At 36.9% G+C, this 72,089-nt stretch overlaps 2 protein-coding genes across 2 annotated transcripts; both read left to right on the top strand.

Moving 5' to 3' along the window:
- The first annotated feature begins 20,243 nt into the window (after window positions 1–20,243).
- RASSF6 (Ras association domain family member 6) lies at window positions 20,244–70,153 on the top strand. Its single transcript, XM_050790308.1, has 11 exons — window positions 20,244–20,435; window positions 29,021–29,119; window positions 41,816–41,894; window positions 47,809–47,951; window positions 53,483–53,577; window positions 55,882–56,066; window positions 60,597–60,698; window positions 61,020–61,071; window positions 65,013–65,131; window positions 65,233–65,330; window positions 65,428–70,153. Exons 1-11 carry the CDS (start codon window positions 20,374–20,376, stop codon window positions 65,501–65,503), a joined length of 1,110 nt encoding a protein of 369 aa, XP_050646265.1. The 5' UTR covers window positions 20,244–20,373; the 3' UTR covers window positions 65,504–70,153.
- Window positions 58,617–60,194, top strand: LOC126954638 (MARCKS-related protein). The gene has a single exon (XM_050790317.1). It carries the CDS (start codon window positions 58,844–58,846, stop codon window positions 59,429–59,431), a length of 588 nt encoding a protein of 195 aa, XP_050646274.1. The 5' UTR covers window positions 58,617–58,843; the 3' UTR covers window positions 59,432–60,194.
- Window positions 70,154–72,089: the final 1,936 nt, after the last annotated feature.

Here is a 72,089-nt window from a genome sequence, read left to right as displayed (position 1 = left end):
ACAAATCAAATCAAAATAAATTACAAATGTAAACTAAGACCTCAAATTATTAAACTTCTACAAGAAAATATTGGAGAAACTCTTCAGGAAGTGGGTTTGGGTGAAGATTTCTTGAGTAATACCCTACAAGCCTGGACAACCAAAGCAAATATGGACAAATGGAATCACATCTAGTTAAAATTCCTCTGCACAGAAAAAGAAAAAAAAATCAACAAAGTGAAGAGAATGCACAGAATGGGAGAAAACATTTGTGAACTACCTATCTGACAAGGGATTAGTAACCAAAGTATACACGGAGCCCAAACAACTTCCTAGGAAAAAAATCAGATAATCTGATTAAAAAGTGGGAAAAGGATGTGAATAGATATTTGTCAAAAGAAGACATACAAATGTCAAGCAGACTTAAGAAAATGTACTCAACATCGTTGATCATCATATAAATGCAAATCAAAACCACAATGAGATATCATCTAACCTCAGTTAAAATGGTTTTTAATCCAAGGGATGGGCAATAACAAATTCTGGCAAGGATGTGAAGAAAAGGAACTCCTCTTGGTGGGTATGTAAATTAGTACAACCACAATGGAGAACACTGTTGGTGGGAATGTCAATTAGTACAACTACTATGAAGAAAAATTTGGAGGTTCCTCAAAAAACTGAAACTAGCACTACCCTATGACCCAGCAATCCCACAGCTAGGTATATAACCAAGAGAAAGAAAATCAGTGTTAGTGTTATCTGCACGCCCATGTTTATTGCAGCACTATCCACAATAGCCAAGATTTGAATGTAACCTAAGTGTCCATCAACAGATGAATGGATAGGGGAAATGTGATGCATATACACAGTGGAATACTATTCAGCCATAAAAAAGAATGAGATCCTGCCATCCTGTCATTACAATAATATGGATGGAACTGGAGGTCATTATGTTATGTAAAATAAGTCAGACAGAGAAAGTCAAACTTCACATGTTCTCACTTATTTGTGAAAACTAAAACTTAAAACAATTGAACTCATGGAGATGGAGTAGAAGGATGAATATCAGAGAATAGAAAGGGTAGTCGGTAGGGTTGGTGGGAACAGGGTGATGGTTAGTGGGTACAAAATAAGTCAGAGGGAATGAATAAGACCTAGTGTTTGCTAACACAACAGGGTGACTGTAGACAAAAGTGACTTTAAAATAACTAAGAGAGTATAATTGTATTTTTTAACATAGAGGATAAAAGCTTGAGGGAATGGATACCCCATTTGCCCTGATGTGATTATTGTGTATCACATGCCTGTATCAAAATATCTCATATAACCCCCAAATATACACACCCTACTATGTACTCACAAAAAAATTAAAAATTACATATATATGTACATATATGACACATATATCAGCTAAATTTTAAGTAAAAAATGGCAAGCTAATCTTAAAATGTATATGGAAATTCAAAGAACCTAGAATAGCCAAAACAACTTGGCCAAATAGTAATAATATTAGATAATTAATACAACCTGACTGCAAGATGTATAATAAAGGAAGAGTAATCAATGTTATGTGGTATTGAGATAATGTTAGGCAAATGTATCCATGAAACAGGGTAATTTTCTGGAAAAGACCTACATACAAATGAACAGATTATTTTCTACAAAAGTAGTAAAATTCAGTTGAGAAAGATAGTAAATTATATTCATGCAATCTAAATTAAGCCTCCATAAAGTTTATTTAAACAGAAGAAATAGGTCACAGTGCCCCCAAAATTTGGGAACTACTCAATATTCCTGGGATTGTTGGACCAACATGAAATAAAAGCAGAAAAAACACAGAACATTAGATGCCAAAAGCGAAGGTGAACTATGAAAATTAGAGGGGAAAACTACATAGCCTAAATAAGAGTGACTCAGATAGACTAGTATTCATTTCACATTTGTATATTGTCATAACGTACATGCAGACTCTGCCCATAAGGTATATAATTACATCACTCAAGTGTTTACCATACTTCTGTCAGTATACCATGATCTGCTTGACATCACAAGAATTTAGCCCAGGAAGGAGCCCTTAGTGCAAACCGGATATGCTCCGGGAGCGGTTTGTTGCGGTTGTAACCAACATAAACTGAACTGTCTCCTATTTTCTGAAACTATGCAAACACCTATGACCCACTTGTAGCTAGAGTTATTAAGGATGGGACAGAAAGCAGTTGTGAATCCACCTAAAAACTACAATCAATGGTTTATAACATTTTTAAAAATATTTTTGAATTTCAATAGCTTTGGGAGTACAAGTAGTTTTTGATTACATGGATGAATTGTATAGTGGTGAAGTATAAGATTTTAGTGCACCTGTAACCCAAGTAGTATTCAGTTTACCCAATATGCAGTTTTTTGTCCTCACCCCCATCTTACCCCCTCCTTCTAAATCTCCAAGGCCCATTATATCACTCTGTATGCCTTCATGTACCCATAGCTTAGCTCTCACTTGTAAGTGAGAATATATGGTATTTAGTTTTCCATTCCTGGTTTAGTTCACTTAGAATAACGGCCTCCAGCTTCTCCAAGTTACTGCAAAATATATTTTTTATTCTTTTTTATGGCTGACTAGTATTGCATAGTGTGTATATACCGTTTTATTTATCCACTCATTGGGCAATGAGCACATAGATTGGTTCCATATCTTTGCAATTGTGAATTGTGCTGCAAGAAACATACACATGCAAATGTCTTTTTGATGTAATGACTTCTTTTCCCTTGGGTAAATACTAGCAGTATCTGATATATCTATCATTTGCTGAATCAAATGGTATATATACTTTTAGTTCTTTAAGGAACCTCTACAGTGATTTCTATAGAGGTTATTCTAATTTACATTCCCCATAGCAGTGTGTAAGTGTCCCCTTTTCACCAAATCCATATCCATACCAGTATATACTGTTTTTTCACTTTTAATAATGGCCATTCTTGCAGGAGTAAGGTGATATCTCATTGTGGTTTTAATTTACATATCTCTGATGATTAGTGATGTTGAGCATTTTTTCATGTGTTTGTTGGTCATTTGTATATCTTCTTTCATGAAATGTCTATTCATGTCATTTGTCCCTTTTTTAATTGAATTTTTTCTTGCTGATTTGTTTGAGTGCCTTGTACATTCTGGATATTAGTCATTTGTTCAGTGCATAGTTTGCAAATATTTTCTCCTATTCTGCGGGTTGTCTGTTTACTCTGATGAATATTTCTTTTCCCTAATGGAAGTTTTTTAGTCTAATTATGTCCCATTTATTTATTTTTGTTTTGTTGCATTTGCTTTTGGGGTCTTAGTCATAAATTATTTATCTAGGCCAATGTCCAGGAGAGATTTTCCTAGGTTATCTTCTAGAATTTTTATGGTTTCAGGTCTTAGATTTAAGTTGATTTTTGTTTAAAGTGAGAGATAAGGACCCAGATCATTCTTCTACATGTGGCTATACAGTTTTCCCTGCACCATTTATTAAATAAGGTGTCCTTTCCAGAATTTATGTTTTTGTATGTTTTTTTGAAGATCAGTTGCTCTTTAGTATTTGGCTTTATTTCTGGGTTCTCTATTCTGTTCCATTGATCTATGTGTCTACATTTATAACAATACCATGCTGTTTTGATAACTATAGCCGTGTAGTATAATTTGAAGTCAGGTAATATGATGCCTCCAGATTATTTCATTTTGCTTAGGATTGCTTTGGCTATTCAGGTTCTTTATTGGTTATATATAAATTTTAGGATTGTTTTTTCTACCTCTGTAAAAAAAATATGTAGGATTGTTTTCTACCTCTGTAAAAAAAAAAAAAAAAAAAAATGTGTTGGTATCTTGATAGGAATTCCATTGCATCTGTAGATTGCTTTGGACAGTATGGTCATTGTTATGATATTGACTCCTCCAATCCATAAACATGGGATGCTTTTTCATTTATTTGTGCCATTTGTGATTTCTTTCTGCAATGTTTTGTGGTTCCCCTTTTAAAGAACTTTCATCTCCTTGGTTAAGTATATCCCAAGAATTCTTTTTTGCACCTATTGTAAAATGAATTGAGTTCTTGATTTTATTCTCAGCCTGGTCATTGTTGGTATATAGCAATGCTACTGATTTTTGTACATTGATTTTGTAACCTGAGACTTTACTGAATTTATTCATCAAATCTAGGGGTCTTTTGGAAGAATCTTGAGGGTTTTCTAGGTATATGATCATATCATAGATGAGCAGTCATAGTTTGACTTCCTATTTTCCAGTTTGAATTCCTTCCTCTCTCTCTCTCTCTCTCTCTCTCTGTCTTCCTTTCTTTCTTTCTTTCTTTCTCTTGCCTAATTGTTCTGACTAGGACTTCTAGTACTATTTTGAATAGAAATAGAGAAAGTGGACATCCTTGTCTTATTCCTGTTCTATGGGAAAATGCTTTCAACTTTTTTCCCATTCAGTATAATGTTGGCTGTGGGCTTGTCAAATATGGCGGTAATTATTTTGAGGTATGTCCCTTCTATACTTCTTGAGGGTTTATAGCATAAAGAGATGCTGTATTTTATCAAATGTTTTTTCTGCATCTGTTGAGATGATTATATGGTTTTGTTTTAAATTCTGTTTAGGAGGTGTACCACATTTATTGACTTGTGTATGTTAAACCACCCCTGCATCTCTGGGATAAAACCCACTTGATCATTTTGTATTACCTTTTTAAATATTGTTGGATTTGGCTAGTTAGTATTTTTTTTGAGGATTTTTGCATCTATGTTCATCAGGGATATTGGTCCATGGTTTTCATTTCTTGTAATGTCCTTTCCTGGTTTTGGTATCAGGGTGATATTAGCTTCTAGAATTATTTAGAGAGCATTTCCTCCTTCTCTATCTTTTAGAATAATTTCAGTATGATTGGTACCAACTCTTCTTTGAATGTCTGGTAGAATTCAGCTATGAATTAATCTGGCCTTGGGCTTTATTTATTGTCGGCAAGCTTGAAATTACTGATTCAATCTCACTGCTTGTTATTGGTACGTTCAGGGTTTCTATTTTTTCCTGATTTAATTTGAGAGAGTTGTATGATTCCAGGAATTTGTCCATTTCCTCTAGATTTTCTAATTTGTATGCATAGAGGTGTTCATAGTACTCTCAAATGATCTTTTGTATTTCTATTGACATCTGTAATGTCTCCATTTTTATTTGTAATTGAGTTTCTTTGAATCTTCTCTCTCTTTTCCTTGGTTATTCTGGCTAAGCATCTGTCAATTTTATTTACTACTACAAATAATCAGTGTTTTATTTCATTGATCTTTTGTGTTTTTTATTTCAATTTTATTTAGTTCTGCTTTGATCTTCATTATTTCTTTTCCTTTGCTAGCTTTAGGTTTGGTTTGTTCCTATTTCTCTAGTTTCTAGATTGTCAATTTGTGCTCTTTCAGACTTTTTAATGTAGGCATGTAGCACTGTAAACTTTACCCTTAACATTCCATTTGCTGTATCCCAGAAGTTTTTATAACTTGTGTCATTTATTTCAAAGAATTTTTAAATTTCTATCTTGATTTTATTGTTAACCCAAAAATGCAGGAGCAGGTTATTTAATTTCCATCTATTTGTATAGTTTTAGGAGTTCCTTTTGTAGTGGATTTCTAGTTTTATTCCACTGGGGTCTGAGAAGACACTTGATGATTTCAATTTATTTTAATTTATTGAGATTTGTTTTGTGGCCTATCATATGTTCTATCTTGGAGAATACTCCATGTGCTGATGAGAAGAATGTATATTCTGCAGTTCTTGGGTAAAATGATCTGTAAATATCTGTTATGTTCATTTGTTCTAGATTTAGTTTAAGTCCATTGTTTCTTTGCTAACTTTCTATCTTGATGATTAGTCTTGTATTGTGAGTGGAGTATTGAAGTCCTCCACTAGTATTGTACTGCTATCTATCTCATTTCTTAGGTCTAGTAGTAATTGTTTTATGAATCTGGTAGCTCTAGTGTTAGGTTCATATACATTTAGGATTGTAATATGTTCTTGTTGGATTGATCCTTTTATCATTATATAATGACTTACTTTTTGTCTTTTTTACCATTGTTGCTTTAAAGTCTATTTTACCTGATACAAGAATAGCTTCTCCTACTCACTTTGGGTTTCCATTTGCGTGGAATATCTTTTTTTACCCATTTACTTTAAGTTTTTATGAATCCTTACATGTTCAGTGAGTGTCTTTGAAGACGGTAGATATTTGGTTTGTGATTTTTTTAAATTCATTCTGCCAATGTATATCTTTTAAATAACATTTAGGTCATTTACATTCAACATTAATATAGAGATATGAAGTGCTCTTCCAGTCATCATGTTAATTGTTACCTAGACTCTTTGTTTTCTTCATTGTGTTATTTGTTTTATAGGCCATGTAAGTTTCATGCTTTCAAGAGGTTATATTCAGGTGCATATTGACTTTTTATTTCAAGATTTAAAACTCCTTTTAGCATTTCTTGTAGGGTTGATCTGGTAGTGACAAATTTCCTCAGCATTTGTTTATCTGAAAATGACTTTCTTTCTCTTTCAGTTATGAAACTTAGTTTTTTTCTGTTTAAGGAGGCTAAAGATAGGACCACAATCCCTTCTGTCTTCTAAGGTTTCTGCTGAGAAGTCTGCTGTTAGTCTGATAGATTTTCCTTTATGGGCTACCTCATGTCTTTGTCTCACTGCTCTTAGAATTGTTTCTTTCACTTTAGATAGCCTGATAACTACATGCTTTGGTGAACTGGGGTTTTTGTTTGTTTGTTTTTTGTTTTGTTTTGTTTTTGCAATAAATCTCCCAGGAGTTGTTTATGCTTCTTGTATTTGGACATCTAAATCTGTAGCAAGGCCAAGAAAGGTTTTCTTAATTATTCCCTCAAATAAGTTTTCCAAGCTTTTTGCTGTCTCTTCTCCTTCAGGAACACCAATTATTCTAGATTTGGCCATTTTACATAATCCCATATTTATTGAAGACTTTGTTCATTTCTGTTTATTCTCTTTTCATTATTTTTGTCTGATTGGATTAATTAGAAAGCCTCGTCTTCAGGTTCTGGAATGGTTTTCTCTACTTGGTCTAGTCTATTGTTAAAACTTTCCACTGTATTTTGTAATTTCCTAAATGTGTCTTTATTTCCAGAAGTTCTGATTGGTTTCTCTTTGCAATATTAATCTCTTTAGAGAATTTTTCATTCATATCCTCAATTTTTTTCTTTCTTTATGTTGGTTTTCACCTTTCTCTGGTATCTCTACTAGCTTAATAATCAACCTTTTGAATTCATTATCTGGCATTTCAAAGATTTCATCTTTGTTTGGATCCATTGCTGGAGAGCTAGTGTGATCTTTTGGGAGTGTTACAAAATCCTGTTTTGTCATATTACCAGATTTATTTTCCTGATTCCTTCTCATTTAGGTAGATTATTTATTCTGATAATTCTTAAATTTATTTTTATTGACTGACTTTTTGTTCAATTTATTTTCCCCTTAAGGATGTGACTTTAATGTTTTAGTTTATTGTGTACTAACTCGGTTCTGGGTGCTTTCAGAGTTGAAGAGTTTTTGTGGGTTCTTTGATTATAGAAAGTCTTTGGATGATGGCTTTCTCAGATGCCGGTTGTAGTAGCAATGTGCACGGTGCATGAGCAAGTTCACTTTCTGCTGTGGAATTGGAATGGCAGAGATCTTTTAAAGTTTATCTCATTCTCCCATTGTGTGTACTTTTTAAATTCATTTTCCCCAATATTTTATATACTGGGTTGAAGAGTTTAGGCTTTAGGCCAGTGGAGGAGGTGTCCCTGTGTAGAAACCAGTTTTGGCTAAAGCAGGTGGGTAGATGCAATGCCCAATGTTGGGCAGAAGTCTCAGCCTTGACAGAGGTGGCTGGAGGAGCTCTCAGTGAAATATGCTAAGGTCTTATAAGGGCAAATGGTGGTAGTCACCTCAGCTCTCCTGCCAGTCCAGCAGGAAAGCTATTCACCTCCTAGACATACTCCTTACCCAGGGTTCTGGCTAGTCAGATCAGAATACCTATTTCATTTGCAGAAACATTAATGTTCCAAGTAAAGAGACATTGCAACTCTACCCCTCATGCAAGCCTAAACCTAAAAGGTACTCCTTCTGTACCAGGGGATGCAGTCACCCTGAAGTGTTCCAAAAAGGCTATCTATCGGTGTAATCATGCTGAGCTCCCATGGGCAAAGCCTCGGCTGTATCTGGAGTAGTGGACGATGGGAGAAAAAAACTTTCCTTCTCCAAGATCCTTCAGAAGCACCAGGGCTGCCTGACTTCTGGGATAGAACTGAAGACTTTCCCCACTGAGCCCAGCACTGCACCTGTTCCTCTGCCAAAAGCAATTTCCCATCCACAGAAAGTTCTGGGACTCAGAAAGCCTGTCATCTGGATTCTTTTGTCCCAGGCATGGGACAGTCCCTTGAGATGGTGCATTCCCCCTTCCCATAGGGAAGTAGGAGTCCCTGAGAGCCGGACTACTGTGAATGCTGCTGCTCCTCTGGATGTAGCCATCTAGTGAGAATGCTGCACTCCAGACGGGTGCTGCCAAATGTCTGCAAGGGATCTTGTGATGTGACCTGTCTTCTAGCGTCTCAGGGCCAGCTCTGGTGAGGGTGGCAGGGGAGTGACGTACATTCTGTGAGATTCCTTGGTCATAAATAGCCTTAGTGAGTTGACTTTCTGAAATGCAAGTTGTAGTGGTAATAAAGTGGTCACATGGACAGACTCAGGACCTCTTGGTTAGTCAGGCTGCTGCAGGCAATGGTGATAGCTGAGGTCACACACATGTTTTCTCTTTACTGGGCACAGTGTTAGTCTACCTGGAGATGCTGCAATGGACTGTGTCAGTTGGCCTCTAGCCAGGAGGTGGCACTTGCAAAAGAGCGCCATCTGCAGTTGTAGCGGTAGGATTTGTTCCTGCTTTGTTACTCAGGGGAGATACTCTGGTTTCTCAGGTGATGGGTGAGGACATGGAGCATCCCAAATTTTCTGTCCTTTGTGTTAAACTACCAGGGTGGATGGAGGGGTAAAGCCAGGTTAGGGATGGGTCAGGCAGGTCTATGCTCTGGCTCTGTGTGTGCAAGGAAAGCAGTGGCACCTGTGGGGATTGGAATGCAGTGCTCTGGCCACTGGGGTAATGTTCCAGAGGGGAGTGTGTAACTGCTTCTGCTGCACAGAAGAGTTTGCACAGGGAGTGGGGAGTAGCAGAGGGTAGTAAGCCCCACCGAACTCCTAAGATTTTGGCAAGGCAGGTCCCACACCCTCAGTGTTCCCCTGGCAGCAGCTAGCTAGGTTCCAAGCAGTCTGCACTCAGAACTCAAATCTGCCCCAGGCCATAAGCCTTCCTGGGGAGACAGTAACCATGGCTTCAGGTCATGCCTGCAAAGCTGGAGCACCCAGATCCTGTGGTCATGGCTGCAGCACACTTCCCACTTGCCCCCTGGTTCTGTCCAAGAGAGTTTATCACCATTTGAGAATATGTCATGAATTTCAGTTGGGAGTTTCTCTCAACCTGTAACCACGGCCTGATATAGCTTGCAGACTTTTGTGAGGTCCCATTTGAGGCAGAATCAGAAATAGCTTCCCTCTGTCCATACTGGAGACTGGGAATGGACACAAGGCTCTTCCTGTGCTTTTCCTACTTTTATATTACCCACTGCTCCCTAAATCAGTTCCAGTGCTGAGTAGTGTTAAGGCTTTCCTCTGCAGCCTAGATTGCAAGGTTCCCAGGGGGAGTGTATATCCTGGACGCAGTTTATCTCCCTCTCACACTATAGGGACTTTTTGTTTTCTACCTGGTTCATGGTGTAGGCTACAGTCTGCCACTTCTTTCAAAGTGTCTTTTGGTGTCTTTCAGTTTTCCTGTTAAGTTCCTGTATTGCTTCTTAGAAAAAATTTGCAGTGTGAATCTCTGTATGCCATTCTATCTTTCCAATGGGAAAGACATGCTAACACTGCCTTCAATCTGCCACCTTGGAAGTCTTCATAACATTCTAAGTGTGTCAATATGCATGAGCACTTCTAAATTAAAAACTAAAAAAAAATAAAAAATCCATACCCACATACACACCTTCAAGAATAACTACTGAGCCAAGTGTGTACTATAAGCAACAGGATGATTAGATAAATGATTTCTTAGTGAAATACTAATTTCATGTATCTTAGCTCAGATTTCAGACCATATTAGACCAACAGAATATTCCAATTTTTTTGTTTGTAAATATTGTCACTGTAACAATACATTCCTAAGGAATTTTCAGTCTACGATGACATTTAGTATCATTCAACTGCTGATATTCAGATAAAAGTACATTGACCTACATTTCTTACAAGCTGTTGGTCCTTGGAGTTAAGTGTTTTATATAATATATTATTGCTTAATTTATTTCTCCAAAAGTTTATGTTATCTTGTATGATATCAAAAACTCTGTGTGTGTGTGTGTGTGTGTGTGTGTGTGTGTATGTGTGTGTTTAAAATGAAGGAATAGAGAAACAGAACACAAATCAAAACTGGCTAGAGCAAGATGACCAAGTAGGGACCTCTTGCACTCATTTATCCCACAAAGACAGCAAAAACAACAAAAAACAACTATATATTGATGAAAATAACTAAAGGAGACCACTTGAATACATCAAAAGAGCAGCAGAAATTTTGTAGAGCATGGAAACTTAGGATGGCCACATAGAAAAGAGAAAGAAACTCATAGCCTCTGCTACCCCACTCCCCAGTCAGCTCCAAATAACGAGGAACTTCTCCCTGCAGAGAAAAGGTAAACTAAAGGGACCCAGCAGACCGCATTGCTACCTTGGGCACCTATAATCTCTCAGCAATGGGGACTCCTGCAGTGTCTCAGGAGCTAGCCCAGCTGAGGGAGCTGCCTGGAGTCCACACAGATGCATTGCCCCTAGAGAAGTTGCCAACACTCTGTCCTAATCCCCGTGGTCTGTGTGGCTACTGTGCTACGCCATTATTGAGCTAGAACTACTGCTGGAGTATTCCTGCTTCGGGGTGAATATCCATCCCTGAGACTTTGTCACTGCTTTATCACCCCCACCTGGTGGCCTGCCATTCCTGAAACAAGCTGCTTCTACACCTTATCCTGTGGGGGCAAGTTGCTGTGCCCTACCCATCTCAGCTGCTGCTGCACTCTGCCCCGCAGGCAGAAATTAAACAACATGCTCCAGAACAATCAATGAGTCAAAGAAGAATTTCTTTTAAAAAATTGAAAAATATCTTGGAACAAACATTAGAAATACAACATAACAAAACCTACGAGATACAGCAAATTAAGTTGTAAGAGGAAAGTTGATAGTAATAAATACCTACATCAAAGAAGAAAGATCCCAAATAAATAGCCTAGCATTTTCCTCAAGGAGCAAGCAAACAAGGGACAAACTAAACTGAAAGTTAATAAAAGAAAAAAAAAGAAGATAAAAGAAGATATATATCGAATAAATCATCTGATCTTTGACAAACCTGATAGAAACAAGCAATGGGAAGACAATAGATGTTGGCAAGGCTGTGGAGAAATAGGAATACTTTTACACTTTTGGTGGGAATGTAAATTAGTTCAACCATTGTGGAAGACAGTGTGGCAATTCCTCAAGGATCTAGAACCAGAAATACCACTTGACCAAGCAGTCCCATTACTGGGTATATACCCAAAGGAATATAAATCATTCTACTATAAAGACACATGCACATGTATGTTTACTGCAGCACTATTTACAATAGCAAAGAAATGGAATCAACCCAAATGCCCATCAATGATATACTGGGTAAAGAAAATGTGGCACATATATACCACGGAATACTATGTAGCCATAAAAAGGAATGAGATCATGTCCTTTACAAGGACATGGATGAAACTGGAAGCCATCATCCTCAGCAAACTAACACAGGAACAGAAAACCAAATACCACATGTTCTCACTCATAAGTGGGAGGTGAACATTGAGAACACTTGGACACACAGAGGGGAACATCACACACTGGGGCCCGTTGTGGGGTGGGGGCTGAGGGGAGGGAACTTAGAGGACAGGTGAATAGGCGCAGCAAACCACCATGACACACGTATACCCATGTAACAAACCTGCACATTCTGCACATGTATCCCAGTTTTTTTTTTTTAGAAGAAGTAACAAAAAGAAGAAGAAAAACCATAGGAAAAAGCAAAAAAAACAAAATTGATTCTTTGAAAAAGTTAACAAAATTGACAAACCTCTAGCTAGATTGAAAGAAAAAGAGGGAGAGAGAAGACTCAAATAGATAAAATCATAAATGTAAGTGAAAGCATTATTAAACATGCCTCAGAAATAAAAAAGAATCATAAGTGACTATTATGAAAAATTATATGGCAACAAATTGGATTACCTAGAGGAAATAAATAAATACCTAGACAAATATAGCCTACCAAGATTGAATGAGGAAAAAATAGGAGGCTTGGACAGACAAAGAACAAATAAAGAGATCGAAGAAGTAATTAAAAACTTTCCAACAAAGAAAAGCCCAGGGTCAGATGACTTAATGGATCAATTCTACCAAAAATTTAAAGAATTATTAGTGATACTTCTTAAATTCTTCCAAAAAATAAAGGTAGAGAGGATACTTCCAAACACACATTTTAAAAGGCCAGCATCATTATGATACCTAAACCAGATAAAAACACCATAAGAAATGAAACCTATAAGCCAGTATCTCTGATGAACATTGATACAAAAATCCTCAATAAAATATTGGCAAATCAAATTTAACAACACATCAAAAAGATTATACAACATGATCAAGTGGGATTGATCTCTGGCATGAAGGTTGGTTTAACATAAACAAATTAATCACTGTGATAGGTCACATTAATGGACTGAAAGATTGAAACCACAATATCATGGCAAGTGATGCAGGAAAAGCATTTGACAAAGTTATGCATCATTTCTTGATTTAAAAAAAAAACTCTTAATGGTTTAGATAGGGAAAGAAAATTTCTCAACATAATAAATGCCATTAACATCATAATTAATGGGAAACAATTGAAAGCTTTTTCACTATGATCTAGTACAAGATAGGGATGTCCACTCTCACAACTTCTATTCCTAAGTGTAGAAAACCCCAAAGAGTCTCCAAAAATCTAATAAATGAATAAATGAATTCAGTAAAGTTGCAAGATACAAAATCAACATACAAAAATCAAGTAGCATTTCTATAAATAAATAATGACCAGCTGAAAAAGGAATTTTTAAAAATACGGTAAGCAATAGCATCAAAAATAAAATACGTAGGAATAAATTTAACCAAGGAAGTGAAAGATTTGTACACTGAAAACCATCAATAAAATATTGATGAAAGAAATTGAAAAACACACAAATAAATGGAAGGATATGTCATGTTCATGGATGAAAAGAATTAACATTATTTATGTCTGTACTACCCAATGCGACATAAAGATTTAACACATTCCCTATCAAAATTCCAATGGTCTTCTTCACAGAAATAGAAAAAAAATTCTAAAATTTGTATGGAACCTCAAAGAATCCTGAATAGCCAAATCAATACTGAGACAAAAAAAAAACTGGAAGCTACATATTTCCTGATTTAAATTTATATTACAGTTATAATATTCAAAACAGTATGGCACTAGCATGGAAACAGAAACACATAGATCAGCATACGGAACCCAGAAATAAATCCAAATATATAAAGTCAACTAATTTTTGATAAGGGCACCAAGAGGACACAATAGGGAAATAGTCTCTTCAATTAATGGTGCTGGGAAAACTGGGTTTCCACATGAAAAAGAAAAAAAAAATGAAATTGGGTCCTTATCTTACACCATACACAAAAATCAACTCAAAATGGGTAAAACAGCTAAATCTAAGCCTGAAACCATAACACTTTTAGAAGAAAACATAGTAGAGGAAAACTCCTTGTCATTGGTCTTGGCAATGAGTTTTTGTGCGTCACACCAAAATCCCAGGCTATAAAAGCAAAAATAAATAAATGGAATTGTATTAAACAAATTGAAGGAAACAAATCAACAAACTGAAAAGGAAACCTATGGATTGAGAAAAAATATTTGTAAACTATGTGTTTGCTAATGGATTAATATTATAAAGAACTCTTAGAATTAATAGCTGAAAAGCAACCCAATTAAAAAATGCGTCAGAGACCTGAATAGACATTTCTCCAAATAAGACATGAAAATGGCCAACATGTATACGAAAAGTTGCTCACTGTCACTAATCATCAGGGAAATGCAAATTAAAACCATTATGAGATATTACCTCACACTTATAAGGATGGCTATTACCAAAAAGACAAGAGATGTCAAATGTTGGTAAAGGTGTCAAGAAAAGGAAAGCCCAGTACACTGTTGATAGGAGTACAGATTGGTACTGCCATTATGAAAAGCAGAATGGAGATTCTTAAAGAAATTAAAAATAGAATTACCATGTGACCCAGCAATTCCCCTCCTGGGTATATAACCAAATAAGATGAAATCACCACTCCATAAAGATATCTGTAGCCCCATGTTCAATGCAGAATTACTCATTATAGCCAAGATACGGAAACAATCTAATTCCTAATTGTTCATTAATGCATGAGTGGATAGAGAAAATGTTACATGTATACGTGAGTGTGTGTGTGTGAATATTATTCAGCCTTAAAAAGGATATCCTGACACTTTTATCAGCATGGATGTACCTAGAGGACCTTATGCTAAGTGAAATAAGCCAGACACAGATGAAAAAATATTGCATAATCTCACTATCTCACTTATATATAGAATCTAAAAAGGAAAAAAAGGTCAAAACACAAAGAGAATAAAACAGTAGTTGCCAGGGACAGGAGGGGCAGGGCAGAGGGAATGGGAAGATGTAGGTCAAATAATACAAAGCAGTAGATATGTAAGATGAACGAGTCTAGAGATCTAATGTACAACTTGAGGATCATAGTTAATAGAATTGTATTATATTTGGAATTTTTGTTAAATAAGTATATTTTAGCTGTTCTTGTCACCAAAAATTCCCTGTGTAGGTTTGTTAACCATAGTAACTATTTTACTATCTGTATGTATCCCATAACATCATGTTGTAAACCTCAAATACACACAATAAAATGTAATTTTTGAAAAAAAAATCAAACATGCAATAAGAAAATCAACAAAGTTTAAAAAGTCAGAATTGATTAAGTGCCATATTTTGAAAAACGGCAATCACTGTTACATTTAATTGGATTTCTTTATGTTTTATATACAATAACCAATTTTAAAAGGCAGTAACTTTGGGGGTGGGAAAATGATTACTGCCCATTTCATTTTTTTGAAAATGGTTCTTCACATTTAAAAAAATAATAATTTCACTTTGTACCTATTAAAGTCTATCAAAACAACATTACAATCTGGGTTTCTTTCTGTCACTGAATTTTGGAAGTATGTATGCTTTTAAATTTCTTGTCTTGAGGTTGAGTATTGTCAGCTCCTTGAGAAAGGAGATTTTTGTCTTATTTGTCTTTGTATTACCATCTCTGCATCTGCTTGGAAAAGATTAATTTTCCAAGGAATTACTAAACTAGATTATTTCCACTCTCCATTACGTTATTGCAAAATAGTCTATATTGAAGATAAGAAACTGTCTCTTAGAGTTTCTCAGATAAGAAACTTTCTTAGAGAAGAAAAAGCTTTTGAAATAAAAATTAATTTCATTAATTAATGAAAATCATTTTCATTGTTGAAGTTGTAAAAATGGCTGTGTTGCACTTACCCCCTTCATCATGACAAATCATGGCTTTACTCAAAAGTCACTGTTGAACCTTATGATATATCACTTTGGAAAGGTGAGGCTTTTAAAAAATTCATCAACTATCTAAAAGTTTTAAAATGATTTGTACATCAATAACAGCATTGTTTTAATTAAAGTTCTGTGTACATTTTTAAAGGAAATTTGTTCTCTCTTACTTTTCTCAACAAAGTTTTTTTTTTTAATTAAACTTCTTGTCTGTTTTCACAGAAAAGCAGTACATGTTCCTCAGTTGAAACAGGAAGTGATGGTTTATTCTTCAAGTTCAAGATAAATGTTGGAATTTTCCAAAAATCTTAAGCTGTTATGGTTGCTGTAATTTACTAAAATCTTTATGGCAAAATTTCTAGTTGTAAAATATATTTATTTTAAGTTTTACATATTGGAAATGTAATTAACACATTGCTTCCTTGTGAAGGCCTGGCTTCCTCTTTAAGGCAATTTTCCAGCTTGGTTTTTACTGGCAGTCTCCTCATTGTTTGGGGCTACACTGCTTCTGCTTCCTTTTTTCCTTTCCTAGCACACATTCTTTAAGTACAGCCTCAGATATGAAATGGAGTGTAAGGCAAAAAATATGTATGCCCTCAGTATTTGATTAAAGTGTCATTTCAAATCAAGAAACAGTGTGATCTATATTTATTTACTCAATGCTTATTTAATGTTACTATTTTTTCATGATCCAGTGTTTCTTGACCCTCAGGGGACCACACATTGTTCTAGACACTGAGCATAGAGGAGTGAACCTACAAGTCAAGGTTCCTGATCTCTTAGAGTTTATATTTTAATGACAGGAGACATAAAATAAAGAGGTAACCCCAAACAGTAAAACACAATTAGCTAATGATAATTGCCACAAATACAATAAAACAGGATGCTATAATAGAGAAAGACTGAAAGCCTTCTTCGAATAGAGTGGTCATAGGAAGCCTTTCTAAGGAGATAATGTTTGAGGAAAAAGTAATGAAAAGAAACTACCTATGACCAGGACAGAGCTTTCTTAACTGAATCAATACCAAATACAAAGGCAGAGAGACAGGAAGAAGTTTAGTCTGTTCCAGAAATAAAAATTAACCAGGGCAACAAGTTTAAAGTTAGTACCAAGGAAGCAGAAAATCAAAAAGGTCAAAGAAGCAGGGATGAGCCAGTCATGTGGGGCATTGTAGGGCATGGTAAGCAGTTCAGATTTAGATTTTATTCCAGATGTACAGTGCAACCACTAGAAAGCCTTTAAATCAAGAAAAGCAGAAGCGATATTATAGTCTGGATATTACTTATAAAAGATTACGCTAGCTACAGGTGGAGAATGGACTGTGGTAGGATAAGAGTGGAGGCATAAAGCCCAGTTCGGAGGTCATTTGTGGTATCCAAGCAAGAGATGATGCTGGCCTGATATAAGGTGGTAGCAGTGGAGATACAACATCAGGACTTGCTCATTTACTAGACATGGAAAGAGGGAAAGAAAGAAATCAAGACTGCTAGTTAAACATTTAATCTGAGCAACCATGGGTCTGCCAGTCACTGTGCTAAGCTTAGTGGTTAAAATAGAGGATAAGACAGACATGGTTCTTGCCTTCATAAATTTTATAATCTACAGTTATTTAATAAACGTGACTTGGTTAACAAACTAATAACTTAGAAAAATTAAGTTAGATCTAAATTTCATGGTGTTTAACATAATAAAGTCTAGGTGGGCTGAAATATTCAATTTCATAAATAATATCTAAATCTTAGAAAAACTAGAAGAAACAATATATGTACATTTTTATATACTCTAAGGATGGGAAAGCTTTTATAAAGCTATAATGTAACTGATAAAGAAAAATAATAGATTCAACCATCTAAATTTTTAAACTTTTGTATGTCAAAAATACCATAGACAAGACTAAAAGGTAAACAAATCACCTTGAAAATATAGTCATGGCATATATGATGAAGAGTTTATATGTTTAATATATAAAGAGAACTTATAAGTCAATAAGAAAAAAGATGAGCAAAGAATGCAATAAACAATAAAGCAAAAGTGCAAAGTCCGAAGAGCCCAAACTTGCAGGTATGATAATATATATATTTAAAATAAGACAGGGATTTTTTTATGTTTCAAATTAATGAATGTTTAAAAGAAGTATAATAACCCATGTTAGCTGCCCTGGGAGTATAAAACTGACAAAGATTATTTTAAGGAGGGAAATTCTTCAAAATGCACATTGCCTTCCATCTGGCAACTTCAATTTTTGAAATGTATCTAAAAGGTATAGTCATGCTTGCGTGGAGTCATGTGTAATCATTCACTGCAGTGTTGTTTATAGCAATATAAGTTTATTATAATGATTAAATAAGTAATGGTACTTTCATTTGGTGCAATACAGAGCAGCCAGTTAAAATGCGATGAAAGCAGGCTAAAAACCAACAACCAAATGTAATAGCATTGTGATAAAGACATTCAACAAATTGTTTATAATGATTATACTTGAGAAATGGAATTATAGGTGATTTTTGTCCTCTACATTTCTGTGTTTTTCAGATTTTCCACATTGCACTTGTGCAGTTATATACTTTTTATATTACCAAATAAAAATTACATATTTACAAACAAATAAAACACTAAAAAGCAAAAGAAGTCACTAAGCCTCTAAGTAAAGGAAACCTGTTGGAAAGCAGTAATCAGAATAAAAGTTTCAGAAAGAAAACCAGTTGAAAAGCAGTCATCAGAATAAAAGTTTCCACTGCATCTGCCATTTAACAGTTTCTAAGCCTTTTTGGTGTCCTTTTGAAATTGGAGGTATTGGTGAAAGACAAAGCCTCCAAATCCAATGCTTGCAGGTAAAAGATGCAAAAGAATGTTGCCATGATACTGACAATAAGCAAATGACCCACTTCAAGCGCAGACTATGGAGGTGGAGCATGGATTTGAGCAAGTTATCTTGGAACCTAGAGCTGTAAGCACTCCAGGTCCTGCTAGTCATCATTCAAAGGTCAGTCCATACCAGCAGGCACATACCAGAGAGTTATGGAGCCAACATGACGATCAAATTAATATCTACAAATAATACTAAGTCACACCTGTCCTTACGTAAGACTGTAAAATCTTTGATTGTGATCCAATAAAACCATTTGCTCAAAGAATGATAAATCTGATAGTTCCTGGTCTCCACACACCACAGGTTGAATAGATAAACTGCCTGATTTTTTTCTTTTTCTTTTCTTTTCTTTTTTTTTTTTTTTTTTTTTTTTTTTTTTTGAGTCGGGGTCTTGCTTTGTCATCCAGGCTGTAGTGCAATGGTGCAATCTTGGCTCTCTGCAGCCTCAACTTCCCAGGCTCAAGGGATCCTCCCAGCTCAGTCTCCTGAGCAGCTGGAACTATAGGCATGCCCCATAATGCTGGGCTAATTTTTTTTTTTTTTTACTTTTTGTAGAGACAGGGTTTTGCCATGTTGTCCAGGCTGGTCTTGAATTCCTGGGCTCAAGTGATCCATCAGCCTTGGTCTCCCAAAGTGCTAGGATTAGAGGCGTGAGTCACTGCACCTGGCCTCACCTTTTGAACATTTAGGATCCTACTTAAAGTGCTATGACAAACATGCAACCTGAACATCTAGAGTCATTCTCTTTGTCTGACATTTGAACACAAACGATACCAGAAATTAACTCTGCCTGCTGAACTGTTTGTAGGAATCAGATTGAATTTCTTTTGTGGGCTCTCAGGTTTACACTTGTAAAATAACCTATTATGTTTAAACTATTATGAATAGTTGCTTTACATAGGAAACCAGTAAAATAACAATGATCCTTAAAAACGTGTGTGTGTGTGTGTGTGTGTGTGTATAAATGTACTTCATATTTCCACAGCATCTGTTATTTAACAGTTTCTATGACTTTTTGGTGTCCTTTTGAAATTGGAGGTACTGGCAAAAAACAAAGCCCCCAAATCCAATTCAATAGATAATGACAAAATTATCATTTATTTCCTCTGTTTTGTTTCATTATGTTCATTTTCAAACTTTGATGTCTACCAGTTCCTTCTGTGGAGCTTATAAAAAAGCGTATCCATGGCCTACTAAACCAGAGTCTCACAGCTGATGGTACCTGGGTTTAGCAGAATACATACGTGGTCCTTTTGCACCCTGAAGCGTGAAACGCTGCTCTCGGTGAAAAAAAGTGCTAGCAGGAAAATGTGTTAGAACAAGGAGAGAAAATTAGCAAATCTCAAATTGGAAAAGAAAAATCTTAAAAAGAAAGACATGATAATGGCGCTCAGTCTTGGTTGGTGTCGTTTCTCACAGACCAATTACCTACATTCTGAGTGGACTGGAGAATAGAGATTAGCATCAGTCAGATCCCGTGGTTAAAGCGTTAACTAGAATGTCCATTCATTTCTCAAGAAGTGTGGCAGAGAGCAAAGGAGTGTACCTATCAGCTGTTCCTAAGAAAGAAAGTAAACACTCCCAACATGCACTGAGGCACAGGGAGTGGCTCAGGTTTCTTACACTTCTCTGCTGTGGCGAAACGAAGAAATACTTAACAGCTCCTTGGGCTCTAGGATCGCTGATTGCGTGGGGGGCACTGCACGCTCCCGGCCGAGCTATGCTCTGGGAGGAGACACGCGCCGCCCCTGAGCCCGGGCGGGCCTCGGACCTCCCCTACAGGTGAGTGACTCGCGAAGTCCCAGCCCGGCAGAGACAGGGCACTGGTTTCCCTCTACCAGAGTTCCTGACCCAGCCAAGAACAAACCGCGGAGCAAGTTCAGCCCAACAACGAGGGTGAAAAGGCTCCTCCTGCTCACAGTGTGAATAACAGGTGAAAATGGGAGTAGGGGAAAGAACTTTCTAATCCACTCCCTGGCGTCAGGTTGAGGACAAGTTATTAGAAAGCAGAATCCATAGGCTGCAAAATTGAGTGTGTGTGTGTCCCAGCAGCCTGAATCGCGCACATCACTTTTCCTTTTGATTTTCTCAGAATATGCTTTTGTAACCAAGGTAAGCTTGCAGGGTGGGAGGGAGAGAGGGAAAGGAAGGGAGAGAAAGGGTGCAGAGAAGGGCTTGGAGGTAAATGTGACCACAGGACCCCTCCTCCCTTTAGTTCAATGAGCCATTTACCTGTAATTGTGCCTAGCAAAAATCGTGCCTTACAAAGATGCTAGACTTCTGGATGGCATCCTCCTTCCTCTGAGTATCTTTATGGTTAGAATATTGTATTGAATCATCACACTGGAAAGATCTTAACTGAGGGTTCAGCTAAACTTTTATTTGTTTCTGCAAAGTGACAGAAAGCATGCCCCCCCCCCACAAAAAAATGAATTTTTAATATAAGCTTTCACCAAACAATGAAAGAATAAATAATTAAATGGGAGTCCATGAGTTAAGGATATGAATTCTGAAGCAGGAGAGTGGTAGGTTCAAAGCTTGGCTTTGCCACTTATTAGTTTGCCCCTTCGAAAGTTTCTTAACCTAAGCCCCAAAAGTCTGTGTATAAAACAAGCATGATCAAAGGATCTGCCCCATAGGGTTTTCTTTGATGGGAACTGAACAGTCAGCAAGTGTTCTGTAAGTGGTACCTCCTGTTAGCATTAAGAATAAGCTGCTCTGCCAAAGGGACCATTGTTAGGGAGGGCAAGCTGAACTAGAGAGACCAGTCAGTGTGTATTAGGATGCTGGAATTGAACTGGTTCCCAGAGAGTGGATCCAAGACAGGCAAGCAGGTGACAGGTGTGCTAGGATCATATCTCTGGGTAGGAACGAAATGACCTGGCTTCTTTCCATTTTTCAGATAGGGTATGTGGTGACAAATTCAGATATATTTGCTACTCAATCACTTTTCTTTTGAAAAATTCACATTTATATTAATCTGTGATTCCTAAAAATAAAACAGAATTTTAGAGTAAGAGAGTTACACACAATCTCATATTGTAGAATTCATGCCATTTGGGTTTTATAAAGGAGACTGCTTTTGAATAACTTTCATCAATTTAGATCATATAATCCATGTCTTTATATTTCAGCACATATTGAATTGTTTGTATTGAAGTGATGTTTTTAATTTGTGTTGATGGACAAGGGACATGAAGGAATAATACTTGTATTTGTCAGTCTCTACCTCTTAAGCTTAAATTACAGGAAAGTAGCTTTATTTTATGAAGTTTTACTTAAACAGCTCTTTTGTCAATGTTGTTAGTTATTAATGTTGCTAACTTTCTTGAGGGGACCAACTTAGTATCTATGACTAGTAATTTCCATTGATGTCATTTTTATCTTGTTATTTTATTAAATAAAACAATCAAAGAGTTTGCAGTATACCCTAACTTAATATCATCAGTGTTTTAATGGATTCTTTTTTCAAATTACAGAGTTGAAATTCTTCAGTGTATTTATAATTAGATATTGACTGGAGAATTGTGGATAGAATTCTAAAGCCAACCTAACTGAAGTTTACATGTTATTGCCCTCTGGGGTCTGATTGTGTTTAGTATGGTTTAGCTAAAAACTTATAAAGGAATCAAATTGAAGTAGAATAAGTTAGGGCTCCAATATTCACTAAACACTTTCCAAAGAGGAAATATACTTGTATGCTGAATTTACATATTGTTATACATCCTTAAACCATGTTATTTGCGTTTATATTTATTAATAGGCACATGTCTAAATAAAGAATAGTAGCCCCAATTGAGATAAATTTATTTAACTATATTTGAAATTCATTTGAGATCAATCTATTTAACCATAAATGGATGTAAGTCTTCCTGGTTAAAATCTGTTTAGATAGATAGATCAATAGATAGATAGATATAAACTTTATATCGATACATTAGAATATTGTGTCGAGTTTACATTTATTCTACTATTTCTCAGGTGTATAACATTTTATTATAAACTATTAAATGTTTTGTTCAATCAGAGAGAGAGAGAGAGAGAAAGAGAGAAAAGAGTGACAGAGAGAGACCCAGCAATGATTAAGAAAAAATTAACCTTTTCAGTTATATTCAAAATAGTGTAATATGTATGTAACAGTCTTTTAAGCATGTAATTAAAAGTTCCACACCTGATTCTTGTTTTAATTTCCTAAAAAAGAAGCATCTTATACTTTTAACTGAAATAGAAACCCAATGCCAACAGTCCATTTGCTTATATAGATTCATTGATTGCAACGTGGGTGGAGAATTCACGGTTACTAGAGATACATGGACTTCATATAAAAGCTTAGATTATTAAAATATTCAAGTATAGGCCATTTGAAAATACAACCTCTGAGAAAGGAATTCTGAATATTTTCCCTTTACACTAAAGTTAGAGAGTTGTTCTGTTGCAAAAATTAATTTGTCTTTAAAATTATCAGTTATAGTGTTTTCATCGCTTTCATAACATAATCTCAACAACCAAACTTAACTAATACCACTGCTTTTAGGAGTTGAACATGAAGTGTCTCCTATTTAAGTAATAAGGGTGTTATCTTAAAGGAAAACTTCATCATCACCCAGAGCCTAGGAAAGGAGCTTAAGAGGAGAGAGTGTCGATTCTTTTGCAGCCAGTAGACAAACAAGAAAAATGAGTCGTGATCTTTGTAAAGTAAACCTAAGAATTTCTACTGGGAAGCTCAGGCGAAGCAGAAAATCCTTGAGCTCCATCACACCAGTAAGTCCAGAAGATGCTGTTGGCAGACTGAGCAGCTCCTCCCAGACCCACTGGTGGCAAGATGCCTTAAGTACATTAATACAAATTTGCTTCTCTGACTGTTCCTGCTTTCTTTATCTCCCTGAGGGCACCTTGAGTGGAATAAAATTCATGGCATTGGTACCATGTAAATATGCAATAGAATAGTAAAGGTTTGGCATTTCCAATTAGATTCCACTTGAACTGAGGGTAGTGGCATTCTCACATAGAAGTGTGTTTGATTCATATTCTGCTTAGTCCTCTCTTAGATTCAATGATTATAATACATTATTTCTATCTCAAAACCAACAACTGCTGACTGCAACAATATAACTTAATTAAGTGATAGTTTGTATATGCCAACTCTTGACTTTTACTGTCTCTGCAAATAAAGCACATTTTAAGAAAAAATATGGAGCCAAATGCTTCCCAGAAACCACCACACTGTTAACTCTTTTCCTTTTTTTTATAGATCTAGATACTGGATGGAATTATAGTTGTTTTGTCTCATTTTCTTGAAGTGATGTAATTGCATATTACTCTGCTCTTCTCTACTCCAAGTTTCCAGGTCATAACTTTGGGAAAACAGCTTCACGATTGCTTCTTCAAGCTGAAACAATATTTTATTAAAAAGACTGTCCATGTGTACAGTCCTTAATATAGTCTTATCTCATAATGGAAATACACACTTGCTACTCTAGTGTGATACTTTCTGTTCTTTTTTTAAGTAGCTTTTACTGGGGATGCAGGTGAGAGAGATGTAACGTATATTCCTTGTATATGATTTAGAAAGTACATACAAAATTTAAAAAAGAGATAATTATCACACATAATGTCTTAGCTCTTAATTTTACCGTTAATACTATAACGTACCTCTCTGTATGTTGGATGTATTCAATACTTTGTGTATGTTTTATCTATATGCCTGCATATATTCACTCACTTTAGTAAGAAGACACAAAAATGAAATAGCAATAATTCTGTTGTAAAGGACCTACTAGTCAAATTAAGTAAAATAAAATATGGTTAGAGAGAGAAAGCAATAAGTAATTAGAAAGCTACAGAAAATTTCCTGTGAAATTTCAGAAGCAAGAGAAATTGTCTTTGGCTGGGAAATACAGGGAAGTTAGCACCTGTGTATATCTACATATAGATGTGTGTGTATATACGTATATATGTAGATATATATGTAGATATATACATACATATATGTATATAAGTTCTTTGTAAACTCATGAATATTTTGACACTTTGTGCACCTTGTGGCCTCAAAAATAACAGGCTATAGATATAGATACAGGCTATACTTTCTGTGCCTAGCATGGTAGCAGGTGCAGAGAAGGAACTCACGAAACACTTGTTGAATTTACAAATGAGTGAACCAAATTTTCCACTTTTAGACATGTAACCATTTAATTAACTCATGCTTGGATAACAGGAAGTTACTTTAAATGACTGACCCATTTGATTTAACTTGTGCTAGAGTTCACTTCCTGTCCTCTGGCCTCATTCTGGTCACAAGGCAACTGGTAAGTCCAGGCAAGCCCACCTCTAGGCAGGAATGCAGAGCCAGGGGAGGTGAACCACGTTCCAGCGTTGCTGGAAGGCTGATGCTGCCCAACACTGCCTTCTCAGGCTCCAGATCTCTTTGGCCTGCTCAGACCAATTCTGCCTCTCCTAGGACTTCTAGTGCTGTTCATTTCTCCAGGACTTAATTGCTGACCTGTCTAATTCCCTGTCTCTCCAGCTTCATTTTTTCTGGACACAATGAAAAAGTAAATAACCAAACTCATTAAATAATGATCTTGTTGTACACACAATCTAAGTCAATAATCTCTGGCTCCAGGGCCTACATAGATTTGTAGCAACCATCTTCCTCCTCAAGTTTTAGTTTCTTATGTTTTACCAAAATAGCTGAATATCCCAAGTAAGACCTCCAGGCTTTTAGACCTGTAATTTTTTCTTTCTTCATAAATTCTCTTCCTCTTTGCTATTCATGACTTCTCTGTTATTCTCCTGTTAAGTCTTTGAGAAAACTTGCTCAGATGCTTATATCTACCAAGTCTTTATAATTTAGAAGATTTTCACAAGGGCCGTAGCAGGTTTTAATTTGCTATGCATCATGGTGAATGGGAATGGGAAGATGAGCATGAAAAACTATTTGAATTCATAGATCTATGCCTTGCTTCATTGTTTTTGTTTGTTTGTTTTGTTCTTTATTTTTTCTTTTCTTCTTTTTTTTTTTTTTTTTTTTTTGAGACAGAGTCTCACTCTATTGCCCAGGCTGGAGTGCAGTGATGCAATCTTGGCTCACTGCAACCTCCATCTCCCAGGTTTAAGCAGTTCTCGGGCCTCAGCCTCCCATGTAGCTGGGATTACAAGTGTGTGCCACCACACCTGGCTAACTTTTGTATTTCACTTCACTGTTAATACTAACAATAAGACTTTTACCAAATCATGTTCTTACCTTTCAGATATTTAAACCATTTGAATATTCTATTTACCCAATTTTTAGATCAGACAAGAACAATATTATTTCCTACTCAAATATTATATGCTGCCTATGAATGAAAATTTTATCCTGTTTTTATTTCCTTACATTAAATTATATTCAACTGTCTTCCTTCCTAAAGTCTGAGAATAATGTAAGAGCCTTGGAAATCCTTTCATCACATCTTCTGAAGTCTTCTGAAGGTGGCTGTGAGTTACTTCAGCATAGATCACAAGTTTGTCACTATAACTACATTTGCCCTCTTTAATGATATCTTTCATATTTCTTATGAATGCAAATGAAGAGTGAGCCAGTTGGAAAGCCACTGCAATGATTTTTCAGTCCATCACTACCAATTTTCACTTTGTGATTATAAGAAGCTGCTATCAGTGGTTCTTCAGTTCCAAATATCCCCAGTGTCTGGTGAGGGAAGCGAGCTGTCTGGTTCTTAGATGGCCTTCTTTCTATGCTCTGACATGGTGGAAGGGTCCAGGCAGCTTCTGAGGTCTCTTTTATAAGGGCACTAATCACGTTCATGATCCCCACTATCATGACCTAATCACCTCCTAAAATCCTCACCTGTTAATACTATTGCATTGGTGATTAAGTTTCAACATGTAAGTTTTGTGGGGACACAAACATTCAGACCACAGCAAAAGGAGGCCCTTTAGTAGACTGACGCAATAACCCAGGGAAAAGATGATAGTGACTTGGCTTAGGGTAGTAATAGTGGAAATCAAAGCTTTCGAATCTGGATTATGTTAGTGGTACAGTGAATAGGACTTACTTTTGGATTGAATTCGGCTTATGGTGAAAGAGGAAAAAAATGAGGCTAAATATTAGTTTTGATGCCTAGATGGGAAAGAATTGTGGAGGAGGAAATTCTAGAGCATGGGAGAAAGTCAGTGGTTCTGTTTCAGTCATGTAGATATTGAGATGCCTGGTACCCATCTAAGTAGAGATTAGGTAGGTGGTGACACGCGCCTGGAACTCAGCAGAGATTATGGGCTGGAGACGGATTAGATTACCTGGAAGAATGTATGGATAGACAAGAAAGGATGGCTGAGAATGGACACTCAAACAAGCCAGTATTTAGCGATCATGTAAAGGAGGAGTCAGCAAAGGAGACTAGTGTTGACGCCTGTGAGATAGCAGGAAAATAGAGCAAGGTGATTGTTATTTGTGGTTTGTCTCAAAAGCATCAAGAGGAAAATGTTGTAAAAGGTAGGAAAGTCAATCTTGTCAAATGCTGCTAAGAAGTGAAGCAATGAGGAGAGAAGTGAACTCTTTGGCAAGGTATAGGCTCTTGTAACATGGGAAGAGAAGTGGAGGTAGGGCTAAATTAAAGGAATATATGATGAATAATCTGGATCCAGGAGGAAGAAGGAAGTGTTTGGGCCCCAGGGTCATCACTGGGGGATCTCACTAGAGGACATTAAAAACCCTTTTGGTGGGTTATTAGAATGACAAAATCCAGGAGCAAAACTGAAGTTTTAGAAGCTGGAGTAACCTGTGTAACCTGTATAACCAAATTGCCCAGACCAAATCCTGTGAATGAGTAACTGGGATTCATTGGGCTCATGGAGCATGTTGTGTCTGTGTCCCCAAGGCAGCATAAAATGCCCAGGTGGCTTCTGACGTATAGAATTACTTTGCCTGGAGACTAAGCTTCTGTCTCTCTGGCATGAGTCCTCCAGGTGTCCTGCATGAGACCTGCCAATGAAGTGCTATCAGAGTATGCCATTTCCAACTAGACAAGCACCATTCTTTGAGCAAGAAGATAGCAATAGAAAAGAAAGTAAGGTATAAATCAATAATGATAATACAGGTAGAAAGCAGAGTGATGACAACAGTGTGGATTCAAAGGCCATGGGGAGACTTAAAGATGTCCCACTGGGGACTAAAAGGGACCAGATATCTGGAGCTGCAGTGAGGAGGGCCCTCTGCTGCCAGGGGAATTGGTGAGAAGAGACTCAATGACATGAAATTTCATTAGATTGCAAGGCCTGGTGTTGAAGAAATGTTTCAATTTGGCGCTTGGAAAGGTAGGTTTAGGTGGAATTGAGGAAAGCCTGAAAGTCAGCTTAAGGGACTTGGGCTGTATTTATTAAGAAAGATATCAGGATGGTTTGTGACCAAATAGGTGATGGGATGATCAGAATGATAAAAGCCTAAAATGAGACTCCAGCCAAGCATTCACCCTGAAAACTGTAACAAAGTACCTAATGAGTTCAACAACATGCTATAAGGAAAAGGATGCATCAGAGATTTTATGAGAAGAGAAGAATAGCTTTCCTGTTTTCTTTTTTTTTTTCCTGGTATTCCGAAGAGTTAGGGCATAAAACTTCCTAATTTTTATTCATCTTACCCAACCCAAATAACCTGATGTGAAAGAAAAAGGAGGAAATCCACCACCCCCCAACACACACCTTTTTAAAAAAAAAAAGAAAACTGAACTCTCTCTTGTCCATCTTTTTATTCTGGTTATATCCCCTAAAATCTTATAGGCTTGGAGCCATGACAACTGAATATTCAATTTTTGCAAAATAGAATGATCTGAAAATATTATACTTTACAACTCTGGTCACACCCTAATGCCATTCATATGAACATATAAAGGAGGAGATTATTCACATCTGACCACAGTTTCCAGAACCGGAAGGAGACTTGAAAAATATTACATCATATCTAATCAACTCCTCAAGTCAGAGCTTGATTTTAGCTGCCTAGAATTGCAGTTGTGTTCTGCTGACTGGGGCAAGGTTCAGCCAGTTTGGGTGAGTTAGTGCAAAAGAAGGAATATGATCCCTTATACAAAATTACATAAATCAATAGAGTCATATTTATTTTGCTAAAAATATATCTAAAACAGACTTACCAAATTGTTCAATACATCCTTGTCTTGAGTTACTGTTTCTGTAGTTTTTCATTTACATAATATATTTTTCTGTATTTTTGCTCACATATGACATACTACTCAAAAACTTTCTAAAACATTCTTATACTCTAGAGACACAACAAAATACTCAACTTAAATCAGATACTAATTTATGAATGCATTATAGGAACAAATCATTAATATTATTCTCATGTTTAGGATATCCTCAGACCATCTCAAAAAAGAGGAAAAGATGACTATGATGGCTCACCAGTACCCCTCTTGGATCTTCATTAATGAGAGGACATTCATAACCAGGTAACCACGCACCTTATATTATACATTATCCTACTCACCAGTCATTTGTGAAATATACCAAAGTTTTCTAAGCATGATGTATGATCAACAAGATTAATAACATGAATCCTCAGTAGAGATACTAGATAAGAAGTTGAAAAAGTATGTCCCTAAAGACTGCCAAATTTATTCTCTCATGGAACTATCACTAATATTTGGTTTAACAGTGGTTTTATTTTATTAAAAGTGACATTTCTGTTTTAATAGTTGGGATAATACTGAAGAGCAGCATTAGGTAAAAGATCTAAGGCTTCTCCTAAATGATAGTTCTAAAGAATTAACCCCAGGGCCAAAAACATTATGCCCTGTCCTAACCTCTCCCTCCCTTGCTCTTCATGACACTTTATTTTTACTGGTTCCCTCTTGACATTAGATTATGCAATATATGGCCGACATCCACAACTTTTCTTATACCCAGCAAACCGTATCTCACATTGCTTTGGGAACAATAGGGTAGGGGCTTAAAAGCTATAAGAGTAAAGATGAAAACTGAAACTGGCCAAGCTATAGCAGAGGCTGGGGGCTGAGGGGAAATGAAATTATGAAAAACCAAGTGGTACTGAAACATGACCCAAATCTTATGGGGGATGGGAAAAGGAATAAAGCCAAATAAATGATAGAGAGAAGGGGAAGTGAATGATGCAGGGTTGGGCAGTAGAAAAGTGAAGGAAACAAATATGATCAAATACGGAAATAAAGCCACAGCTGGAAGATAAGGATGAACCATAAGCAGTGGGAAAAAGACATGATGCAAAGGATAAAGAATCCACTGACTTATTCCTCAAACACTTATTGACTGCTCAATGTGAACAGGTATTTTTTTCAGACCCTGAGCATTCAGTAATGAACCAAACAAAACCCTTACTTTCATGGGGTTACATCATAAAGTCGGGATACAGTCAATACGTAAGATAAATGCTGAGGAAATGGAGTAAAGAGTGCTGGAGATAGACAGCGGAAAGGGTTCTGATTGCATGTTCCTTCCTCAGTGAGGAGGAAGCATTGGAGGAAAAGCCTGCAGAAAGGGGGAAAGCAAGCCATGCAGGTTTCGCAGGTATTCCAGGCAAGGGGAACAGCAACTCCACAGCCCAAAGACAGATGCCTATTTGTAACGGTCAGGGAGGACAGTGTGGGGAAATGGAAGTAGAAAGACAGCAGGAGAAGATGAGGCCAAATGGGCCCAGAACATGTAGGGTTTGATAGGCCATCATGAGGCTTGGTATTTCCCACTAAATAAGATGAGAAGCTGTGGAAGGACATTGAGCACATTAGTGACAATATCAGTCTGGCTGCTGTGTTAAGAACACAGTAGAGAGGGGACAAGAGTGGAAACAGAGAAGTTACCAAGGAGCTGACTGTCCAGGGTAGAGATGAAGGTGGCTTGATCCAAGGTGGCAGCAGTAGAGGTAGAAAACAATGATCAGATTCTGGATATATTTGGAAGACCAACACAGTAGGATTATTTCCAGAAGGGTTAGACATGGAGTATGAGAGAAAGAGAATAACCAAGGATCATTCTAAAAATTTCGATCTAGAAAAATGGAGTTAACATTTTGTGAAATCATGAGGAGAAGCAGGAGCTACAGGAGGAGCAGGTTTGCAATTGAGGATCCAGAATTCAGTCCTGGACACATTACATTTGAGATGGAATAAGAAGCATTTCTTAAAAATGAGGTCCATGGACCACCTGCTTCTGAATCAGACGCCTGTTCACGGTATAGACCCTGGGCTTCACCCCAGAACGAATCATGTGATTCTGATGCATACTGAAGTCTGAGAACAAATGCTCACAGTAGGAAAGGATTAAAGTTCTGAGAACTTTTGACCTCCTAACATAAACAAAATTCCTGGAGCTGGGGGAAATCTCTGCCAGGCTGTCACCAGAAATTATAACAATGCCACTGACCAACTGTGATATCCAGCATACCACAAATCTGGCAAACACACCTACTCATTTATTCACTTGGCAAGTAGTTTTTTAGCTCCCTCTCTATACTAGGCATGCCTGTGGTGAACGAGACAAAAATTAACAATTTATTGACGTATTTTTATTTTCCTGCACAGAACTACAAGAAAAGAATGGAAATTAATAGTAAAACAGAATCTTCATAATCAGAATTTTGGTTTCAGCAAATTTCATGAGGATTACATATGATCAGTAAAATAAGAGGTCCTGATATTAATGATAGCACAGTAGGCAACATAACGTTTTTATCCCACTACTGGATGAGAATTCTGAGTTTAGAAACTTCCCTGTTCAAAGGGTATTAGCATAGGTTAGTTAGCTTTGTGCTGAAATGACTAAGCTTCTAGTTGCTGTTTTATTGCCCGGAGTCATCACTGCACACTGCTTCACATAGTGAGCTGGGTGGAAAAAATAAAATAAAATAAAGCTTTTTATGGTTACTTTCAAAGTATTTTCACTTTAGGTCATAGCCTGAAATCTGGGCACTTTTAGAGGTGAATAAATGCTAACCATGTATTTTAAAAAAAAAAAAAAAACCAACAAATTAATGGGGAAGTTAAAATCCAGTTTTAGAATGCAGATCACATTTCACTCTCAGAACCTATTAGACTTTTTCGGCTACTTAGGAACCTAACATAAATTTTGTAACCTATGCTCAACGGCAGCTCAAAAGGGACGTGTACATTCCTGTCCTTAGTAAATAAGTTTAATTAGCATGATGTAATAAATTTTAGCAGAAAGTGCATTATTCCAAACAGTTTCTTTTTCCAAGCATGTTGGCCAGCAACCTTTGTTGAAACAAAGGAACCAGCCACCTGCACTTCTAAGCACAAATTAAACACAAAGAGCCAGTGTTCCAGAGGCTGCCTCCTACCTGGCCAGTAGAGCCAGAAGGCAATGTTTGCCCAGGTTTCATGTACAGGGTCTTCTCCTGATCAAAGGAATAGGAGCAAATACTGAGTGCCCCTGTGAGTCCTGAAGGTAAGTTTCTAAGGGGAGAGCATCTTCTCCTGAAGAAGGCTGAATACCTGTCTTTAATTAAAGTATAAGAGAGCCTGTTCTGACATATTTGTATAGAAAGCTAGAATTTTAAAATAAGCCAGAGATAGAGGATTTTAACTGCATGTTTAGAAGCATCTACTTAAAAAATTAGAATTTTTGTCCACATGGGGATTGTTTTTAAAAATTCACATTATTCATGTTTGATGATCCAGTGAAATGAAAAGCAATTATGAGAAACTGGATATCTCATCTGTTATTTTGTCGCAAAAAGGTCAATAACGTCATCACAAGATATGTGAAAGAAGGACATTCATTAAGTTTTTTTTTATATCTGATATTTTTCAATAAGCATATATTGTCCACAGTCATTGAGCATATCAATATGACTCAATAATCGGTTATTCCTAGTAAAATTGGTCTACTTTGTTGTTACCTGTTTTATCAATTAAGGAGGTTTAAAAATAATGAGATCATTTGTCTGCCCAAGATATACTAAAAATGTTCTCATAGAAAGTCGAACGAAGTCAAAATTCAGACTCTAGAAATACATTACACGTATGGAATTTATTTGAATTTCTGGATGTGTGAATTTTCTATACCGTATTCCCTAAGAGAGCATACCATGGGCAAGAAGGAGGAGGAGAGGAGGGGAGAGGGGAGGAGGGAAGGAGAGAGGAGGAGAGGGGAGGGGAGGGGAGGGGAGGGGAGGGGAGGGGAGGGGAGGGGAGGGGAGAAAAGAGAAAAAGTAGCTGTCCTACTCATGGAGCTTGCAATCTGAAGCTGTAGCTCAAACCTGAGCCTTTATCAGAACCACCTGGAGTGTTCTTTAAAAGAAAGATTGCTAGGCTCCATCCCCAGAGTTTCTGATTCAGGAGTTCTAGGGTGTGGTGAATATTTGCATGTCTAAGTTCCCAGGTGGTACAGATGCTGCTGGTCTAGGGATCACACTCTGAGGTCCACATAGGTCTAAAGACCTGAAACAAACTGACATGTATTCTGAGGGAAGGAACCCAGTTCTATGAAAGAATACAGCCCTAGTTTAAATAAGAGATCCAAGAAGGCTTCCCTAGAAACAATGTTTGTACAGAGATCTGAGTGAGGAGGGAGCTGTCAAAGTTCAGGGGAGTGGGTGGAGAGTGTTTCTGATGCAGGAAATCTGCCAGAAATTCTTACGGCCATGGAGCAAAGAGTTCCCACCAGTGAAAGGTGCCCAGGGTGCTGGGGTGCAGGACACGGGGAAAATGTCTCTTGAACGGAGGCTGAAGACGAAGGCAGGAGAGAGACCAAACAGGACTTAACCTGCCATAAGAATGTGGGGGTTTTATCCCAAAAGAAATGGAAAGACATTTAAGACATTTAAAGATGTTAACAAAGCAGATGATATGATTAGATACGTTCTACATACTCTAGATTTAGTGTGGAGAATGTTTGGAGGATCCCCTGAATAGCAGCAAGGAGTTTGCTTCTTCTTCTTCTTCTTCTTCTTCTTCTTATTATTATTATTATTATTATTATTATTTGTGGAATGTAAAGATAACCAGTGGTGAAAGTCATGGCAGCATTACCGAAGAACAGTGTCAGAGCCAGTGAGTGTAAGAGCCTGTGTGTCAGGAAGGCTCCCATTTTCAGGCTCCTGCTCATGTTGATGGCCCTGAGAATCACTAGCTCCCTGTTGTGTTTCAGACCCTCTAGTAACAATCCCAAATGTCCAGGGGGCCGAAAGGCATATCACTACAATAAATGAAAGACTTCATTAAACAGGATAGTTTCTCCCTCCCAAGGGAGCAAGGGGCATCAGAGTGTGAAGTCAAGGTACTCATTCTTAATAAGCACAGAAGTCCCTATCTGTTCATACACAAAGGGTGTAATTTTACAGCAAGATTGCATCTGCTCCCATAATATTGGTGTTATGTGGCACACCTGTGTTTACTTTTCAACTGACTTAAAAAAAAAAAAAAACAACTGTAAGACTTGTCTCAGAAAAACAGGAAATGGAAGGCTAAACCATGGGCAAATGAGAAGCAAAACCCAAATATGAGCTAAGTATCAGCCTAACTGCTCCATTCCCTCATCTCTCTCTTGCATGATGCTGAGGTTTGGGGTATGGATGAACCCATCATCCCAGTAGTGAGCATAGTACCCAATAGGTAGTTCTTCAGCCCTTGTCCCCTTCCCTCTCTCTTGCATCTAGTGGTCCCCAGTGCCCGTTGTTCCCATCTTTGTGTACATATGTACCCAGGGTTAAATTCTCACTTATAAGTGAGAACATGCAATATTTGATTTTCTAATTATCTATTAGTTAACTTAGGATAATAGCCTCCAGCTGCACCCATATTGCTGCAAAGGGCATGATTTTGCAGTTTTTTATGGCTGCAGAGTATTCCATGGTGTCTAGGTACCACATTGTCTTTATCCAGTCCAGCACAGATGGGCATCTGGGTTGATTCCATGTCTTTGCTATTGTGAATAGTGTTGTGATAAACATAGGGGTGCATATGTCTTTTTGGTAGAATGTTTTATTTCCCTTTGGGTCTATACCCAGTAAAGGGATTGTTGGGTTGAAAGGTAGTTCCACTTTTAGATTTTCGAGAAATCTCCAAACTGCTTTCCACAGCAACTGGACTAATTTACATTCCCACCAACAGTGTATAAGTGGCCAAAAGACATGGACAGACACTTCTCAAAAGAAGACATACAAGCAGCCAACAAACATGAAAAAATGCTCATTGTCACTAATCAGAGAAATGCAAGTCAAAACCACAGTGAGATACTATCTCACACCAGTCAGAATGGCTTTTATAAAAAAGCCAAAAAATAATATATGTTGGTGAGGCTGCAGAAAAAAGGGAAAACGCCTCAGGTATTTGAAGTCGGAAGAGTGAGACAGAATTCAGAGCTTCCTAATAATTTAGGGTTTGCCTTTTTACTTCAATCAAGATAGTCTACTTCTCCACAAATTTCTCAGTTTCCAAACTCTGGAACTCAATCCCTTCATTTGCCAAGGAAATGTGAATAACCTACTTTTCTAGCTGAGGAGGGTCTCTATGCAAAGAATGAAAAGCATTCTTTCTTCATCATTTGAACCAGGAGATGAAGCCAAAAGCAAAAAGACCTGGTACCATGGCTGTTTATGAAAAAGGAGCCAAAATTTGTAATTTTAATTCCAGGATTCAAATGGACAGGAATAAAGGATAAAATGGGTTTGGAAAATTCTGCTTCTGTTTGCAGACATCAGTAATATGGAATGATTATTTGTCTTGGCAAATGGCTTGATGAGAAGGCTTTATTTAGTTCTCTTCTGTGTCCTCATATTTCCTGATTCCATCTTTCCAGAAACATACAAGAGTGTATGTTTCTATGAACCTAAAAAAATACCATGAAAGTGTCATACATTTCTTATATAGAATTTATAGGCTGGGCATGGTGGCTCACACCTGTAATCCCAGCACTTTGGGAGGCCGAGGCAGATGGATTACCTGAGGTCAGGAGTTTGAGACCAGCCTGTCCAACATGGTGAAATCCCATCTCTACTAAAAATATGAAAATTAGCCTGGCCTGGTGGCAGCCGCCTGTAATCCCAGCTACTCAGGAGGCTGAGGCAAGAGAATCACTTGAACCCAGGAGGTGGTGGTTGCAGTGAGATGAGATCACACCATTGCACTCCAGCCTGGGCAATAAGAGCAAAACTCTATCTCAAAAGAAAAGAAAGAAAGAAAGAAAGAAAAGAATTTATAAGGTGTATAGAATTACAACATAGGAAATAAAAATCACAACCTTAATTCCCAGCAAATAATCAATTTGTTACCTTTACATACTTAATGTAATGTTTAATATGTTTAACTTTAATATTTCATAGTTATTTTATAAAAATGTACAATTCCAAAATTTTATAAATTTTATAAATATAAAATTCTAAAATTTTATAAATATAAAATTCTAAAATTTTATAAATTCTAAAATATAAAAATTTTTTATAAAATATAAAAATATAAAGTTCTAAATTCAGCTTTTTTAACCTGACATATGAAATTGTTACATAGCCTCACTGCTAAAATTTAATATCGTGAACAAAATCAATGGGGAAAAAGCAAGCCTGTGCTAGAGAACTAATTAGCATTATCCTTTTCTGCCTCAGTTTTTCACCTGCTGAAGTCTGTTTCAAATGTTTTTGGTTCCTGCTCTTAAATATGGCCACACACACAGTGGAATGCTGTCCTAATTTTTTTTTTTTTTTTTTTTTTTTTTTTTTTTTTTTTTTTTTTTTGAGCTCTGTCACCCAGGCTGGAGTGCTAGTGGTGCGATCTAGGCTCACTCCAACCTCCTCCTCCCGGGGTTCATGCACTTCTCCTTCCTCAGCCTCCTGAATAACTGGGACTATAGGCGCTCGCCACCACACCCAGCTAATTTTTTCTGTTTTTTAGTAGAGACGGGGTTTCACCGTGTTAGCCAGGATGGTCTCGATCTCCTGACCTCATGATCCGCCCACCTCGGCCTCCTTAAGTGCTGGGATGGAATGTTGTTCTTAATGCTGTTGTCACTAAGCAGCTCAGTGGCTGCCTAATTGGAACCATGAACATTTTTCAGCAAGTCTCCAAGAAGCAGAAGTAACACAAACTCAGGAAGCACAGCCAGGGGCTAAATATGACTTTGGCGACTTTGTTGAGTGTATTTTCCGCTGAGGTTCATTTGTATCACACGGAAGTCTTTCAAGCTTGTGTAGGGTGACAGCATATGACTATATTTATGCTTTGTCCTTAGTGGGTTCAAACTGAAAGAATCACTTTGTAAAGAGTAGGACAGGGTTCTTTGGTTTTTAGGGAAGGACTAAGATAGCCACTTAATTATGCTGTAAGTCATTATTAAAACAAGAGGAAAAAAATCTCTTAGTACAACTAATATTTGACATCCACTCTATCTATGGATATGAGACATAATTCACTTCCACCCACTATCCTGTCGCACATTCATGTATATTACAGTTTTATAAAGTTAAATAAAAAATTGTTTCTTCCAGCCAGCCAAATACCTGATAAGATTGAGGAACTCATTTCTTGCAAAGTACATTATTCATGGCAAACGTCAGAGTAAGGGTAATTCCCATCTGCTGAGCAGCTGCAATACAGGCCACAAAGTACAAAGTACACCAGAGCATTTTACAGTAAACTCTGGGTCCACTATTACTCATAAAACCAAGCCGGAGCCTTAAAGGAACAGGACCCTGGGATCCCCTCAGCATCGCTCCCCCTGATCTGCCTCCCACCGAGGTCAGTCTTTCCCTGGCTAGCTCTCTTCCAGGGCCATGATGAAGAATCCTGGGTGTTCATCAGCTTATACCAGGATTCTCTCGCCACACTGCTTGTGGCAGGGTGCCAACTTCTATCCTGGAGAAACTTATAATTTACATGTCCGTTTAGCTACAAGTCCACTTCGTATGGAAGTTTGGTTTTCTTCAGTTTAGTGGAAACACCATCTGTATTATATAGTGTTTGATGATGTTTAAAAACACCCTTGTTACTATTGTGATACAGTGTTTCATGTTCCAAAAACCAAGGCCTTTTCCTAGAAAATCAATTTTTTGCACCTCACATATAAAAATGTGAGAAACTTGTGTCTGTTTCTTGGGCGTGCCTTGGACATCACAGACTTGTAAACTGGAAAACTGGACAGAGAATCAATTTCTTATCACCCATTTGAAAGTATTTTAAAGACCATCAAACTGTCTATGCTAAGCAGTCTGATCATGCTGGAAGGTGAACTTTTACAGGTTTTAGGGGGAAAGGTTCACAAATTCTTTTTGAGGGGGTCCATATGTAACACTTAGGTGTACCCTAAAAAAATCTGTTAAAACTGCCACTGAGAGGCCACAGTGTATATTAAATCAGTGCTCTTCTTATTGAGTAGAGACTGCCCAGATAACACTTTAGTAATTGCCTTTGGGTCTTCTACACCATACAATGCCTGTAATTATTACAGGTCTCTTCTGGACTTTAGAACCTTCCACAGACATGGGACATTTGTTAACCTTTCCAAGGAACATCAGCCTCATTTCTGCACCTCTACCGCACTAGTGTTGCAGTGATCTCACTCATCTTGCTGCCTCTATCTTGTCTGGTACTGATATCTATCTTCCACATTCTACCTAGTGATCTTTAATATCATCATGTCTTTCCCCTGCCTAGAATCTTCAATAGCTGCCCATTGCCTGCGAAGTGAATTTCAAGTTTCTTAAAATGTTTCACGGGGCTCATTCATTGCTCAGCATTTCCCATTTTACATGTTGTATTCTTGGAATCCCAACTCTTGAGTTTTTTCTGCGAACTATAGAAATAGCTACATGTCCTTGTTCATGTTGTTTCTTTGCCAGGTAAACTCTTACACCCTTCTTTTCCTGTTTAATTCTCACCCACCAAGGTTCACCGTAGGCAACATCTATTCCTTAAAGCTCTAACCCACCCTCTGAGCATGACTGAGGCCTCTTGACTGTGCTCACAGCGCAACTGTGTCATGTTGAATAAATGACCTTCTGTGGGGTGGTGTAATGTGAATAGACACAGATGATCAACTTAACAGTAATTCTTCACCGTGTTGTTCCCTTAATGCCAAGTTAAATTAGAATGTTACAGACATACATTTTATTTTCAAGGTTATATTAGACATATTGTTTCATCAGGTACATAAACTAATCATCTTCAAAAGTGTCTCTGGTAAGGTACACACAACTAAAAGAAATGTTTGGACAGCATTCACCATTGCTATAGTTTGTTCAGGCAACTTATAAATTTTCTTTTCTAATTTCTTGCTTTGTATTGCATCACGAATTTACCTAATTTTATTCCAATACTTTAGTTTACTGAGCTCTAATCTTCAACACTCCAAAATCTTTCAAAGTCCAATTAATAATCAAAAAGATTCTGCTCATGGTGAGAAAAATACAGAAGACTTCTATGGTATCCAGCTACGCTGTATTACACAGTGGATTACAGATTGGAAGACTTTCTTTGCAAAGAGCCAGATTATAAATGTTTCAGGCTTTGTAGGTCATATGGTTTCTGTTACAATTACTCAACTCTGCAGTTATAACAGAAAAACAGCCACAGACAATGAGCAGACAAATTAGTGTGGTGATATTCCAATACAACTTTATTTACAAAAATGGGCAGCCTGGGACCACAGTTTGCCAACTCCTTATGCCATTTGGAGACTTACTTCAGTTGAGGATTTAGTCAGGCTCTATTCAGGTTCAGAAACATTTTCCAACTGCACATGATCCTGAGGTAAACATGTTGAAGGCTGCTCATACTCTACTATATGATGTACTTTTATCAGAAGCAGAAGTTGAGGGAATAAGATTATGTAAGGCTCCATTTGCTTTCATAACAACTCTCACAGCTCAGCATATCAGGAGTTGCATCCCGAGTGTCCCATAAAATTTCTTTATGGTGAAATTTCTTAACAGTGTTCTGGCACTAAACAATAAGTGTTATAAATCATGTTCATGTTCTTGGCCAGTAGTATGATTTTTAGGAAATAACCTGTGACAATAATCGCAGGAGAACAAAATCAGTGTGGCCACTGATGTTTAGAAGAGACGTGTTCATTAACATTAAAAATTTAAAGTAATCCACTTGGGAAATGGACCAACAGTATGGAGGACTTCAGGAGAATCTTTTTTATGGCAATTGTGTGGAGTGTATTGATCCTTGGAAATGTACACCTTGAAAATTACAAATGAGAAAAAGCCAATGGTAACATGTATATTTACGTGATTTCAAACATGTAACAGTATATATAAATTCTGTTATTCAATATTCAGTATTTATTGAAGAAGAGCCTACTGTGAGCAAGTTTCTGCTCCGAGAACCAGGAACACAGGAGTGAATAAAGTGGACCAAACCTCCTGCCCTCTCATTTTCTTATTGGACAGTGACAGATATTGAGGATCAAAGGGATTTTAGCATTTGAAATGCTTGGAATTTTAATATCACGGTTTGTTGGGTCTTTTTTTTAATATATATAAAACTGCTTATGTGAGAAAGCTTTTCTTCCCTTGTTTATTGTTGTTTAGGAAATGAGAATTTCCCGATAATTTTAATCAACCAGAATTTGTCAGGTTCCTGCTGTGTACCAAGTACTCTTCCAGGCACAGGATACAGTGTGAACAAAATGTATACATACCCCTGACCTGTTGGAGCTACATTCAATGGAGGAGGCAGAACCTAAGGAAATAAGTAAACTATATTGAAGGTGACTCAGGGACAGGGGCAAAGGAGAAAATCAGGATACGAAATGCTGGGAGAAGGTGAACTTTTAGATTGGGTGATCAGGAAGGACTTCTTGAGAAGATAACTTTTGATTAAATAATTAAAGAAGATGAATGAGCTGGCAAGGTGAAAGTGTGGGGGAAGACCTTTCTGGGCAGAGGGATCAGCAAGTGCAGAGGCCCCAAGATGGGAGTGTGTCTGGAGTGGCCAAGGAACACCAGGGAGGCTGGTGGTTGCATGGAGTGAGGGAAGGGTGGGAGGAAATGAGATGAAAGAGGTAACAGAAGACCAGTTGCATCCAGCCTTTTAAGCCATCGTAAGGATGTTGGCTTTTAATCTGAAAAACAAGAAGACATTGAAGAGTTCTGAGCAAAGACGAGAGATGGTCAGGTTTGCATTAAAACAGTTTCTGCTGTTGAGAGTAAACAGCAGCTACAGGGAGGCTTTTAGGAGGCTGCTGCAATAATCCAGGTGAGAAACGATGATCATCTCAAGAGGAGCATCTCAAGACGCGGAGACACTGAGAGAAAGATAGAATAGAGATGTGGTAAGAGCCAGTGTTCCCACTGCCAGGGCCCACCTGCCACAAAGGGTGAGATAAGTCAGAGCGTTCCTTACCATAGCTGTGCTCCCAGTGGGAGACACAGGGAGGAGTTTCCAGGCAAGAAAGTGCTGAGTCATTCACCACACATATGGTCTCAGATCTTGATACCCAGCTGGAAGGGGCAGGAAGGAAGAGGGCTCCTCCCCTACAAGCTTTCCTGGCCAAAGCCTGCCATTACCAGCTGTGTGGGGCAGGCCAGGAGAGTGAGCGCCCGTGCCACAGCAACAATGAGCCTTTGCTCACTTTCACTTCACCCAGCCACCTGGGATCTTTGACTTCCGTGGTTGCTTTTAATGGTCTAAACAGCCCCGGCAAATAGGGCAGATCACCTTCATTTCACAGCTGTGGAAATTCAGGGATACTAAGTGGCTTACAGAAGGTAACAGAGATTTGGAGAGTTGGGGCACTGGTGTCCCATCCCATGCCCTGGGCACACAGGAGGGAGTAGTGTGTAGAGAGACAGTATCAGCCACACACCAGTGCTTAATTTAGGTTGGTTATAAATGTTGAAATACACAAAGGAATATGAAACCGAATTCCTGTTTTGTGGCTGCCTCCTGCTACAGAACACTGTTCTCACCGTTTTTGTCCTCAGTCATTTTCCTACCTTTGGTTATTTACTTATGAATTAGCACCTCCAACATTTGCTGATATTTTAAGAATGCTTCCACTTCCAATGACCTATGTTAAGTTAAAGTGACAGAACAGTAAAGATTCCATTAAACTATTTCTTTCTATCTCATACCTTTATGAAAGTACCATTATTACCTTTTACTGTTAAAAACCCTAAGACTGATTGTAATTTTTTTTATTTTTATTTTTAGGGAACAACTTAATTCTTTATTGAAGACCTATAACATTTTTTATGAGAACCAGAAAAATTTGCAGATTTTATATGGAGAGGTAAGCCCACTGAAGAAAGGCAATCCAGTTTTATTCACTCACACACACACACACACAATTCTGGAAGAAACAGGTGAAAGTTTAACTTGATTATGATTCTTTTAGACTTGGGCTTGGAACACTTGTGACTTTCTATGCATTTTTGAGATAGAAAAGCATTTAAAAATTTTAATGACATATTTTCTTTCTATTTTAAAAATAGAATATGAATATTTTAACAGCATTTCCACTGAAAATCTATTACAATACTTTCTTACAAATGCATCAGAATGTATATAGAAAGATATTCATTGTGATGTCCTTTGTAATGGAGAAAATTTGAAGATGTCCCTATCAATTAGGGATTATTCAAATAAATTATGATGCATCTGTAATGTAAAATTTGATCTGGGTTTTAAAATGAATGCATTAGATTCCAATAGATGTGCACTATATCAAAATAATAAAAAATTTGAAATATTAAAGAAATAATTCAGGAAAGTCCTGAAGCTAGAAAGCATTTTTCTAACTTTTAAGTTCAGGGGTACAAGTGCAAGTTTGCTACATAGATAAACATGTGTCATGGTGGTTTGCTGTACAGATTATTTCATCACCCAGGTATTGAGCCTAATACCCATTAGTTATTTTTCCTGGTCCCATCCCTCCTCCCAAATTCCACCCTCTGATAAGCCTCAGTGTCTGTAGTTCCCCTCTATGTGTCCATGTGTTCTTATCATTTAGCTCCCACTTATAAGAGAAAGCATACAGTATTAGGTTTTCTCTATCTGCATCAGTTTGCTAAGAATGATGGCCTCTAGCTCCATCCCTACAAAGGACATGATCTTGTTCTTTTTTATGGCTGCATGGTATTCCATGGTGTACATATACCACATTCTCTTTATCCAGTCTATCACTCATGGGCATTTAGGTTGATGCCACGTCTTTGCTACTATAAATAGTGCTGCAATGAACATATGTGTGCATATGTCTTTATAACAAAATGATTTATTCTCCATTGCTGGGTCAAATGGTATTTCTGTCTTTAGGTCTTTGACCTAAACAACTGTCTTCCTCAATTATTAAACTAACTTACACTCCCACCGGCAGTGTATAAGGGTTCCTTTTTCTCCACAACCTCACCGGCATTTGTAATTTTTTGACTTTTTAATAATAGCCTTTCTGACTGGTGTAAGATGGTATCTCATTGTGGTTTTGATTTGCATTTTTCTGATGATCAGTTATGTAGAGCTTTTTCATATGATTGCTGGCCACATGTATGTCTTCTTTTAAGAAGTGTTTGCTCATGCCCTTTACCCACATTTTAATGGGGTTGTTTGGTTTTTTTCCTTTAAATTTGTCTAAGTTCCTTGTAGATGCTGAGTATTAGATCTTTGTCAGATGCATAATTTGCAAAAATATTCTCCCTTTCTCTAGATTTTCTGTTTACTCTGTTGATAGTTTCTTTTGCTATACAGAAGCTCTTTAGTTTAATTAGATATCATTTGCTGATTTTTAGTTTCATTGCAATTGCTTTGGGCATCTTCATCATGAAATCTTTGCCCATGCCTATGTCCTGGATGGTATCACCTAGTTATTGTCCAGTGTTTTTATAGTTTTAGGTTTTACATTTAGATCATTAGTCCATCCTGAGTTAATTTTTGAATATGGTGTAAAGAAGGGGTCCAGTTTCAATTTTCTATATATGGCTAGCCAGTTATCCCAGCACCATTTATTGACTAGGGAATCCTTTCCCCTCTGCTTGTTTTTGTCAGATTTGTTGAAGATCAGATATTTGTAGATATGCAGTCTCATTTCTGGGTTCTCTATTCTGTTCCATCAGTCTGTGTGTCTGTTCTTGTACCAGTACCATGCTGTTTTGGTTACTGTAGCCCAGTAGTATACTTTGAAGTCAAGTAGTGTGATGCCTCCAGCTTTGTTCTTTTGCTTAGGATTGCCTTGGCTGTTCAGTCTCTTTTGGATTCATATGAATTTTAAAATAGTTTCTTCTAGTTCTGTGAAGGATGTCAATGGTGGTTTAATGGGAATAGCATTGAATCTGTAAATTGCTTTAGGCAATATTGCCATCTTAACAATATTGATTCTTCCTACCCATGAGCATGGAATGATTTTCCATTTGTTTGTGTCATCTCTGATTTCTTTGAGCAGTGACTTACAGTTACCTTTGTAAATGTCTTTCACTTCCTTTGTTAGCTATATTCCTAGGTATTTTATTCTTTCTGTGGGAGTTTGTTTGGGATTTGGCTCTCTGTTTGACTGTTGTTGGTGTGTAGGAATGCTAGCAATTTTTGCACATCGATTTTGTATCCTGAGACTTTGCTGAAGTTGCTTATCAGCTTAAGAAGCTTTTGGGCTGGAACGATGGGGTTTTCTCGATATAAGATCCTGTCATCTGCAAACAGGGAAAGTTTGACTTCCTCTCTTGTTATTTGAATGCCCTTTATTTCTTCAAAAGCATTTTTAGGAGTGCCACTGGCAGGGTACTGTACAAAGTGGCCTTATGTTTACTTTTTTTCTTTTTATTTAATTTCAGTGCTTCATTCTCCATAGGTCTCTTCACTCAGCCTTGTATTCTGATGGGGTTCACTTTACATATTTACAATATCTTCCTGGCCAAAGGGGACATTAGAATTTTCTACTCCTGATTTAATTTCATGGCACAGCATGGACTTTAGGTGACCATGATTTGGCTTAAATCTACAGTTTGGACAGAAGGAAATTTACAAAGCACTCTGGCCTTTCCTATTAAGCTTGAATAATTTAGTTCAATTGGGTATTTCAATTACTTTCCCAAATTCAATAATATACTGAATGAAATAACTAATCCCTTTATAAAGAAGTGGGCCTAATTTTAAGTTATTTCAACATTGTCCTATATCTTAAATCTTTCATATACATAATTATAAAAATATAAAATTTAGGAAAAGATTAAAACTAGGAAAATGATTATTTATACTTTAATTCAAGAGTTTCCACAAATTTCATGATGCTAAGTTTGTTTCCTTTAGGTAAATGTTTGAGTTTTGGTGCTATGAACATTTAAGTTGAGGCATATTCTTTCCAATTCTGTACATCAGTGCTCCATTTATAATACAAAAGTTATTTAGGTCAGGCGTGGTGGCTCATGCCTGTAATCCCAGCACTGTGGGAGACCAAGGCAGGTGGATCACCTGAGATCAGGAGTTCGAGACCACCCTGGCCAACATAGCAAAACCCTGTCTCTACTAAAAAAACATACAAAAATTATCCAGGCATGGTGATGCATGCCTGTTCTCCCAGCTACTCGGGAGGCTGAGACAGGAGAATCACCTGAACCGAAGAGGTGGGGATTGCAGTAAGCCAAGATCACACCACTGCACTCCAGCCTGGACAACAGAGTGAGACTCTGTCTCAAAAAAAAAAAAAGTTATTTAATTTTTAAAAATAGTTTCATGTTTTATATAATTTTTCATAACTGTATGAAATGAAGTATATGGTGAGGGTACAAGACTTTTCCATCTTAACACACTGATCAATAAAGTCATAATTCAGAATTTTTCAAATCTTCTGACACTGTTTAAAAGGGGCAGTCCTTGGATGACAATATGTGGCTTTATTCATCTTTGATGAATAAATTAATTTATTTATTCAATTAATTAATTAATAATTAATGAAATATTTATTGAGTGTCTAGCATGTACCAGACACCGTTTTAAAAGCTGGAGATATAGCAATGAAGAATTAACAACCTCAGCAGAGTAGTGTTTTTTTTTTTTATTTTCAGAGATTCTATGGGTTTTTGATATAAAGGCTTAATTGAGTTCGAGTTAGGCAGAGAAAGAATGCTATGAGAAATTCTAATCAAGACCATCTCACACCAATTAGAATGGCAATCATTAAAAAGTCAGGAAGCAACGGTGCTGGAGAGGATGTGGAGAAATAGGAGCAGTTTTACACTGTTGGTGGGACTGTAAACTAGTTCAACCATTGTGGAAAACAGTGTGGCAATTCCTCAAGGATCTAGAACTAGAAATACCATTTGACCCAGCAATCCCATTACTGGGCATATACCCAAAGGATTATAAATCATGCTGCTATAAAGACACATGCACACATATGTTTATTGCAGCACTATTCACAATAGCAAAGACTTGGAATCAACCCAAATGTCCATCAGTGATAGACTGGATTAAGAAAATGTGGCACATATACACTATGGAATACTATGCAGCCATAAAAAGGGATGAGTTCGTGTCCTTTGTAGGGACATGGATGCAGTTGGAAACCATCATTCTCAGCAAACTATCACAAGAACAGAAAACCAAACACCGCATGTTCTCCCAATAGGTGGGAATTGAACAATGAGATCACTTGGACACAGGAAGGGGAACATCACACACAGGGGCCTATTTTGGGGAGGGGGGTGGGGGGAGGGATAGCATTAGGAGATATACCTAATGTAAATGACGAGTTAAGGGGTGCAGCATACCAACATTGCACATGTATACATATGTAACAAACCTGCACGTTGTGCACATGTACCCTAGAACTTAAAGTATAATAAAATAAAAGTAGAAAATAAATGGAATTAACGTGGATTAAAAAAATAAATAAATGTTTGAAAACATTCATGCTTGCACGAAAATGTACAGGGAAGGAGCATCTCAGGACTTTTTCTCTTTCTTATATTTGCAGACCATGTTAATAAAATATTCATGTATTCATTGATTTAACCAAAAAAAAAAAATGCTATCCACCATTAACTATATAATCTATATCATATACAGTCATTACAAGGAATAAATTGTGTTTGATTGTTGAAAACAGCTGATTGCTAACCTGACCTCTTAGTAATCTGAAATGTAAAGTCAAAAGTGGAAGAAGTGTAAAACTTTGTTTCAGGAGTGATTCCAAAGCAAGTTTATCAGCCAAAGAAATAACCAACAGTAATATAGAGCACCTATTGAATGCCAGGTGCTATGAATATCTGTTTTTCACATGAGAAAGTCCAAATTTAAAGGTAGCCAGCAACTTGTCCAAGGCCACAACTAGGAAGTGGCAGAGCCAGGGTTTGAGCACAGGCCCAACTGATTCCAGAGTATGGAGTTTTCATCATGCTCTCAAATAAGAATTGAGTTATTAAATGTTGTCTAACAATTGATTCTTCATAATATCAATAATAGTTAATGAATGTTAAAATAGGTGTTGGGTGGCTGGCATATGACTTTTGCTAGTTTCTACATTTTCCAAAGTTTCTATAACAGAAAACATTACTTTGACATTGGAAAAGGACTTTCATATACATAATGATGACTTGTACTTTAATTCAAAAGTTTCCACAAAATTCATGATGTTAAGCTTGTCTCCTTCTTTTGTCATATTTCTAATTTTAAAGAAATTCTTCAAATGCTATTGTTTTACAAAATATATCTATAACGTTTTGAATTTTTACAGCGTATTTTCACACGTATTATTTTACTTGTTTTGCATAACTTTGTGAGTTAAATATTTTTCTGTTCAGCAATGAGGAAATAGCTGCTAAATATTTAAATAGCTGTTGTTTTTTCTAATTTCTAGTTCAGTATAATTTTTGAATCTGCTTTGATTTTAAATTAAACAAAATTAGAGAATTAAAATTCCACTTAATTGAAGAATCATAGAGTTCAGAAAGCATTTTGACATACTGTGCCCTCTGGTGGACATGTCATTACCATTATAATTTACTCACTTTGCTGGGTATAGCTGTTTTCAAAAATAAAAGAATGTTTTAAAAATAGAATTGCTTTGTAGATAAATTGGAAAGCCAAATCCTAACCCTGGGATTTATTTTTAACCTATTAAGGTTTCTTACACACTTAATTTCTACATCTTCAGTTAAAACATTTACCATCTATAAATAATACAAAAACAATTGGGGGATTATTCATTTCTTCCTTAGACAGAAGATGGCAAACTAATTGTTGAAGGAATGCTGGACATTTTCTGGGGAGTAAAACGGCCTATACAGCTAAAAATACAAGATGAGAAGCCATTCTCTTCTTTTACTAGTATGAAGTCATCAGATGTATTCTCCAGCAAAGGGTAAGCTATCTTTCATGTTTTTAATTACTCAGATAATCGTCATATCTAGTTTTATTGTGTGCACTCTTAAGGAGGGAAACTTAGGCTTGTGTGAAACTGATTATACACAATCTCATTTAATTTCCCAGCAACGGCCGGGCACGGTGGCTCACCCCTGTAATCCCAGCACTTTGGGAGGCCAAGGCAGGTGTATCACCTGAGGTCAGGAGTTCGAGACCAGCCTGGCCAACATGGTGAAACCCAATCTCCACAAAAAATACAAAAATTAGCTGGGCGTGGTGGCAGCCGCCTGTAATCCCAGCTACTCGGGAGGCTGAGGCAGGAGAATTGCTTTAATCCGGGAGGCGGACGTTGCAGTGGGCCAAGATCACGCCATTGCACCCGAGCCTGGGTGACAGAGCGAGACTTTGTCTCAAAAAAAAAAAAAAAAAAATCCCAGCAACTCAATGAAGCAGGTGTTCAGAAACCAGAGCTCTTCAAGATTAGCTAATTTATGCAAGATCCCCAATTACAATGTGGCAGAACTGAACTGGGCCTTACTTCTGTCTGTGCTCCCCAGCCTGTGGTCTCAATTCCTCTGCTCTGTTACTTCTTTCCTGGAGACTGCATTCCTTCATTAGAAAAGACAAAATGTAAAGGCAGAATTTGATTTACCCTGGCCTGGTCTCCAAAATAAGAGGATAAAATCTAAATGTCTTATTTCCTTGGAACAAAGGGCTCATCATGCTTTCTACCAGGGAAACTTAATGATGCGCCATCTGATTGTCCCAATCCTGTTCAACAGAACAACCTGAAATGCATTTGAAGTTAAATAAATGCACAAAACAGTCCCCTGTGTGGGTTTATGCAAGTGTCCCTTGGATATCTAGGTTGAATTGATTTTTTCCTTTCCCCTTTACAAGTTTTAGAAAAATTAATAAATATTCTCAGCAAGAAACATACCTGTATAAAGATTCCTTTCATCCTTTTATTCCATCCCTGCTTGCTTTTTAGTCCTTACCTCTCCAGCTCAACCCACTGTGTATATACATTGAGATACCAAGCCTTCTCTTCATAACATTCATCCTCCCATCCATTGTTAGATGAGCAGGCATTCTATCAGAGGAGGCAATGTAGAAGGAGCTACCAGGACAATTTGTCCAATGTGATATTTGGCCACAACTAAACAAAGTTAATTATCACCTTGACAGAAGTCTGCTTTTCCTTTGGAAAAAAAATATTTAAGACAGACTATGATTTTCACCGTGCCAATATTTCTCAAAAATTATGCTACCGCCAGCTGAATGTTTTGTAATTCCCTACACATTTCATGCAATTTCTAATTTTCCTGACTCTGCCTGGAAGTTCACCTGCTTCTCCACATTGATTTGCCTGACTCTCTTCCACCAATCCTTTAAGACACAGATGAGGTAACATGTTCTCCAGAAAGCCATTTCTGACCCCTCAGTCTATACTAGGTTCACTGAAAACTTTTCTATACCACTTAACACACATGCAGGCAATAGTATTTTTGTATACTTATCTCCTTGTCTATAATGCAAGCTTCTCGGTGGTAGGGAATGTGCTTTATTCATTTTTGCTTTATTTGCTTTATTCATCCCAGTGCCCAACTGTGTGCCTGACACAAAGAGGAGATTCAAAACATAGTATAGAGCAAAATCCCCAGAAGCCTGTGGTTAAATTACCTCTGCTTTGTTGTGACTACTTGGTCCGTCTATCTATCTCTTGTCTCCCATCCAAGCTAAGGATTGCCAATGAGCTTAGGGCTCAGTGCCTACGGAAGAACAGAAGGGAGGCAGCAGCCTCAGGCAGCCTGAGAGAGCCCCGCAGTTCTCACTGCAGGTACCTTATGACTGATGAGGCTAATGATTCTAAATGACAAGGAGCATCGTTTAAAAGGAAAAATTACTCATGGGTTCTGCTTTCAGAAAACTGTACAAGATATGAATTTACAAAATTAACTACCATACTTTATATGACCTAAGCCCTCGTTGCAAAATTCTCTGAGGAGTCACACCTATTTGATGCATTTTAAGTTTTTAATTTATGAAAATGTAACAAATATCAAACATAAAAGGAAAATGTCAAAGAGATGAAGTAAGGTAATTGTAGTATCACTGTAAACCATCATTATTTTATATGGCTTTACCAAGATATGTTTTAAATTTTATTTTATTTTTAACAAATAATTCTATAAATTTATGGGATACAACATGTTTTTATGCGTATGTACGTTGTGGAATGAACAAAACAGGCTAATTAACATATCAATCATCTCAAATATTTATCTTTTTTAGAATAGAGAACATAAAAAATTCTGTCCTTTAACTCTTTTGAAATCATAATATATTATTATTATTATTAACCAAGATATGCTTTAACTTCTCAAATTTAAAACACTTGTTTCTAGCAATTCTTAATTTTTGGATGAGTTTCAAGAGCCCAGGTGGATAAGGTAATATGCCTCTCCATAGACTGCCACAGGTTCTAAAATAATATCCTCATGATACACCTGCTATAGGATCCATTTACATTTTGCATTGTTTATTATAGTAAATTGCTGTGAAGCAAACAGGAATTGGCTCTTTTGTTTAAAGTTGAGAAAAATTATCTAGAAACCTTCCCCGGCTTGTCCTTTTCCAGTAACAAGACTAACTGTAGAACATTTGGCAGCAAAAGATCCCGTTCCTTTTACATACATACAGAGCCACACGCACACAAGAGCAAGATTAGATTTGGTTGTCATTAATTAGCCAAGAGTACTTCCTGGGAGCCAGCTGAACACCCAGGCAGGAAGGCACAGCACAATTTGAAATGGGTTTTCTCTGGTTTCTGGTTCATTGATGGGGTGCGTAGCCACCTAAGGTATCATTTTTGTTTTTTCAATCCAATTCTAGACACCCTCCCTCTGGTTGTCTCTTTTAAGGTAACATCCATTTAAATGCTCAGCCTTTAATTGTGAAAAGAAATTGACTATTTTCTTACTCCTAAACTTCTCCTATTTTCTTTTTCCCATACTGGGCATCTCTGGGCAAAACTTACACCTCTGCTCTTGCAGGATGACAGATTTTATATCTGCAGTGGGTAAACATGGCGGTAAATGACATGGAACTTCAGTTGCAGGAAGGGCTCTAATCTTGTGTCTTTCAGTTCACTCTTTGACAGAATCATTGGTCTTGTCACGTTAGTTTGTTTTAATTATGTTTAAAATGAGTCACACAGAGGAAGCATCAGCTTAATTGGAGTGAAGAAGCTTTTAAAAAATCAGTTTATTTGAGCTCTGACCACTTGTTATTCTTTACGGAAACGATTCTATGGACAGTACTTTGATCTCTCATATGTGGCACAAGCGTTTTGGAAATCTTTCATAACAAAAGAAAAGAACACCCTTGTTAAGGTTGTATTTGCTTACACTATTTTTCACTTCTGTTTTTAATATCTTTCCAAATTCAGCTTTTGCATATATTGGATGAGTCATGACAGAATAACATAAAGAGCACAAACTGGACAGGTGTACATTTGAATAACGTCAGAGGTGTTGTTTTTCTTACAATATGGGTAGGGAAGTGACCATATTCTATTTGTCTATCAAATTTCTACCTCCTTTTTATTATTAAACTTCTTAGAAAACCTCCCCACAGTTTAAATTTGCAAATGATATACACCCTGAACTTTAGTCAGAGCAACAGAAGTCCCATGTTTGGGCAAGTTAAACTATTTGATATTACATAAAGTGCCAACCAGTTTTCTCTTGAAAACTCTGGATAACTGCCCTGAAGCGTAGTCATGTGCACAGTTGGATGGGGTGATGCTTCAAATTACACAATCCAGAGCTGAAAACTGGTGTTTTCTGCTGTAGATGATAGAAAAAATAAGGGGCCAAACATGGAATATATTGGACCACTTTTGGCCTCCTATATTTGTATGACAACACTAAGCTGTCACATCTTCCAGGGTCACCAAGAATTTGACCGACATCCTAGGGATTCTTATCTTTAGCCCTATGAAATAGCATCAGGTTACTTTGCATTTTTAGTTTCTGTTTTTCATTGGTATTGACTTTTCCATTCCTAACCCTCCTTCTATGATAATTATGTCAGACACTTTCTGATTATTCAGCTGCTATAGATTGGGGGAAATGGATTATTTTATCTGCCATAAGACTAATTAGATTCTGAGTCAGGACCTGGTAGTTTTCCTTTGAGTTAAAGTTACTACCTATAGTTGGGCTTTATGACATTTGTTTTGATTGGCTGTATTCTGAACAGTACAGCTTGCTGGAAAATTAACAAATATATTAGGATTACCTTCTCTACCTCATAAGGCTATTGTAAGACTCAAATGATATAGTAGCCATAAAACAGGCTTCAAAAGAATCCAAAAGTAAAGAGGATAAGGGGTGATTTTTTTCATATTCACTACGATTAGTTTTAATAAATATTTTTTGTTGCCACCAATGAAATTTGGGTAGAGTCAATGCCGCAAATTCCCTATAAGTGGAATATATTTTAGTCATAAGGAAAACAGACATTATTGAAGAGATTCTTAGGTAATAGCATCCATTTGCCTAGAGAGATCCAGGAACACCTTGGGTCTCTAATGGTTCCTGGCCCATCAGGAATGAAATGGATACAGATGCTGATGATGATGATAATGATGATGACGATAATGATGATGGCAATGGAGATGAGGATAATTATAATTATTGTTAATCTATATTGAATGCTTACTATTTTCAGGGCACTGTTTCAATAGTTTTATACAAATTCACTCTTTTAATCCTCAAAACAAACCTATCCTACCTCGTACTATTATCATTTTCATTTTACTGATGAGGACACAGGCACCGAGAGGATAAGAAACTTAAGACCAGATAAATAAAATAAAATTGAGTTTTGACCTGCTGTAAAAACAAACATTTGTCAGGTTTTATTTATTCTGAGCACTAGAATGCACTTAAAATTGTTAGTTTCTTTATGAAATCATAATTTTCTGGCAGAAAACTCATATATTTTCCTTCTTTGTAAACTACATTCTTCATGGTAGTCAAGTGCCTTAGAAGATAGGCACCACATTTTATTATTTTAGAACCACTCTACCTAACAATGTTTTGAATGCAAAAGGTACAATACATATTGACAGGATATATAAAGAACACTTTTATACCTAAACTCTCCTAAGAGTATTGTGAAATATCTTTATAACAATTGATCATCTTGATTTTTACTAATTCAATTTGGACATATGTTTTACAGAATCTATATAACTTGTATTTCAGTATGTAACTGAATTATTATGTCAAGAAGATAGCTCTGTAAAAGTACAGGAAGTATTTAAAACATATGTTGACCACTTTGGTATGAATATATGAATATAATTTTAATAATATCATAAAATCATTATAACTTTGGATGATATATACACCTACAGAGGCCCACAGTATTACTGTATTAATATTGTAAATCTGGAAACCATCATAGGCTTCAATATGAATGGAACTGATGTTACATACAAGATTTATTACTTTTTAGAATGACACGCTGGGGGGAATTTGATGATCTCTATCGTATTAGTGAGCTGGACAGGACCCAGATTCCAATGTCTGAAACAAGGAATTCCCAGCAAGGTCAGTATCAAAATCTTATTGATTGGGAGACTTAATTTTTAATTAATGTAAAGTATGACCCCATATGTTTCCCTGAAATCTAACCTTTTTCATACTACTACACAATAAACTCTTGTTTTATATGTATATATTTTTTTAATATCTTAGGAACATAGTAACTTAAGTCACTGTAGTATTTGTATGACATTTAAGAACCTTACTTTTGTATATAAAATACAATTTTTTAAAAAATTATATTACATCACTCAGATTTATTAGAATAGGAAGAGCTAATAGTTTTAATAAAGTGTGTATTCATAAAATTGTTCAATATCTTCCCCAAAGATTAGAGTCATTTATTATTCTCAATAGCTTTATATGTTAGGCCAAGCCCATCAGACCTAATTCTGTATCTTTTTAGAAGTTGAACGTTTTTGTTAGTTAATAGGTATTTCAATAACATTACTTCTCAGAAACACACAGATATTCTGGAGTCAATTTTATATTTGATGGAGTTATTTCAAAGATCTTTTTAAAAGAGAAATATACTTAAGGATCAAATGGATCCATACTGAACTTGGCAAACCAATGGGAAATGCCAGCTCCAGGGATGTGAGACATTAGCAGTTGTAATCATAATGGTGATGATGTAAGAGTAATAACAATGCAATTGATAGCTGTAATCTGTTGAGACTCTTCTAAGTATCAAGCATAATATTTTGTATTTTATATGAATTTTTTCACGTAATTCTCACATACACATAAGATTCAAAGAGTAGTGGATGCTGATGACTGAAGCTAGAATGAGGGGTGGTGGACAGGGTTCATGTGCCTGAAATGGGGCTGTGATTTACAAAGTCAGTTCAGTGTGAACAAGAGTATCCTACTAGCATTAACTTCACAAGCCTACCAGCAACTTGAAATGTTTGTTTTCTTTTTCTTTTTTCAAATCATTCTCAATTTCACCTCCTCTGCTACTACACAAGAACCCAGATCCTATGACAAACATGATGTTCCTTCCAGGGTTCCCTTATCTTTATCCCGTGGGATCTTTACATCTTGTTAAATATGGGCCCTTCCAATTATCCTTTTAAAAATATATATTAAACCCAAGGAAATCCCAGTATCTTGGCATCAAAGACATCATAAAAATCTATTTGTATTTTAAACAGCAGTGCTGGAGAAGGAAGAAATATCTCATGCCTATTTGATGATGTTCTAATTACAATAGAAAATTATTTAAAATCCTAAAGTAAAATAAAACACAAATGCCACCTAATGGCCTTATTCTTACATATGAATATGCATAGGAGAGGAAATTGAAAAAGGCACTATCAACTGGATACAAGCAGAAAGAGGGGCAGAAGGCAGGTTTGAATCTTCTGCATCTTAGGCTAGTAACACATCGTAGCTCCATTCAATTCCATTTAAACACCTTCTGCCTACTCAATAGATACTAGAGCTGTTCAAGACTACGCTATAATTTTATACTCTAAAATCTGCTATAAAAATTGTAATAATTCAATAACCAAATTTTGACTAATAAATCATGAATCATTGTTAAATATACATGACTCGATGAGAAGAAATAATAGGATAGTGGGCAACTAAGTGAAAAAGTCATTCATACCATACTTTTGGAATGTTCTAAAAAGAATATAATGTGAATTACCTTTGTGATATATTACAAATAGTAGGACTAGTCCAAAGCATACCATTCCTTTTGCTTTTATAAAAGATGGGAACAAAATCTTTCAATGCTCCACATACCATATAAATGGCTTCTCAAAGAGCTTTCTGTAGTTTTATAGGAAAACTAAGGCCCGGTGTTTATTTTTTAGGGAAAGCTCCAATGAACTCAGGCCAACATATAATAAGGATCCAGACCCGATTCTATCATTTACGAGTACTATGTCCATAGGAAAACCACTTCAACCCACTGTACTTTTTCTTACCTATAAGAGATCAAACCTGATAAAGTATTGGGTTTATTCCAGCTCTAACATTCTGAAATGCCATAAAATTCACTCCGCAATAAATTAAGAATAAAGGAATGCCCAAACTCCAAACATGATCATTGTGATCATTTCTTATGAAACATAAGAATAAGACATAAGAATTTTATATGAGATACTGGCAGAATTTGCTGAGTCAGTCTCAGGCAACATTTAATAAGTAAATACGCAGCTAAGCAGTGGACTATAATGCTTTTACACAGCCAGAAAATAGCAATATTCCTAAAATTATGAAAGCATACACAAATCCACTCAGGATGCTAGGAGACAGGCAGCTAAATGATATGAGCTTATAATCTATTCTTCCCAGACTATTTATCTTATCACAGCAACACCTTGAAGTCACATACAGAGGATGAACCAGACTCCCCAGTGCTCTATAGAACCATGAGTGAAGCAGCCCTGGTGAGAAAAAGGATGAAGCCTCTGATGATGGACAGAAAAGAAAGACAGAAAAATAGAGCCTCTATTAATGGACACTTCTATAACCATGAAGTAAGTGGGTTACAATTCCATTAATGTAATATAAAGTAAGGTTCCCTGTTTCACTAACGATACCACTCAATTCAATTTGCAATTTAAAGTCATAATAATAATAGTAGCATATCTAACGTTTTGGGGGCACTCTCTATGTGCTAGGTATTAAAGTAAATGTGTTTTAAATAGATTTTTACTGAATAATCCTATTAATCCCTAAAACAATCTTATGAAATAGGTACCATTATTTTCTCTACTTGACATATAAGCTAATTAGGGTCATGGAGATTAAGCAATTTGTCTTGGATTATGCTACTTTTAAGTAATAACTCTCAACCTGAACCTAGCTTTGTCTGACTCCAGAACACAAGTTTTTAACCAACATGATGGATGAACTCTATCTAAGTGGCAGACACTCTGCCAAGCATTAAAAACATGCAGATGAGGCAACTGATGTCTCAGCCAGCATGAAGCTCAGGGACTGAGCAGGGAAACCAACATACCAACAACAATATTGGAATAACGTTAAGTGCCACAAAGAGGTTGGATCAAAGGACATTTGAACATGAGCATTTAAATAAAAGCCACAGGCCAATGTATTCCAATAAATCGTACTTCTCATGTTGCCATGTTCCAGGTCTTTTACCTATACACATACCCTTTTTATGTAAGTGTAGTTGTAGTTTAGATACAATTCACATTCCGTTTTTTCATTTAATATGTGTTAAATTTATATGTGCCTTTCCATAGTGCTTGTAAGACATTACATTCTGCTGAAGGTAGGAAATATATCATCATTTTTTTCCAGAACTCAAATATTTTTCATGTGATGTACCTTAGCAATCATTCATCACTCCATCTCATAAATACTTAGCACTCACACTGTGCCAGGTATCTTCGGAGGCCTTTAAGAAGAAATAGGAACTCATTGCTTTGTAGGCTTTTTCCTGTAAGGATTTCTACTTTATTTCTTCTTCTTCTATTCTTCAGAGGTATCAATAGTGTGTCTTTGGAGCCTTGTGGGGAGAAACCTCTCTTCTCAATTCTTTATTCATATCAGAATTTTAGGGTTCCAGAATCATCCTCATAGCTATAAAGTAGCATCGATAGTCCCCCACAGAGAGGCAGCTACAAATTGTCTTGGTTCCCTCTTCTCAGAAATTGTGTTATATGTCATTATCTTGTGGGGTAATTTGTGTTGAAGAAGGAAAGCCACACTGCTCCAAGCAAGTGACTTTCAGATTGGATCACTTGTGCTGAAAATGAAATTGACACTAGGTTGGCAGCACAGAATGGTGGTAAAATACTTGGGCCCTGGAGTTTGACAGCCTGGTTTTACATTCTTGCTGAGCAAGTTTAAAACGTCCTCAATCTCTTGATCTTAGTTCCTTCATTCTTCTTACTTTACAAGGTTGTTGATTGGATGGAATGAAATGAGGTAAGTTAAACATAAGAATAGTACCTAGCACAAAAGAAGAACTCAGTTTACATCAGCTTATGTTGTTGCTGTTGATTGAATGAGCTCAAGCTGGGACTATAGATATTTTACACAAATGTCATTCACTGTAATTTAATAACTAGCAGAAAACAATACAAACAAAAAAGAAAAAACAAAGCATTCTATCAATAATTATACGGTGATGGACATATAGGAATTGTAGCGGATATATTTCTTAAGTTGCTATGTGTCGTAAGATATGTTTTTATACTATGAAGCCCCTTGTTAATGCCAATATTGTTAAGCTATGAATAATGCACATATTAAAGGCTTAGATTGTCTTATCTGGAGATTAGTTATGGTGAATATAACTTCACCAGTAGTATATTTCTATCCATGCAATACTAAATGATAACAGGTTTCATTATATGTTTTGGCCAACACAACTGATATAAAGACTGTGGATTTAAAATATTGCTCTGAAAAACAAATTCACTGTGTGTTGACATTTTAGAAGGACTCTTAGAGATTATTTAGTCTTACTCTCATTTTATAAATGAAGTCATTTATCAAATATATGTTAAGTGAGTCAATAAAGATGTTAAGTGAGTTGACAAAGTTGGAGTTCATGGGCAGTTAGTAGGCACTAAAATCTAGGTCTCCTGAATGGTAATCTATGTTATTGTCATACTGCATGAAGCTTCTTCACATAAACAGCATCAAACCACATGTACAACATATTCTCAACTTAGCGTGGGATGAACATGTGGTTTTCCAGGGCTCTATAGAAATCGTAAATGTCACAGAATAACTTATCAATGCTCTAAAATGTCTACAAATAATGAATTTTCTCATACTTATAAAAGTGTATCCTAGACATTCTCTATACATCTTCTCAGAAAACTTATTTACGTATTCATATTTTTACCACACAAATGCCGTGTGTGTGTTACATGTGTGGATGTTATATACCTGTGTGTTTGTATACTTTGATGCTAATTTGCTGATCTCTCAAATCTCTCAAATAAGATACAAGACTTATCTTTTTAACATTCCACTGAGCCACCCCAAAACCCACCCATCTCCACGTCTGCTGAACCCACCCTCTACAGAGCCTTGGAATACTGGGATATTGTGCATATAAATAAAATATATGGGGCATTCTGGCGCGGAGCGGAGCGGCGGCGGGTGCGGCTAGCGGGTTGGCCGCGGAGCGGAGGTGCAGCTCGGCTTCCCCCGGCACCCCTTCCCCTCGGGCGCCAGCCCCACCCCTCCGCCGGCCGGGCCAACCCCGCCGTACTATCCCCTGCGGCGCGAGCCCGGGGCGGCTCCGAGCGCCCCCCAGCAGACCCCCATCATGGGCAGCCAGAGCTCCAAGGCTCCCCGGGGCGACGTGACCGCCGAGGAGGCAGCAGGCGCTTCCCCCGCGAAGGCCAACGGCCAGGAGAATGGCCACGTGAAAAGCAATGGAGACTTATCCCCCAAGGGTGAAGGGGAGTCGCCCCCCGTGAACGGAACAGATGAGGCAGCCGGGGCCACTGGCGATGCCATCGAGCCAGCACCCCCTAGCCAGGGTGCTGAGGCCAAGGGGGAGGTCCCCCCCAAGGAGACCCCCAAGAAGAAGAAGAAATTCTCTTTCAAGAAGCCTTTCAAATTGAGCGGCCTGTCCTTCAAGAGAAATCGGAAGGAGGGTGGGGGTGATTCTTCTGCCTCCTCACCCACAGAGGAAGAGCAGGAGCAGGGGGAGATCGGTGCCTGCAGCGACGAGGGCACTGCCCAGGAAGGGAAGGCCGCAGCCACCCCTGAGAGCCAGGAACCCCAGGCCAAGGGGGCAGAGGCTAGTGCGGCCTCAGAAGAAGAGGCAGGGCCCCAGGCTACAGAGCCATCCACTCCGTCGGGGCCGGAGAGTGGCCCTACACCAGCCAGCGCTGAGCAGAATGAGTAGCTAGGTGGGGGCAGGTGGGTGATCTCTAAGCTGCAAAAACTGTGCTGTCCTTGTGAGGTCACTGCCTGGACCTGGTGCCCTGGCTGCCTTCCTGTGCCCAGAAAGGAAGGGGCTATTGCCTCCTCCCAGCCACGTTCCCTTTCCTCCTCTCCCTCCTGTGGATTCTCCCATCAGCCATCTGGTTCTAAGGCCAGTTGAAGATGGTCCCTTACAGCTTCCCAAGTTAGGTTAGTGATGTGAAATGCTCCTGTCCCTAGCCCTACCTCCTTCCCTGTCCCCACCCCTGCATAAGGCAGTTGTTGGTTTTCTTCCCCAATTCTTTTCCAAGTAGGTTTTGTTTATCCTACTGCCCAAATCCCTGAGCCAGAAGTGGGGTGCTTATACTCCCAAACCTTGAGTGTCCAGCCTTCCCCCTGTTGTTTTTAGTCTCTTGTGCTGTGCCTAGTGGCACCTGGGCTGGGGAGGACACTGCCCCGTCTAGGTTTTTATAAATGTCTTACTCAAGTTCAAACCTCCAGCTTGTGAATCAACTGTGTCTCTTTTTTGACTTGGTAAGCAAGTATTAGGCTTTGGGGTGGGGGGAGGTCTGTAATGTGAAACAACTTCTTGTTGTCTTTTTTTCTCCCATTGTTGTAAATAACTTTTAATGGCCAAACCCCAGATTTGTACTTTTTTTTTTTTTCTAACTGCTAAAACCATTCTCTTCCACCTGGTTTTACTGTAACATTTGGAAAAGGAATAAATGTCATCCCTTTAAAAAAAATAAATAAATAAATAAATAAATAAATAATAAAATAAAATATATGGAAATAAATCCTTCCTTGATATCTCTTTCCATTTTTAAATACACATCTGGTGACATTCTTTCTTACTTATTTTGAAATCTTCAACTGCACTAAAGAGAGATGTAATTGTCCAGTGAAAATGTTATAAGCATCCTCAAATGGTGTGTTACCTAATTTACTCTAGAAACAATATAAAGCTGCTTAAAATAACACATAATATTAAAAAACAACAAAGAAAAGCAAAAAAACAAAAACAAAACAAAATTTTTAAATCGATAACCTTGGATTATTTTTTACCCTATAAGAAGACTATGTTGAAGATATTGACTACCCTTACTATAATATAATTTTAAAGACTTATATGACAATTCTTTTTCTAGACATCAATTTTCATTCCAGCTTTTGGATCAGAAACTAAGGTCAGAGTAAACAGTAACATGAGAACTGAAGAAGTAATAAAGCAACTTCTCCAAAAATTTAAGGTAACCTTTATTACCTAACTGAGCTATAAACATATTATATGTAATTCAACTGTAAATACATAAATCCACTCTTCTGAAAAAGATCTATGAACGTGTAAATCTAAATTGTATGTTGAGTACTGAAAGATTCTTTCCTCTGTATAACACCTTTTAGTAACTATCCCTTGAAAAATTATATAATTCCCATAAGAGCAGAGAAGATTTTATGTCTAAAAGTGAAAAATGGAAGAGAGAAAACAGACATGATTTGGGTCTGGTCAGGTTAGAAAACATCATATAACAACAAAGAATTTATATTTGTTCATTTTTTTCCATTGACAGATTGAAAATAGTCCCCAGGATTTTGCTCTTCACGTTATTTTTGCGACAGGAGGTAAGAAAGTTTGATCACACTTTGTACCTGACTCTAGAGTGTTACAGTTTGCTGCCCAGAGGGACGGCAGAAGAGCAGTTTACCTCCTTCTGTGGAGAAAGGGGAGGAATGGGCAGGAAGAAAGGAAGGCGTAGTCTTTAGAACACTATCTATAGTCCATAATTTTAAAGAAAGATAACTTAAGAATAAGGTATCCCTGAAGGGTTTATTATATGAAAGAGTTTGCTTGTTGGCCAGACATTAAATTATCTGAATGGAGATCAGAACCCTCGGGAATTGTTATGCACTTTTGTCTTTGCTCATCTCTGTAACTTTCTTTTTGGCTTTCCTTTCTGAGTGTCACTCTTAGAGGAGTCACGATTGCACACCTGTTCTCTCTGACATTGATATTGCCTCTTTTTTAGCACAGGGTCTGACACATTGCGGGAGTGCTATCTCTTCCTCAGTAGAGATGCATATTGAGAACTTTGTGGTAGCGGGTAAAAGGTTAGAAGCAGAACTTTGGGAGGGCACTATAAGTGGGATGCTAGGAGCATGCTAGAGAGATTAGAGAAAACTTAAAGTGATACTGAAATGAAAGTTTTTAAAACTTCACAAATGAAAAATTTTATGTCAATTTGTAGAAAAAAAACTCATGCTATAATTTAAGTGTCAGAATGTTTGAGCCAGAAATTTATTAGAATAAAATAATACATTTTGATGCCAGAACAACCTTAAGAAAATGGAAGCTGTATCTCCAAACATATATAAAATTAAATTTCTTATAAATAGAAAGCTTAAAGATAAGATCTATTTTTTGGAAAATTCTAAGGGCACATATATATTCATATTCTCTTTGTTTAGGAAAGAAAGAAAACCAAAAGATATAAAATAAAGGGTAGCAATATTGGACTGTGTAACAATTTAAAAGATACAAATAGTAGATTACAAAGAACATTGTCAATGTACTCCGAAGATTAATAACTATAATACCAATAGTTTCCTACAAAAGGCAAACAATTCAACAAAAATAGAAAAAAAAACATGAAAATACAATTTAAAGAAAAAGCTATAATAACCAGTTAAATAGTTTCAGGAAAGTCTTAAACTCAGTGAAATGCAAGTAGCTAAGGAAATGCAAGCTCAAGCCACACTGTAATATTATCTTGCACTTCTCAGATTGGCAAAGTGCTTTAAAATGATTCTACCTGTGGCTGACATGCATCGGGGTAAAAAGATATTTTTATGCAACACTGGTGAAAATATGACTTTCTCTTTTTTGGAAATTATTATTGCAATAGTTATTAAAATTTACAGTATATATGTCCTTTAACTCGACCATTCCGCTTGTGAGAATCTATCCCACAAAAATGTAAGCCCTAGTGCTTACAGATTTATGTGCAAGGCTGTTTATGAGGACAAAAAGCTAAAGACAAAGTTACTCATACTAGGGAAATTATTAAATAAGTGATTATTACGCTGCCATTGGATGGAATGAGTTAGATTTATGCCAATAGAATGGAGGGAACTCCATAATATATTTTAAGTGAAAAATGCAAGATGTCTAAAAGTATATATACAAGATCCCATTTTTTTAACAAACAGTTACAAGCTCCCATTTAAATATGTGGTATATGTGGTCATATGACCAGGGAGAAAGGCATGGAGTGATAAATACAAAACCATTGAGATAGATTACCTGGTGGGGGACTGGGGAGATGCAGATGAGAGGATGACAAGGGGAGTGGTGGGCACAGTGGCTCACGCCTTTAATCCCAGCACTTTGGCAGGTTGAGGTGGGCAGATCATTTGAGGTCAGGAGTTTGAGACCAGCCTGACTAACATGGTGAAACCCCGTCTCTACTAAAAATACAAAAATAATTAGCCAGGTCTGGTGGCGCACACCTGTAATCCCAGCTACTCAGGAGGCTGGGACAGGAGAATCGCTTGAACTCAGGAGGCAGAGGTTGCAGTGAGTCGAGATCGCGCCATTGCACTCCAGCCTGAGTGACCGAGGGAGACTCTGTGTAAAATACAAAGAAAAAAAATGATTTTTTAAAAGGCATGTACAGTAAAAATAGCAAGCATGATATGGTTACGTTTATGTATTATGCGTTTGTGTGTGTGCATAGAGTTGCTTGAAGGGGACACTCAAAGGGTAATGCAGCATATCTTAGGGCTCAGAAATTCCAGTTGTGCTTTACCTCCTGCTTTATACTTTTCTCTTTTGTTCCAATTACAATAGCATGCATGTATGAGGAAGGGAATTTTTTTTAAGGTTTAAAAAAAGCAGTTTTATTAAGAAGTCTTAAATGTTGTGTGATAACTTGAACAGCTAGGTTGTACAAGATTTGAAAATTCCCTCTTTGATGCTCTCCAAGACTTGGATTCCATTCACATGCACCTCGTTCTTTCCTCACACCTCTAACTTTAGCCTGCAGTTGAGCAGAAATATGGCTTAGTTTTTTTCCAGTCATTCTTGGGCTCCACACAAGGTGCTGGACCTATGAACAAACAAGTGTGTTGCTTCTATAAGAAAAAAAAGTCTATTTTTATTATAAAAAATGTAGTTCTTTATAATTTCACCTATAAAAATCCCATTTTCTTTTATATTATGTGTCAAAATTTTGTATATATCCATAACTGAGGATAATAATAACTAGGACCCTTTAGGGACCAGAAACAGAGAAAAGAAGAGAGCATGTGGCTCCTGTTTGGACAGTAATCTGGAAAACAGAGATAGTGGGTTTTAACTTTATAGCTACAAAGCCCATTACAGTGTATCTCACATTGTAGTTCATTTCAGATTACCTATAAAGTTCATTTAAAATGCAGATTCCCAAGCCCTTCCAGATCAGGGGACAACTCTAGGAATATGTATTTCTAATAATCATCCCAGATGATCATAAAGCAGAATCACGAAGCAAGAGGATACTAAACCAACTTAACATTGAACCTGAAGGTCAAAAGAGGGTTCTGGTGGGTGGGTGAGAGGAGCTAAATTGTCAAGGCTTCCAACTGCTTCAGAAATGGCAGAGGAATTAGAACAGTAAACACTGGCACTGTGTAAACAGGAATGGGTAATGTCACTTTAATTGTGAGGAGGCTGAGCTTCCGAGTTCTAGACTCTCTCTTGACTTTTCCTGGGATAAGTCCAGCTCAGGGAATGAAAACAGTTCTCACTGTTCTGAAGAAAGTAAGCAAGGTGAGGGAGAGAATGAGGAAATAAGATGAATATAAGGACACTATGTTTTGTTCATGCTTCATTCTGATAAAAATGAAATGCCATATGTGCAACTACTTTGCCAGAAAGCTATAAGTACTTTTGTAGTGGGAGTATTTATATTATAACTTTTGGAAATTTGAAGTTCTGGAAACATGCCAGATGGGAAGGTATTTTCCTTCTCTATCTCATTTTCGTGGCTGAATGGATTAAGCCCACAGATGAATAAATAATAAGGATATTATTGATCTCAAAAAACTCATGAATATTTTTTTAAAGATGAGCCAAGAATTGGGTGTGGAGTGAGACAAAGGAAGAATTGAAAATAATTACATGGTTTCGGACTTGAACAACTGGAAAGATGGAATTACATCAACTGAACTTGGAAAGAACCAATAAATATTTGTTGTATGGATGAAGGAATGATGGAATGAAACCTAAATAAGTATTGAGGCATGTTGCTTTAGAAAAGGCCTATCAGACTGGAGATTTGTTTGAACATTCTAACCAAAGGAAGGTTGAGTTCTTTGAGACATTAAGTCAACCCTTGAGATATAGTAAGAGAAAGAAGTTCATTTAAGTTTTAATTTCAATTTGCTTTTTTGAATAATTGCCTCCTGTTGCAGGTGCTATTTTTTTTCACAGTGAGTTAAATAAGAAAAATAAATTGGAAAATTATCTTCCTTCTTTTCCTCCAGCATGAACTTCTGATTGTGGTTGATTCTTGTTTTCACTGCAGAACAGAGACGACTAAAGAAGACAGACATTCCACTACTGCAGAGGCTCCTGCAGGGACCTTCTGAAAAGAATGCTCGCATTTTCCTCATGGATAAAGATGCAGAAGAAATTAGCAGTGATGTATGAATACTATCACTCTGAATCTGTTTTTTGCTTCCCTCCTGACTCAGCACCTTTTGCATAATTGTTCTGCTTTTTGTTTTCTTCTTCTTCTTTCTTAGGTGGCTCAGTACATTAACTTCCACTTTTCTTTCTTGGAATCCATTCTTCAAAGATTAAATGAAGAAGAGAAAAGAGAGATTCAAAGAATAGTAACAAAGTAAGTCAAGAACACGCATATTGGATACTTGGTTCTTTAATAGTCCAATGCACAAAATATGTCAATTTTTAATCGTCTGTCTTCTTCTCATTTTCAGATTCAATAAAGAAAAGGCTATTATACTGAAATGTCTTCAAAATAAACTAGTAATAAAAACAGAGACAACAGTTTAGCAGTACAGGCTGCTGTTGCTAAAACACTTCAAAAAACTCAGAGATATTACTATTTGATGAATGCAGAAGTTCTGTACTTGCATTTATACGAATATATATGAGACTTGAATCTGTAGAAAATTGAATGTCAAAAAAGCTCATTTCTTTTTGAAGTGATGAGGTTAACTAGGGTTCACAGTTGGACAAAATGAGCTTGAGTTTAGTTTCAGTAACTGAAATAAGCTTGAATACTGCGTATTCCAAATCGCTTTTATAGTAAAACATGTAATGAACTCAAATTTAAATGGTGTCTTCAGATAACCAGTTTAAACTTCATTTAACTTGGACTCTCAAGAGAACTGAAACATAATCAATGAATTCAGAAATGACTCACAAAAAAGAAGTTGCCAGTTCTTGCAATGAAAAAGAAATACAGTGTCTTACACCATCAAGGATCTACTTAATAGTGACAGTGTTTCATAGCTTCTTGAAAACTCTGGCATTTTCATAAAATCTAGGACTATCTTAAATGGCCTGTTGACTTCTGGCTATCTGTAACATTAGAGCTGTCTGGCCTTTGGAAAGGAAAAGATTATAGACTATTTTAAGCAATCCTAATTTAAATTTTCGAACCTCCCCCTAATCCTTTTTCTCTCTCTCTGTTCTATCAGTTCAAGACTTTTCTTAAGCTCTTTTTTAAGTGAGTTGAACTTTTTCTTTATTTATTTTTCAAAAAATATGTATGTCCCATAGACATATTATATCAGCTAAAGCAAGACTTGGCCCACAAATACCCATTTGTTGCTGAATGAATACAATGGATAAAGCAAGGCTGTTGTAGCTGAAGTTAGGTAGGGAATCCCAAACTCTGCCCTCTTAGCATCTTATTCTACATGTCAACTCTCAGGGTACTTACAGATCTGCTTAACCTACTTGAAAAAAAACATTAAAAATGAAGAAATGCTGTAAGTATAGTCTCTGATTTTATTTATAAATTCTATATTAAAATTGAGTTATACACAACATTCATTCTTAAACTAATTATATTTGCATTCCTCATAAGCATTGTAGTAAATTGTCTGATCATATTACAAGTTCTAAGGAATGAGATTATATGCAATAAACCCAATTGGAAGATTAACTAACAATATTAAAATACAAAACATGTTTAAGACAAAGGCATTCCTTCTCAGTATTACCACACCTACACTGGATGAAGGTGAAAGTGTGCTATGACCTTTTCAAGCCTAAGAAGTCTCTCTTACTGAATAAACCAGAGGCTTGCATCGTAATTCTTTCACCTGTCAATTAATAAGAAAATAGTCTCATCTCACTTAAATGAGGCAAATGTAATAGTTAAAATTCAACATACTTATAAAAAAATAAAGTAGTGTCATATACCTGCCATGAACATGATAAAAGATTAATCTTTAATAGACTGAAATGTATAAGAGAAGAACCAAGTCTTACACAGAAAAAAAAGGTAGATATGAAAAGGAAAATCACAGAAGAGAAAATGCAAATGGCTGCTAAGTATGTGAAAAAAGTCATATCTTCTGTGATCAACTGTGTTAGTCTGTATCAATCAGAATACAGAAACAAGGCAGTAATGTAAACGGGGAAAGTTTAATATAAAGAATAATTAAGCTATGCTAGAAGAATATTAATAAAGACGAAAAGAGAAGGTACCCTCAGGCTGAGCGAAAGAATCCTAACAAGGAAAAGCAGGAATGAGGGTTTCAGAATTCACTGGAGAAGGTGTGGTTGCAGCCCACTGGAGAGAAGTTTGCTGGCTTGCCCAGGCCAGAGCAAGACCACAGATACCGGACAAGCAAGTACAACCAACCCTCTGGGTGTAGACCAGCTGAGGCAGGTGGTGAGATACACAGAGGGATTTGGGGCTTTGCCAAAGCGTGAGCACAAAGAAGGAGTCAGGGGTTCTGTTCAAGGCCCTGTTGGGACTAGGAGCCGGAGAGGCCTACTTTGCAGGAACCTAGCATAAATTTGTGTGCGACGAGACTGCACAAGACAAAGCTCAGGCAAGTGGCTCAGTAGCTGCCCAGTCCATCAGGGTCCTCTTTATGAGTGTGCACCCAGCTGAAGAAAAGATATGGAGAACAGCAATTGGAGCTTCGGTACAGGCTTGCACTGTGGCTCCAGGTTATACCACCACTGCCCAAAGCAAAAGCTGGAGAAGCAAGTGGAGAAATGCTGGAGAAAGCTACACCCTACAGGCAACCAGCACTGGAGAAACCACTCCAGTCAAAGTAGTGAAGGAAAAAAGCCTGCTCTCCAGGAGCCTGGCCTGCCAGCCCGGAGCCATCAGGAAAGACCCCTTCCTCTTGCAGTGTGTCTCCAGCGCCCTCTACTGACAAAGCATGCCATCATTCAAACTGCTAAGGAAACATTTAAAGGGCCTGTATCTATTTTCACGGAGCAGACAACCAACAGTGAATGTGGAGCTGAGAGATAGTAAAATAATAACTGACATGCCACCGAAGTACAAGGTAAAATAAATACACATTTTGGCCTATTAGCAAAGATAAAGAAATGATAACATTAAATACTCAATAAATCACCATGAGATGGGGACCCAAACTTCTGGTAAAAATACAAATGGATATAATTTTTCCTGAAGGCAATTTAGTAGTCCGTTTATCCTACAATCTACTTGTAAGATCCTATCATATGAAAATAACCAGAGATACAAAGACATTCTGCAAAAATATGTTTTCTATTGTTATGTATTGTGACAAAAGGAAATAAGCCTAAATGTTCAGAAAATTATTTTAAAAGATGAAAGAGGGACATAGGCCATGGACGGTGGCTCACGCCTGTAATCCCAGCACTTTGGGAGGCCAAGGCAGGAGGATCACTTGAGGTCAGGATTTTGAGACCAGCCTGGCCAACATGGTGAACCCTGCCTCTACTAAAAATACAAAAAATTAGCCGGGTGCGATGGCAGGCGCCTATAACCCCAGCTACTTGGGAGGCTGAGGCAAGAGAATCGCTTCAACCCGGGAGGCAGAGGTTGCAGTGAGCCGAGATGGCACCACTGCTCTCCAGCCTGGGCGACAGAGCAAGACTCCGTCTCAAAAAAAAAAGAGAAATAAACATTTATTTGTATAATGTTATGTAGCCATTAAAATTATGTTTCCAAATAACTTTAATTACAGGGGTAAATTCTTATATATCTAAATAAGAATAGACACATACACATATTCCAAAATATTTATTATATACTTAAGGCATATATATCATATATGTATGTGTATATATATGTGTGTGTGAACACTAATATTTGCATATATACACACGAGAAACAAAAACATGTTAAAAGTGGCTATATATGCATTGTAGAATTATGAGTGATTCATGTTTTTCTAATTTCCCTATATGTATTAAGTGTTCTATACTTAATATTTGTTACTTTTTAAATCAGGAAGTAGAAAAGTTATTATTTAAAACTTATGAACAAAAAAGTAACAAGCACATGCAAGCACAAAGTTCTATCAAATGCAAAACAATTCAAATCAATTATTCAAATGAGTCATTAACATCACTTCTGTGGTAGTTTTATATCCATAAAGTCTGATTCTCCTCCTTTGAAGAGATGGAGCCTAATTCTCCTCACCTTGCAAATGGGCTGGACTTAGTGACTTACTTCTTTTTATTTTATTTTTAATTGACAAATAATAATTGTATGTATTTATGGGGTACAATATTATATTATGATATATGTACACACTGTGGAATTATTAAATCAAGTGAATTAACATATCCATAACATCATATACTTACATTTCTTTGTGGTGAGAACATTTAAAAATGTACTCTTTTAGCAATTAGGGACTTCTAACAAATATAGGAAAATGGAAGAGACTGTGAAACTTTGAAGTAGGTCATAAAAGTCACTATGGCTTCCTCCTTGCTCTGTCTTGGATCACTTGCTCTGGGGGAATTCAACTGCCATGTCCTGAACAGCCCTGGAAAGACCTACATGATGAAGAACTGAGACCTTCTGTCAAACGCCAGCAGGGAATTGAGGCCTCCTGTCAACAGCCATTTTAGAAGTGGATCTTCCAGCTTCAGTCAAGCCTTCAGACAACTGCAGCCCTGTCTAATAGCTTGGCCATAACTTCATGAGAGACCTTCAGTCAGAAAACCCAAGGAAACCATTCTGGATTCCTCATCCTCAGAAACTGTATGAGATAAGAAGTGTTTGTTGTATTATGCTGCTAAATTTGGGGTAATTTGTTACATAGCAATATATAACTCATACAATTTCTGGGAAAAAATAGTTTATTTTAGAATCATTTTTGCATAATGCAAGAATATAAACTTGTCACAGAATCATTTATTCTTGTTTTAGGTGGTCCAGATATTTCATTGTCAGTTACATATTAGCTCAAATTAAATTTTAGATAATATATATTATTATTAATGGTAAAGAATGTGTCACATTTATCTTTATATGCTTTTCTGTACCTAATATTGTGTCTTGTGCATAGGATGTGCTCAATAAAAATCGATTGAATATATAAGTGAATGAAAGAATAAATGAATGAGTGAAGGAATTATCTGAAACATTTTTATAAAATTTCCCATATATATGTATTACTTATTACAAGTCTGGTTCCATAGCTGAAATATTAAACATTTTATATATATGGTTTTCCCTGATATAGTGGTGTATTTTATTATCCCTTGGCTCTACTATGAAATATTCAGTTAGGTGTCATTACCATTTAATTTGGTTTAGGGCTATTTAGATTGGTTTTTGAAACTGAAGGGGAAAGAAGCCCCTTGCAATGCAATTGATGAAGTGATAAAGATAGCAAGTATAACTATTGGGTGGAGGTATATATATGGGAAAGAATGAGAAATAAGATGTAGATACAGAGGGCAAAACCTTTCAATGACATTCATTTGTCTTCTAAATTAAAAACATCTAATACCTATTAAATTGAGCCATTTGAAATTGCCAATATTTGACTACAAAGGCAATGATTTCGTATGGTTCAAACTAATAACAACTTATTTGCTGGGCACTATGTTTAATACTCATTACATTTCCAAAAGGAAATTACTCTTTCAACCTCATGTTACAGATAAAGAAAGTAAGCCATGGAGCAGTTAGGAGATTTGCCAAGGTTTTTAGTAGAAGAAATAGGTAGGATTTAAACCTATGGCTCCAAAAGTCATACAGTTAACCACCATAATCTGTGGCTTCCTCCTAAACTATGCTTCCTGAATCTGCCATTCTAAAATGTGTCCTCGTTTTTAAGTGGAATAATAGTACCTACTTTATTGGACGATTGCGGGAGTTATAAGAACAGCACATGTAAATCCTGGCACTTTGTACATAAGAATGTGATAAATACTAGCTATGTTATAATTAAATTTCAGTATATCCCCCAACCACCATTGTAGACTTATCTTCTATTAAGTCTTACTGCCCACAGCTACCTCATTTTTGTCTTAAAGCCAGCCAAACTAAATCACTCAACCTTCCCTGAAACACTGCAGACTTTAGCACCTCTCTTTCTGTTGAGACATTCCCATTTTCTAGTCCCTGGTTAGGGTCACTTCTTCCAAGACCTTTCCGGGTCTCTGTAACAACGTGTGATCTCAAGCTCCTGTGTACCACAGTTTCGGTTAGCTCTGCTCTTGTGACACCAGAATTTTGAAATTTGCCTTTTATTATAATTCTTTATGTGCTCACATCTTGTATAAATGCATTAGTGATCTGGTGTAATCATATTCATGTTTGTATTATTCCCTGTAGTATCTAGCACAGTGTATTGAATGCATTAGGTACTCAGCAAATGTTTATTGGATTTAATTCACTAATGCCTATGAACATGTTGAAGTCACTGAAGTGAGGAAAAATAATTACTTAAACTCAAGGAAAGGGTATTATAATGATAATTAATTTTTTCTGTATTTCTCTAATCAAAGTAATTCATTTATTTAAGCACTTATTTTTATCTCTTATACAAAAATATCTGGAAAAATAAAAACAAGTCCAAATGATACACATCAGTTCCTTATGTCATTTGCAGAAAGATTTCCAAGGAAAAAAAAAAGTGCTGTTACAAACCATTGCTTCAAGCTCAAATTAATTGAAGTGCATTATATTGCATTGGTGCCAATATAGCCTCACATATTTAGGGTAAAGAGTAAAGGTGAAACCGTTACGAAGGTAACGTTATTGTGAAGTTTATTTCGTTCATTTTGCCAATAAACATTTTCAGTATTGGCACAGACAAAAACTCCAACTTGCTTTTAGGGTTTTGTTCACTGTGGAAACTTGACAGACAATTCCCAGCTTGGTGTGGCAGCCCATCACATCTACCTGAGCCCTTTGAAAGTGGTTTGGTTTCATGTTTCTGTTTCTGCTCTTGAGAAGCAGAAAGCTTGTTGTGGAGAGAGACGGGTAATTATGGTGTGTTTTCTGAGGCTTACAATAACTAGATTTCTCTGCTGGGTAAGAAAGGACAATTTCAGTGTAGACTGGCCAGTGTTCTTGAGCAACTTTGTGAGCACCTGAAAATTTATTTTGTTGATTCTTATTTTGAATATTAGACATGTTTCATGATTTATA

The sequence above is a fragment of the Macaca thibetana genome, chromosome 5 (assembly GCF_024542745.1).
Source record: "Macaca thibetana thibetana isolate TM-01 chromosome 5, ASM2454274v1, whole genome shotgun sequence".
Classification (NCBI taxonomy): Eukaryota; Metazoa; Chordata; class Mammalia; order Primates; family Cercopithecidae; genus Macaca; species Macaca thibetana.
Note: the sequence above shows the minus strand (reverse complement) of the source record. Positions and strands in the feature narration are given on the sequence as shown.

Bases quoted from the DNA above. Each gene is read 5' to 3' on its own strand.
- RASSF6 (XM_050790308.1), top strand. From the start codon at position 20,374: ATGCTCTGGGAGGAGACACGCGCCGCCCCTGAGCCCGGGCGGGCCTCG. The intron at 53,578-55,881 runs GTCAGTATCAAA...TATTCTTCCCAG, and splicing joins AACAAGGAATTCCCAGCAAG to ACTATTTATCTTATCACAGC. The intron at 60,699-61,019 runs GTAACCTTTATT...TTCCATTGACAG, and splicing joins AACTTCTCCAAAAATTTAAG to ATTGAAAATAGTCCCCAGGA.
- LOC126954638 (XM_050790317.1), top strand. From the start codon at position 58,844: ATGGGCAGCCAGAGCTCCAAGGCTCCCCGGGGCGACGTGACCGCCGAG.